Raw genomic sequence first — 72,089 nt, 5'->3', positions numbered from 1 at the left:
AGATTTTGAGTTAATGGAGATGGGAATGTTCAGGGACTGGGACTACCATAATGTATGTGACTGAGGGAGAAAATATTTTTAAGTATGTTTGACAATCAAAAGAATAATTGATAGAATGATTGTTTATATAAAAAGTTTATTTTTCTTGAATTGAACTGAACTGTGTTCAATCTTCAAGGGCATTGCTTAGGTCAATGATGAGTCATCATTGACAGGGTTACCTGCAAAATATATATATATATGACAGTGTCGGTAATTCCTTGTCTATTCTTTCATAAACACTAAGTTGAAATATTTTGTATTTTATAAATTGTTCCGTTGTATCAGTAACTTTAGATCAATGATTTGAAAACCTTATGACTTTTATGTCTGTGTTGGTGTTGGTATGGTGGTTCAAAATCTAAGTTATGATTAAAATACATGCAGAGAAGTACTTGGCCCATGTGCCATCCATGTTGGCAGCACAGTGCTAGAGTCATGTGCTTAGTACTCTATTTTATGAAGATGAAAATTTGAATTTGAATGTTGAAGATGTAAATTAATTAGATATAGTTTGTTGTGATGTGTTTGTAGGTGATTAATTGTGAAGAGAAGATGGTGATAGCATAGTATAGCATAGCATAGAGCAGAGTAGATCACAGATATGATATAACTGAGGATGCTGCTCAACTATAGACAAAGGAATTAAAAGACTAAATTAGTTTGTCAGCAGAGTTGTATTGTGAACTACTTTACCTTTCTTTGTAATGGCTATAAATGCTGCTCAACCATGAATAGTAGCAGTACATATTTTCTCTCAACTTCTCCTACCTGTAAGGCTTCTTTTAACTTTTAAATCTAATAAATTGGTAGGTTTAAATTTATTCAACTGAGTTATGTCATCTTTATTTTCTCCACTCTTCCTTTGTAATGGCTGTGTAATGGCTGTGAATGGTGCTCATCTTCGACCATAAAACACTTACAGTCATTATGTGTAGACAGAAGGAAAGAAAATAGAAAAGAAAAAGAGAAACTAGATAAAAGTTAACTTTCTCTTCAACGGGTTTTTTTACCTGAATGGTACAATTTTTTGAGGTATATTACGCAGATTTATAAGTTTTTACTGAAAATGTAGAAGTGGTATTCATTTTTCTAAAGCTGTTAGTCATCCACACGATTTGGGCTTTGAAAATTTCACTAAAGAAGTCGTGTTTATTGAGAATGACTCTATTTTTTATATTTCATTTGATTATGACAATTTTAGTGTATAAAAATTATACAAAATTTATGTATAAGTATAAAGATTTATGTGTATTTTTTTTATACAAAATCGTTATATTGTGTGATAACTTTAATATTTTTTTTTATAAAATTATATTTTATTTTGCTTAAAACAATAAATTTGTGTTAAAAAATTGTTTGTGGCGTAAATTACAAATATTTTATTGTTTAATATTTTATTGTTTTCATATGATATGAGTGTGTCAATAATAAAAAAAAAATTAAGTTTTATTGTAAAATGACATTAGATTTAGAGTTTAGATTCATTCTAAAATGACATTAGATTTAGGAGTTTAGTATTCGTGTAGGATGTAGCCTTCAGGATTTATGCACGGTACAATTTAGGATTTTGGGACGGTTTAGGATTTACTGTTTAGGGTTTAGGATTTAGGATTTAGGTTTAGATTTAGGATTTGGATTTATGATTTAGGGTTTTAGGATTTAAAATTTATGATTATGTATAAATTTTTAGATTATGTAATAATATCAATATTAATGAAATTATAGATTATATAATATATAAAAATAATAGTACATGTATTTATATTTAAAAATACATTAAATTCAAATAAATATCAATATTAAATATAGCTAATTAATATAAGATTATATAAATATTTGATGAAATAAACATTATAAAGCATGATAGTCTACTATTTGAATGAACAATTTTTCCTGTGACTTTCATTTTCATTGCGATAGTAAGAACCCCTAAGTCCTCCATAAAACTTTAACCTTAAATTCTAAACTCAAACCCTAAATTCAAATCCAAAACCTACGTGTCATTTTACAGTATTTTCATTCTAGAACCTATATTTTATATTTTAATTATTGACACACATATGACATATGTAAAACAATAAAATATTTATAATTAATGCCACCACTAATTTTTAACACAAATTTGTTGTTTTTAAACAATAAAAAATATAATTTTATGAAAATTGGAAATATATTTCAACTGAAGTCGTCGCAGGATATGATGATGACTTCTGTTTACACAAATTACAAAGAAGTCTTAATAGTCATGCAAACTTATATGTACTTTTTCAACACTGAAGTTATTATACCTATAACGACTTCAGTCGAAATATAAAAAAAATCATTTAGTGTTAGTTAAAGTTAATCAAAATTGTGTTTAATGAGCACAATTTTTCAGTGAAATTTTCAAAACAAAAGTCCTGTGGGGTGCTAACGACTTTAGTGTAATTTTTTTTAATTGAGGTGAAATTATCCCTGTGTATGTGACTTCAAAACAATGAAGTTGCGCTTTATAAGCACGACTTGTCCATTTTGGTAAAAAGTTATAAATCAACCAATTCTTATAATATACCCAAAAAATTGCACCATTGATGTAAAAGATCTCTCTTCACCTTGTTTCCACCTTTCCAAACTTGACAAGAAGTTTAGTAACTTTTATAAAGTAATTAATGGTAGGTCTAAATGTACTCACTTTAATTAAAATCTTTTATTAGAATGTGAATTTAAGTCTAACTCACCATCACAAAATCAGCTTGAAAGATGAGAATTCTCACTTATATATTATCAATTGGTTTTATCTCTAGATAATATAAGATCTCCAACATGTTTTTAAATAGTCTGATGGTCCAATAATTAAGGACACGATATGTTGAACAAACCTTATTCGGATCAACTATGATAGTAAAAAGTAAGTTTAAACTTCGTTATCATAAAATTGAATAATAAGATATATTAATTGGTTTTATATTTATTCTTTCACTTTGGAAGATAGGAAAGTAGAGGCTATAACGACTAGCTAAATGTCTTTATATCTATAATCGATTAAATTTTGTTTCCTCTTGTTCTTATCTAAAAAGGATTAGACAAAAATCATAGTAAAAAATCATAGTGCTCAAAGCTTTGAATATTGAAACCAATCTCCTTTAACCTCTGGTGTCTATCCAAAAAGTTTCTCGATCATTTAACTTATCACCACAATCAGGGTTGTCACTAAATACAAGCAAAACAACAAAATTGGTAGAACTTGATCATCTTTTTTACTTGGTAGAAATTGGAAATTTTCTTTTTTACCATGAGCAACATGTTTTTTTACCTTTTAGGAATCGGAATCAGTGTTGTAATTTTTTTCACATACATTCATGCAGTTAGCATATTTTAGCCATAGATGAAGTTTGGACAACTGAGATCTTGTGTTTTTGAAGTCTGCTTAATTGGGATAAAATACAAGTCATCAGTTTTTCATTTAAGGGTTTCAACCTGCATAAAGCATAAATGCATGGAAAAGACAATTGCAGGAAATCCAGATCCATGATTGGTCAATGTTTGATATATAACTACTTATGTTCAGGTTTAGTCTTCTTAAAAAGTATGAATGGAAAATTTTGATGATCTTTATATGAAATAGTTAGGGTTGAGAAACCACAGAAACTTTCCAAATGAGGGAATTGTGATTGGCTTGCCATTCAGCTTTATAAATAGATGGAAGAGGAACAATTAAAATAGGAAGTTAAACAATAATAGATGCAATCTGAGGTGAAGTAATGGAAATAGAAAGTGGTTAATAAAAGTTATATAATCAAATATTTGTAGGAGTGAGTTGATTACAACTTATCATTAATATTATCTTGCAGATCTAGTATGTTGTACATACTCCCTTTATACTCTTTTAATGCTCCAAACTGCATGGAATACATGCCTACCAAAATGGACTGAAATTCATGGAACTCTGGTGTGCATTCATCATTGAAATGAAATATGCAAACTACTGTAACAACTTGATGTACATATAATTAATGTTTTGGTCTGATTGAGATGTTTGAGCAAGTGTTGAGTCAGAAATTGACTATGTGTACCATATTGATAAACTTCAAGCTCTTCAAACTCATGTACGACATGTGAATTGTTTGACTAATCTTTGTCTCTTTGAGCTTATAAGTAATGAATTTAGCAGCTTTTCAGCGATATAGAAACTTACCCGAAACAATATAAAACCATATAATCACTTACAACATAAAATGCCAAGATTTTGAAAGAATGTTCAACTAACCCACACTTTCATGTCATGATCTTCTGTCTACAAATCTAAATTTGTTTCTTGCGAGTAAAAACTTATTTGATAATGACCTTTTTTACAATTTTGGGTTTTTGTGTATCTTGGGCCTTAAGCCCATTTTAATATTTTTGGTCACATGTGATTTTATGTTAGGTATTTATCTCCCTTTTTGCTTTGTTTTCTCTGTAATATAGATAATAAAATTTTATGTTATTCTATTTTTGTTCATCATCTTCTTCATCTTGTTATCTTGTTTTCATTTTTATTTATCCATGGGTGACAATATGGTATGAGAGTAGGTCAACTCGTTCTCTTCCCTAAGCTTCTTCCTTTTTTTTTTCAGTATGAATTACAGTGACATGGATCTCTTAAAAAATCCATCAAGTTCATTTTATCTTCATTTGGGAGAAAACTCAAGAATGATTCTTGTTAGCCCTCCTTTAAATGATACGAACTATCATTCTTGGAGTAGAAGAGCACTCTTATTTAAAAATAAACTAAAATTCATCAATGGAGAAATCACTGGACCAAAAAATACTGGAATGCTTACTGCAAAACCATCCTACACCCCTTATGAAGAAGTCAAAGCATATTTTTTTAATAAAACACTTCTACCCATGAACCAAATATGCATATAAGGTTTATTGGACGACTTCTCTACTTCACCAACACAAAAACATATGTTTTGTTGTTCATCTCTTAAGTCGATTCACACAATCTCCTTGAGTTCAACACCATAAAGATGCTCATCACATTCTGATGTATATAAAAATTGCACCATCATAAGGAATTTTATTTTCTTTTGGGTCCAATCTACAACTTCAAGATTTTAGTGATTCTGATTGGATTACATACGGATGGAAATCAAGTAGAGGAAGCCCAAGCCCATGAAACCCAAGCCCAAGAGGGGGCCTAAGCCCAAAGAATCACCAGGAGCATGGCTAGAGCATTGGGTCAAAAGCATCATTTGATGACTCTTCTTGTAATTACTCTTGTATAGTTTAGGAGGTGTGGATATTAAATAAAGAGTGTGAACATACAAAATAAAGTCACATTGTCCATGTGACTTAGGGGGATGGTGTAGGAGTATTATAGGAGGTGCTAAAATAAGGAAATTGGTCACACCTTACTCATGACTAGCTAGGCGTCAAATTTCATGTGCATTTGGAAGGGAATTCTGAATTTGATTAGCTTTTCATTTCAGCACCTCTAAGACTATACATAGAGGTGCTTGCTCATTGTAAACACAAGTTGAAAGTTGAATTTTAAGTAAAGAAACTCTACTCAATTTGAGAGATAGCTTTGTGAGATTTGATCTCCTTTCTAGTCTTATCTTGTGTGCTTTTGGAGGACTACAAGTGGCAGCAATCACACACTCATCTTGGAGCTTTCACCACCAAGTGGCGTGTTCCTCTCCAACTCCATCTCATCCGAGCTTCATCCAATTAAGTTCTTTCTCCTTTCATATCCATTTCCATGTTCTAGCAATTTCCAATCGGTAACTTAGTTTCCTTTACTTTGTTCTTCAATTTCCACCATTTATTCTTGTTCCTATGTGTTGTTCTTAGATTCTATTCGGTGCAGTTTGTTCCATTGTTGATTTCAATCGGTAGAATTCATTCCTTGTTAAATTTTGTTCAGTTTAAGCTAATTCTATGTTTTAATTGTGTTTCTATTTGTGTTCATGTGTTGTTCTTGCTTTCATTTCCAATTCCACCCTATATTTGTGTGTAAGGACATGGCACTCATGATTCTTATGAGTTTGACTCTTCATTTGAATGGTATTGTCCTCCATTGAATTGTCCTTAAGCCTCCTTAATGTGTTGTTTTTTGTCTAGTGTCAATCCAACTCATATCACATACCAAAACACTTGACATTTTATCATTGGCTTTTATATTTCAAAGATTCCTTGATATCATGGAAGTAAAACAGAAACATAGTATTGTGTCACACTCCTCTTCAAAAGTAGAGTTTTGTGTCCTTACAACCATTGTTTGTGAAATTTAATGGTTGTCTTATCTTCTATAATCTATAAATTCCTACTATCATCGTCGATCTTTATTGTAATAACCAAGTCATGATATACATTACATAAAATCCAAATTTTCATAGAACAAAGCATATTAATATAGATTGTCATGTTTTAAAAGAAATATTACAAAACAACATTTTTACTTTTTATACATATTCACTAAAGTTCTTAATGATGCCAGGTATGTCAATAAATTTGGACTGACAAATACATCCTCTCCAATTTGAAGGTGAATATTACACTTTTGAGGTTTTTTTTTAATCTTAGATCTTAAGTCCATTTCATTTTTCTTTTATTTAGAAAAGATAATAAATAAAATTTTATATTAGTGTTTCTCTTCATATGCATGGGTGGCAAAAACCTTGTGTCCAGATTTTAAAATTTCAGTAGGACCAACTTTTTTGGCCCATGTCTGTAACTTTAACTACTTCCTGTTTCTCAACCAACCATTCAGTTACAAGCTATGGCTTGAGTTCTAAATTAATCAGAGAAAGTTAGAAGAAGTTAGTGAAAACTGTGACTTTTTCAAAGTGCTCGAACTAAAACCATTCTTTTTCACCAAAAAAATAATAGTATCAACAATAAGAAGAAAAATGTTAATAATATTCTCTTTTAACATTGTTTAGAAAATATTTTCTTTAAATTTGAACTAAGAGAAACTATTTAAAAGATTATTATTACTGAAAATTTAGTTAACAGCTTTCGGAACTTAACATGGATTGTAGAATTGATGTTAAATAGGAAATAATTGAAAGTGTAAAATTTCGACATTGATTTAGTAATTGAAATTACTTTTTATATTACTTCTTCTTGTAATTGATGTTGAAAGTAGTATTTTTTTTCTCTTATTATGTTTGATGTTTGAAAACATTCTATATAGGTTAAAGCATAATCGATGTTGAGAGTCATTAATTTTAACATTTTCCACATCAATTAAAGCAATATCTGCTTCTTGTATTTAGAGGATGTTTATCTAAAACATAAAATTTCATTTAATTTTTGTATGCGCATAGTTATAGTTCCACACACATAAAAAAAAAACTTATTATATATCCTTGAATAAAAATGGTAGTTGTTACAATATTTGAAAAGAAATACGAAATGTTCTAAATATTTATAAGTTCTATAATTTTTCATTTTTATTAGTGATACATCACTTTTGTCCTTTTGATAGTAAGTGGCTGAGGATCTCTAAATATTTGTAACATTTGTATAAATAATATTATATATAAACCTAATTAGATTATTAGTGTGAACACAATATACCACTAAAAAAATTATTAAATAATAATTAATTTAAAGATAAAAAATAATTAATCATTATATTGACTAAGTTAGATAATATTTTATAAATTAAAAAATTATTGGTATCTAAAGTAGTTTCTATTATTAATAAAAAAATTACAAAGTAGCTTTTAAATTGATATTTAATATTAGTTACTAAAGTTTTAGCTACTAACTAGATTCTAAATTAATCTTTAATTGAATTAGTGACTAATTTATAATCTAAAGTAATTAGTAGTTAATGATATTCAAAATTAGTTATTTATTTTATTCATGTTCTCAATAAATTCCTAGTCTTATGGGTTCCCTATTTTCTAGGATTAGTTGCTTTTGAATTTCTTTGTAACTTGCCATGAAAAGTGGTTTTTTCTGTTTTGCTTCAGTACATGTAAAAGGCTATAAAATGCCTAATGTTCATTTCAATTGGTAGTGAATTCAATTCCCTTCCAATTTTACGTGTTATTTCATTTTAGTTCCTACATTTGGTATCAGAGTTCACTCCGAATCAGGCCCTTTGTAGAGCTCTGATACCAAATGTAGGAACTAAAATGAAATAACAAGTAAAATTGGAAGGGAATTGAATTCACTACCAATTGAAATGAACATTAGGCATTTTATAGTCTTTTACACGTACTGAAGCAAAACAGAAAAACCACTTTTCATGGCAAGTTACAAGGAAATTCACAAGCAACTAATCCTAGAAAATAGGGAACCCATAAGGAGCTAACGAATCTACCGAAAGGAGTCAAGCCAATTAGAGTTAAGTGGGTTTTCAAAACCAAACTCAACGAAAGTGGAGAGGTAGAAAAGCCCAAAGCAAGACTGGTGGCAAAAGGATATGCACAACGATATGGAATCGATTACATGGAAGTTTTTGCACTAGTGGCCAAACTTGATACAACACGTCTAATTCTTGCACTTGCAGCTCAATATGAATGTGAAATATTTCAAAGAGTGCATTCCTTCATGGAAAACTTGAAGAAGAGGTTTTTATTGAACAACCATAATGGTTTATCAAAAAGGGAAAAGAAGACAAGGTTTACCGATTGAAGAAGGCATTGTATGGCCTTAAACAGGCGCCAAGGGCTTGGTACAGCAAAATAGAAGCTTATTTTATACGTGAAGGGTTTGAAAAATGTTCCAGTGAACACACCTTATTTACCAAGAAAGAAGGAGGTAACATACTTATTGTTAGTCTTTATGTAGATGATCTCATCTTTACTGGAGGCAATAAGAGTATGTGTGATAAATTCAAAAGCTCAATGATGAGAGAATTTGATATGTCTGACTTGGGAATGATGAGATACTTTTTGGGAATTGAAGTTTTACAGAATGAAGCTGGAATATTTATTTGCCAAAGAAGATATGCTCGAGAAATCCTAGAAAGATTCGGCATGGGGAGCAGCAATTCCGTGAAGAATCCTATCATTCCCGGAACAAGACTATCAAAAGATGAGGCAGGAGATGGAATAGATACCACCGTGTTTAAACAAGCAGTTGGAAGTCTCATGTACCTCACAGCCACTCGACCAGATCTAATGTATGGAGTAAGCTTGATTAGTAGGTTCATGGCAAATCCAAAGTCAGGAAGAGCACATCAGGTTTTGCTTTCATTATGGGGTCCGGAGCAATTTCATGGGCTTCGAAAAAGCAACCAGTAGTGAGCCTATCAACTACAAAAGCTGAATACATTGTTGTTGCACTTTGTGCTTGTCAATGTATTTGGCTTAGGAGAATATTGGAGCAACTTGGAATTGAAGAAAAAGGAAGCACGAAAATTAATTGTGACAACAACTCTACAATTCAGCTGTCTTTCATGGACGAAGCAAGCACATTAGAGTAAGATTTCATTTTCTCCGAGACTTGGTAAATGACGGAGCTGTGAAGCTAAGTTTTTGTAGCTCTGAAGAACAGATTGCTGACATAATGACAAAGCCTCTCAAATTGGAGCAATTTGTGAAGCTCCGTGGAATGCTTGGAGTAATTGATGCAGCTGAAATTTAAGCTCAATGAAGATGCATTAGCTTAAGGAGGGAATGATAGTCAAAATTAGTTATTTATTTTATTCACGTTCTCAATAAATCCCTAGTCTTATGGGTTCCCTATTTTCTAGGATTAGTTGCTTTTGAATTTCCTTGTAACTTGTCATGAAAAGTGGTTTTTCTGTATAAAAGGCTATAAAATGCCTAATGTTCATTTCAATTGGTAGTGAATTCAATTCTCTTCCAATTTTACGTGTTATTTCATTTTAGTTCCTACAGTTCAATCTTGATAACTAATATTAGATAGAAACTATTTTATAAACTTTTGTTATTAATAAAAACTATTTTAAACATCAATAATTTTTTAATTTATAAATAATATTTTATTTATTCAGTATAATAACTAAATATTTTTTTACCGATAAATTATTTACTATTTAATGATTTTTTTATAGTATATTATATTTATTAATATAACTAAAGATGGAAACATTATGTGTTTAGACTATGAGTAACTTTTCATTATGTGTTGTAATAACTTTGATGCATTAACTGAAATTAAACTTTATTATAATTCAAAAGCAAGTATTTAAATCTCTCATTTCATTGTGTTTATCGTGAACCTAGTTAGTGTGTAAATTCTTTAGCTAACATAGGATTCTAGTCTTCCGTTACAATGGTCACTTGGGCATCTTCTTCTTTTAAGATGGGCCTAATAGTCATTTTGGTTACAATTTAAGGGGTGTTACGTTCTGCACCCCCATGATTTTAAATATGCACCACCATATAAATTAAAATTTTAATTTTACATGAAATTTATATTTTAAATGGTATACTCCACTTCTTAATATTTCAAATCATACTTAATACATGTAAATTTTACTATTTTTATTCGTAATTGTCAATTAAAATTTATTAACAATTATAAAATCTGAATAGGGACTTACAAAATGTTGTGTTTCTTAATAAAACTTTATAATTGTGAAATATATTGGTCCAAACATTGTATCATAATTTTACATATTAACTTAATAAAAAAAAACAAATCTACAAGTTTTCTAAGCAGTTGTTCCAAATTTGGATTATTGGATCATTTTACACTAAAAAAGAGAGTAGAAAATCTTTTAAGAACATTCATATTACTCCAATATATTAATTGAATGCTGTGAAAGCATTTCATAAAATTTTATTAATATTCTTTATAACATAGTTCAAATGATTGAATAATGGATATTATTTCAGACTTTCAATAGTTTCACAATACTAAAGAATCGAGATGAATAGAAGTTTATATATATATATATATATATATATATATATATATATTTTAACTAATCGTTTTAAAGACATAATAATAAACATATATAATTAATTACAAGCTAATAATGTACTTTGAAAATTAGTAATTATAATAAAAGTAATAAAATATAATTTAATTATTATATTGTTAGTTTTTTTATTAATTTTTTTTTGTAATTTGTGATGAAAATTTATTAAAATAATATTTTTATCTGGTTAAGAATATAGGAGGGAAGACTATGCTCCTGTCTAACTGGAAAATGCTACATGTGCAAAAAAAAATTATAGAAATACTTACATTTATTTATTTTAAAAAATATTGGGGAGAAGGGTATTTCAGATGCAAGACTTTGTCTTATTCTGTTGATATCTCCTTCAAATTTTATTGGAAATAAAAACAAAGTTTGTATTAATGAGATTTTAAAAAAAAAGTAGTACTCAATATTAAATTATAAATTAAAGCTTGCAATATTAACTATTAATTACTATTAATGATCACAGTTATATTAAAAAATAATAAATCTAATTAATTATTACTTTATAATATTAATTATAGTATTTAATAATTAAATTTGTAATATTAATTATTAATTACTATAAACTATTACAGTTACATTAAAAATTAATAAATCTGAATAACTATTCATTATTTATTACTTTATACACACACGTATATATGTTAAAATATTGATATTAGTTAATAGTAATCAATAATATTTTAATCGCAATTTAACTCTTTGCTAAGAAAATAAAATAAAATATACTAATATTTTAATAAAATTTAATTACTAATTTTTTAATGAATGTGATATATAGTGGTTTTCATCTTTTAGAATCATATTTTAAAAGAAAAGAAAAACAGAAAAGAGAAAGCAAAAGATAAGATCATTGCAATGCAATTTGGTTTGATTTTTCATTAAAAATAGATCTAAATCAATCATAAAAAATATATAATATTTGTTTTATTTGAAAGAAAAAAGAATCTCAACCAAATTAAACCAATTAACGTACTTTGATTTGGATTGATTTATAATTTATAATTTAAATTTTTTAATTAAAAATTATTTCTTTTTATCTTTTAAATTAAAATATAATAATAATAATAATATGTTATTCAAAATTTACTAAATATATAAATAATAAAATCATAAGATTAGATATTTAATATCAATAAAAGTTAAAATAATATATTCTTATAGTGTAACATTAATACAAAGTAAAAATTTAATATCAACTTAAACAACATCAAAATCAACAACAGGTAAATATGAGAAATTTGACCAAATTATAAAAAGAGAACACAAAAATAAATTATATCAATTATTAGATCAACTTTCAAATTTCTATATAGTTGCAACCCCTAAAAAATAAAACATCATCACTTAAATTTTAATTACAAAGTTTTCTTTATTTCTTTTTACAAAAGAAATGTATCTTGCCATGAAATTTTCTTATGGTATGAAACAAATTAATTTCAAGTTTAAAGTACAAAAAAAAAACAACTAATGAGACCTAAACCTTAAACTCAACATCAGAATTATGTTCCCTTAGCAGTGGAAATGAACTAAGTTCCAAAAATATATAAAAATCAATATAATTGAAAAAAATAGAAGAAAAAAATTAACAATACATTTTTTAAATAAATTATGAAACTACTTCAGTCAGACCCGTAAAGCCCCTTCCCCCACCTTATTTTTATTTTGTTATATTTAATTTTATATTTTAAAATTAAATTAATTATATTAACTGCAAAGACTATTAATAACAATATGATCTATTATATTTTTATTTTTAGATCTATATTATGAACTCAAGTCATAATAAAATTGGGTAAATATAAATAATATAACATATATAATTTAAATAGAATAAAATAAAATATTTACTAATAATATAAACAAAGTGTAATTTGTAACCTCCCTGATTTTTACCCATATATAATAAAATAAAAGTAAAACAAGTAATATTTAATTAACATATGAATATGTACAATTATCTAAAAAAATATCATTTTTATAGGGATTTTAATATATACACCAAAAGTTTTCAAAACAAAACAAAGTAAATGATAGTTATTTCATCCTCCAGTTGTTCACTAAGGAGTTCCATTACCTGCAACCTCATCTGCTCACGTGTAAAACACAATCATCACAGATAAAGAAACAAACACAAACAAAGAACATGGTAAAATAGCTATATAAATATTTCTATATAATTTCAATTTCAAATTAATAAACATAATTCATCAAGTCTCATACAATTTCTCAAACCATCAAGTGTCTATTAAAATTCATAAATTCATCTTTCACATGTCAGACGTCTATCGACTCACAACACATAGACACTTGACTTTACTTTTGAAAGACTCGTGCATTGACTTAGACTCAGAGATTTGCACTTGTCTTACTATCTAACTGTGAAATCCACACATCTATGTGCATAAATAATCTCAATATCATCTCTCCTAGTATGAAAGGGTTAAATCATATAACAGGTCAAGTTAGTTATTTTTCAAACAACTTACCCATTCATATGGACATCCTTTAACTCTCACCACCTGAATCACTTCATCTATATGATTCCATTATCTCAGGAGAGTCAAGATATCTCCTTCTACATAAATCCCTAGTCAATGGACATCCTAAACAATCTTAACATGGTATTTTCTTTCCTGAAAATACTATGTCTGGATTAAAATTCATATTTCATATCTCACAAGATCCAAAATCACACCAAAGCTTATAATTTCATTTAACTCATAATTTTATAAAAATACATATTACATTGATAGTTCATGTTTAGCATTATAAAGGCACTCTCATGGAGTCAATTAGCTATTATGTTAATCTATACACACATATATATGATTTCTATCTGATGCATAAGAGCTCCAAACTACCAAAAAGCTCAAGGGTAGCCTAACCTGCACCACAGATTCCTGATAAAAAATCTAACTATACCACCAGAATCCTGAGAGCTAACAAATACTACTTCTGAAGATAAAAGCATCACATGCAAACTTAAACTAAAGATAAACCTAACCAGATCAAAACTAACTCAAAGGAAAATGAGCCAAGAATAAACTTACTCTATCTGAGATTTTGATCAGACAATCTTGTAGAGTTCACTGCTAGGAGTCCAATGGCAAACTCCAATCGTCAAACTCATAAGCTAGAAGGTCAAAATCTTAGAGTGAAGGGAGAGGAAAGGAAAAAGAGGAAAAAGGAACAAAAATGAACTTACTCTATCAGATATTGTGATCGAGCAGTCTTGTAGTCTTCGTTGTTAGGAGTCTAATGGCGTATTATCGTCAAATTGATGAGCGAGGAGATTAGAATCCTAGAGAGAAAGCAAAGAAAAAGAAAATGGTGTTTTTAGAGAGATATAATTCTTTTAAAAAGAAACCTGAATAACTGAAATTCTATTTATATGCTCTTTTAAATTTAATAATAAAATATTCAGGTGTCATTTTAATTATACCAATCTACTCTAAAACTATTTTTTTTGGTCATTACATAATTTATTGTTTAATATTTATTCAAATTATTAATTAAAATAAAAATATAATAAAAAATGTAATAAACAAATGTAACTATTCACTATTAAAATTATTAAATTTGAAATTAATTATTAAATTTGAAATTAATTATTAAATTTGAAATTAATTATTAAATTTATATATCAATAATATTAATTTGGATTTTGATTTTAACTAATATTACGTTGAAATATCAATTTAATAATTAAAATAACGTTAAAAAAGAAAATTATGGAATAAAAAATGTTATTGTAACATAAAATCATTAAATTAAAAATTAGCTAATAAATTTCCTTTATACACACATATATATATATATATATATATATATATATATATACATTGAGAATATGGATTTTATTATTATAATACCTGCATATTAATATTTAGCAATTTTTTTATTATCATAACACTTACATATTAATATTATAACTTATATAATTAAGTTAATGACTCATTTTACTAAAAATTCAGTCACTAAATTAGAAAAAAAATTATCATTAATTTAATTATTAATAAATAACTAAACTTTTCAATCACTATTTATATATTTTAACAATAATAAAATTAAGTTATATATATTTTTATGATTAAAAATTTGACCACTAAATAAATTATTTGGACCGACAAAACAGGTTAATTTGACCTGTTTAGATCTTATCTTGTTAAACTGTTATAAGTTAATAATTTAACAGGTAATTATTAATTAAAAAGAAATATTACCTTTAATAAATTACATTTAATTTACATATGGTGGTCACTAATTACAGATTTTAGGAATATGAATTAAAAAACGTAAAAAGAAATTAGTTGGGCCAGGAAGATGTTTTTGAGCCACATGTGGTGGATAACAAATGACCTTTCTTTTTCACCTCCTTTAATGGATTTTCATCACAAAGGTCCCGTGGGACCTCCCTACCAAAGGGTACTCTACCTTAATATTTAATGATTTTGTTTCCATTTTCACCTTCTCCAACACATCAATTTTGGTCGGTGAGATCTAGAACCAACTTTTCAAAAACGTGAAAGACTTATTTATGATTTAATTAAATAATTGTCTCATTTAATTCAAGTTCAAATGCCCCACTAATTATAATATTTTTCATAAGTCGATTATAGACATAATTTAAATAAAAGAAAGTGTTATTTTTAAAAATTTATACATATTGAATTAACATGACCCCACCTAGGCCTAACTATTAAAATGTATATCATAGAATGATGTGATTATTCATAGATAAAGATATTTATACATGTAGGGACATTCGGCATGAGTATTAAACTAATCCAATACATGGATAGATAAACTCGTAATTAACAAATTCATTTATCTTCAAATATAAGGAAAATGTCATTTTTTTAAAACATAATTATTGTCTAGTTGATTGTATAAATCATATTCAAGGTCTTTATTGTATTTTAAAAAAATTATTAATTAAAATAAATACAAGTGAATTAAGCTTAAAGAAAACTCTTATTCTAGAAGAGTTCATCAACACAAACTACAAAATAAAAAGGAAGTTCTATTTAATTTAAATATCTCATTACAAGAAAATCATGATATAGAAATCAATTTTAGAGAAAAAAAATTAATTACTAAAATAATTAAATTAGATACCATTTTAAAGATTAAAAAATTATTGATTTTTAAATTAGCTTCTATTATTGATAAATAGTTTCTAAATTATATCTAATTAGCTACCACGATTTTAACTATCAATTTTTTAGATTCTAAATTATTTTTAGTCTTTCAAATTAATTTCTATTTAGTGATTTTTTTTATATTTAAAGTAAACGGAGATATATGAAGGAATACACATCTCACTTTAAGCCCTGCTAAGTGTTTTTAAATGTCACACAATACTTCTTTATATTCCTACAATCCAAAGAAGACATTAACATTAATATTGTACTAAGGAAGAAGTTAGGTTATGTTTTTTGTTGAATGTTTATGTTGGTAGAAAGTTTTGTAATTCAAAGTTTAATTAAATGTTGAATTATAGGATTTAGCTTATAATATCGGTTGTATAAGGGTTAAAACATTTATAAATTTTCAATTTATTTTATTTTATTATTTGTCAATTTATTTTAAACTTAAAAACATAATGAAATTTTAGTTATAGATTTAGAGAGAATTCATTTATCACTATTCATTCCATGCATCTTCCAATTAATAACTATAAGCAAGTTTTACTTTATCTTACAATAAAGTGTGTAAATAATAAAATAATAATTGTGTTTCAATCCTTCTGTTTCATTTTCTGCACATCAATTGTTTTCAAACACAGAAAGGACTTCAATGTCCAAAAAAATGAAAACAAAAGCTGTCTTTTTAGTGTTATATATATCCAAAACTCTCACTCGTTCATGCATGGTGAGTACTAATATTAGAAATAACAGGGAAAAAATAGATAGAAAGAAAAGGGATTTATCAGATTGATGGAGACAGTGATACATACAAAATTTTTAATAATTCCTTCCATGGTTAATATAAGGTGGGGTCTGCTAATTCCATAGTATGTGGCCTACCCCAAAATATAGAGGCAGAAGATAAATTGCAGAGAATCATAAATGGGGGTTGCATATCTACATTCAACTTGCTGATATCATATCATATCATATATATATATATATATATTATTTATATATAGTTAAGATTTTTGTATGTTTGGAAAAGTCCCCCAAACATTTTTAGAAGAATTAAATAAGAAGAAAAGAGAGAGAATCATCCACAAATTGATGTGATTAATCTATTAAACAAGACAAAACTTATATGTTTAGTATTATCATTATCAACATAACATACTAGTGAAACACAATCACAATATTATGTATTTACATTTTTTTTCTTTACTTAATTTTCTAGATGATAGAAATGTAATATACATATATATAGAAATAATTTTGGATGAGTTGAAATTGAAAAACAAAAAATTGACTGTAGAGAGTGATTACAAGTGGATGTTATTTTATTTTATATGTGAGACTTGGTGTAAAAATGTGTGAAAGTATGCTCACTTTGTTTTCATAAAATAAAAAACTAAGAAAGAGTGGAGAAGTCATATAAAAATTGTATATTAATATTAATTTAAAAAATTAAAAAATAATTTTATTTTTTAAATAATTAATATGAAATGACAAAATACTTTATTGTATTAAAAAATAAGATATATTAAATAAGGGTATAATCGGAAAAAAATTATGTAAAAAAAAATGGTTATAATAAAGGTTTAGACTTGAGTTGTATTTTAAACTGAACTTAATTTCTCGTAGATGAAAATAACCTCTGATTCTTTGTGATAAACTAGGTGCTGATTAGTCAGAATAGTTTCTAACTATCTTTGAATTTTGAGAAAAGTTCTTAACTTTCAACTAACTTAACTTAGAATATAATCAAGTTTTTAATTTTTGCTGGTTTATAAAGCCAATTTGTATTATGCAGGTTAGTTAGCAAAAGTTATAAATTCTAATATTAGATAACATGGCAAACATTTTTAATGGATTTTGATATTGATATTTAAGCAACTTTTAACTTGTATGATATGATGATAACTAAATACCAGAACATTGAGTTAGTGAAAAGGATTTTGCATTTTTGCCACTTCCAGAACACAAAGATAGTTTGAAGACCCACATATCCTTTTATTTTTGGCCTCTATTCTCCAACTGCGACAATAAATATCTACTTTTTTTTATTTTTTAACTTAGCTCTTATCTATTTGTTCAAAAAGAACTAGCCACACAGTAAAAGGGAAACTAAACATTCAGAAAGTGGTTATGATATATGTCTCTGTTACTAAAAAGAGCAACTCAAAAGCTTCTTCAACTTGCACAAAAAGGTTTAGGGCAATGAGTGTAACATGAACAAGCATTCACATAACTTTTGAGGTACTTAGTAGCATAACCACATTTCTCAATTGGTATGAGGTATAAATTGCTATGTACTTTTAAAAATATTAGTTAATTTATTTCCATAAGAAAAATTATCATTTTTAAATTTAAATTTCAATCATCAACAAAAAAAATCTTGTCAATGAATAGTTTATTAATTTATAAAATTAAATATTTTTAAAATTATTCCAATATAATTAGAAATAAGATCAAAATTAGTTTATATATTATTTTTTTAATTCATCGGTTTTTTCAGAACAAAACTGTAGTAGAGTTTCTTAATATATAATAAAAATTAGTAAATCCATTTCATTTAGTATTTATATAATATATCTCAACCCATATGGTTTAGTTGTGAATAAAGAATAACAAAGTTTAAATTATTAGGAAAAGACATGTGGAGTGTGTTTTACTAATGTAGCTGTTGTGTATGATTAAAGAAGTAATAAAAATAGATGGTATTCATCATGTTTAATATTTTTCTGCACCAATAATTCAATAGCACACAATACAAATACATCATTTTCTTTTAATTTATCATGTGTGATTATAGTGCTCAAATCATTGGCTATACTACAAAAAACAGTGTAAAATATGGCGGTTTTATTATGGCGGTTATTTATAACCGCCACAATTTTCAGTATAATATGGCATTTGACTAACCGCCACAATTATCTTTGTATAATACGTCATTTCAGTATAATATGTCATTTTTAACTGTCACAATTATTTTTAAAAAAAAATTCCAGTTTTTTTCCTCCATACACCATTTCTCATTATTCATTTTTTTTAAAACTTGCTTTCACTTGAAAATTTGATTTTTTTTTTTAAAACTTACTTTTAATTTTTTTTTTGAATTTTTTTTTTTTGAATTTGGAAACCAAGCCCTAACACCTCTTCCCTCTCTCTCTTCCACACCCTAACGTTTCTTCTCTCTCTGCACCAGACCCTTAAGCCTCTTCACACAAAACGAAACCTAACATTTCTTTCTCTGCTTCACACGAAATGAAACACTTCCATCTAGCTTCACACTTACATGAAACCCTAACACCTTTGTCCTTTCACGAAACCCTAACGTGATAGTAGGAATTTGTTGCCGAGAGAAGAAGTTTAGGGTCAGAGAAGAACTTGCATCAACTAGCTTCTAAGTGGATTAAGCAGCATTCGAAAACAAATCACTGATTCAGGTAGTCCCTTGACAATACAACTTTGTTAATTTTACTTCCCCGTGCTATGAAAACCTTAAATGTATGCTACCGGATCTTCTTTCATCTATGAGCCACAAAAGATATTGTTAAACAAAAGATTCTGTGGAATTTGTGCATGTACTCTGTTCGGATTCAATTGAAAGGCATGGAGTTGAGTCCAATGTGGGGTTTACGGGGCCTGGAGCCAAGAAACTCTTCATCGAAACCTCGTTTTTTGAACAAGTCATTGACATTTTTTTATTCAATTTACAGTTCTGGTTCTGGATGCCGACCTTTTCCATTACTTGCTCCAGCTCCAGCCCTTAAGTATTTTCTCTCAGCTGTTATTGTAGTTCATGCGTCGGTCAAGTGGTTAAACATAAATTAACTTCCCCTTGAATGGTACTGATGATAAGTTCCACGATTAGGTAACTTTGATAAACATCCATTATCATTGTAAAATGTTATATTACTAACCAACAAAAAGATATAAAGATTATTTCTTAATTATTGTAAGAAGTGATTTTTAAAACTGTTACTTTGGTTACTGTCATTTTGATTTGTGCTTACCACTTTATATGATAAAGAATGATTGGTCAAAAGAGAAGCGTTGTATTCATTATCCTCCTTCACAACCACTAGAAAGTTTTGACTAAATTGTATTTACATACAATCGTAGTCCTTGGATATAATTTTGGATTTAAGAAGTCGCGTGGCATGATAAGGTACGTAATGATTGAGGAGTGGTGCTACCACATGTCCTAGTGTTTCAGATGGTACATGATAATGCATGTACCATAGGGAGGATCTTTTTTCTGATTCTAGAGCAGCGTCCCTGTGGTAATCTATCAGTTGCGTAGCCAAGTGTAGGAAGCAATTCTGTTATGTGGTAACCAAGCTAAGTGGTTGAGGCTGATGATGTGCTCTTTTGAGCCATTTGGATGGAGCTGAGGTTTGGTTCTTGGGTGGCCAGCAGGTGACTAGGATCGGTTCTGTTACATGCGGTGTAACTTCATGCCTTATATCATTTTTAACTTTATGCTTTACATGCGGCTCTGTTACAGGTGGCTGCTGGATGGTGCTCCTAGTGAAGGTCCATCAAGTGTATTCTGGTGCTTAAGGAATGTCATGGTAATGACAGATTAATTGATTGGCCACAAGTGAGACAAATTCATATCCCTACTCTTTTAATATAAGCTATCAATATAGTGTGTAAGGCGGTTATTGTATGTTATGCACTAATCTGAATCATTTTGTGAATCAGAACTTCTTTGGAAAACCAGCATTTTGCAATGGTTAAAGGGTGAAGAAAAGAAGAAGGTGGAATTTGAGAGAGCGGTGGCATGGTAGAGTGAGTTTCAATTGGTGGCATGGCAGAGTGAGTTTCAGTTTCCTCACTTTTATGCTTATTATCACACACAGAATAATGTTCATGACAGAGAAAATAGAAAGGAAGAATGTGTTTTTTTTTTCTCTATCCTTCTTCCTTACAAAAATATAAAATATGAGTGATATATGAATAATATTACTGTCAGCTTAATTGAACATGCTAGCTATAGCTCCATATTTTTAATACATGTGTCAGCTTAATTGAAAAATGGCTACTAGCTTGATGGTACCTCTTTAGTGAATTTGTCTCTTGCAAATGTGAAGTTGGAATTTTTTTTCGTTTTCATGCGACTTTTTCATTTCCACTTTGAAATGTAAATCCAATGGGGTAATGATGTGTGAATCCAATGTAAATCTAATTCATTGATAAAAATGAAAATCTGGCAGAAAGATAGTGTTTGTAAATTGGCATCTTATGAATTTTATTATATTGATGATGTTGTGGAACCTGACAAGCCATGGAAGAAATGTAGGATTTAATTTTTGTGAAAATAGATAGAAAATGGGGTGATATCCTAGGATACTGTTGTTGGTGTTGGTGGGTTCAGAACCACACTGTCCCCCTCATCTCTCTGGAACTGTGTCCTTTTCTCATTTCACAGCTGGAATTTCTTCCCTGCTTCTCACCTTCTCAATATTTCAACAATGAAAAAAAAAAGACTTTTCTTCACAGTTTCTACAACAACAGTTACTACAAAAGGTTTGGGTTGAATTTATTTATTTTTTTTGTCCCAAGATAGTTGTAAAGGACCGAACTGTCTTTAATATTCGATATCCGATCATATGATACGAGTTTAAGTATATATTAGTTAAAATGTATTTTAATTATAATTAAATCTTATATAATTAGATAATATAAATGTTAATTATGATGTATTTTTTAATTAAAGTTCAACTGTAAAAAGATTCAGACACTGTAAGTAGACATTATAAGTAGGACACTCTGTTTGAATTGGTTACTACTTTTAAGAGTAGACCCATCACACGTGAAAAACATCATAGTTAATGATTTTGTTGAATTAAATTGGTTATGTTCTTGGGAGTTTGTTCCTACCACACAACACAAAGTGTCTCCATTATCTATCTTTTATCCTCTCCATGATAATTCCTGGAAAACAAATGGTAGGAAATGACATTGATGTTTACTTAGAACCACTCATAAGCGAATTGAAGGATTTATGGTTTGATGGAGTACAAACATTTGACTATTCAAAAAAAGAAATGTTTACTTTGCGAGCAGCTTTGTTGTGGACAATTAGTGACTTCCCTGGGCTAGGTAATTTGTCTGGATGGAACACGCACACTGGTCTTGCTTGCCCTACCTGCAACTTTGAAACCGACTCTTCTTGGTTGTACAGGGGCAAATTCTGCTTTATGGGACATCGTAGATTTTTAAGTAAAGAGCACAGATTCAGATTCAATCATCATCTTTTTGATGGAACAAATGAACTAAGAGATGCACCAAAACCTTTGTTAGGGTCAGACATATGGAATCAAATTGAGGGTGTGAATGTTACATTTGGAAAACCATTAGACCCTATAGATACAAGTAAGAGGGCTCGTGGAAAGAATGTTGTTCAAGTTGGAGCAGAGCAATGGAGAAAGAGAAGTATATTTTTTGAACTTCCTTATTGGCGGACCAACTTGTTACGCCATTGTCTAGATGTGATGCATATTGAGAAAAATGTTTGTGACAATGTTTTGTATACATTACTTAATGATCCTAAGAAGTCCAAAGATAATCTCAAAGCCCGAAAGGTTCTTAAAGAAATGGGTATAAGGAAAGAGCTTTGGCCAAATGATAAAGGAAGATTTCGGCCAAGTGTATTTTCATTGTCAAAAACAAAGAAAAAAACGTTTTTGCGGACGTTGAAAAAGGCTAAAATGCCAGATGGATACTCAAGTAATATTGCAAGGTGTGTAGATTTGAAAGGTGGAAAGATTTTTGGACTCAAGAGTCATGATTGTCATATTCTTATGGAACAATTACTACCTATTGCCATACGTAATGTTCTACCAAACAATGTGACTGCCGTGATAGTAGAAATGTGTTCATTTTTTCGACAATTATGTGGGAAAAGTTTAAGTCAATTTGATCTTAATAAACTTGAGTCTCGCATGATTCAAACTCTTTGCCACTTGGAAATGTTATTTCCTCCTACCTTCTTTACAATCATGGTTCATTTAACATGTCATCTAGCTGGTGAGGCAAAACTTGGAGGACCGGTACATTACCGTTGGATGTATCCCATAGAAAGGTAAATTTCCTGCGAACTTTTGTACTTTTTTTAAGTTCAAAGTTTGATTATTCTAATTGCGAAAGAATTTTATAGGTATTTGGGACACTTAAAATCGTATGTTCGAAACAAGGCACAACCTGAAGGTTCTATTGCTGAAGGATACCTAGCTGAAGAGGTTTTGACCTTTTTTTCTCAATATATGGAAGGGATGAAAACAAGAACTAATAGACCTTCACGTGTAGATGACTCTTTCAACATAAATATTTCAGAATTGAATACCCTATTTCCACCAATTGGTAGAGTTGTAAGTGCAGCTTCAACTTTTGAGATGTCAACTATTGAGAGAACGCAAGCACATCGATATGTGTTATTTAATTGCCCTCAAGTTCAACCTTACATTGAGTGAGTATTAACACTCAATATAAATCTAATTATGTTGAAAAGTTGTCCTTTATGGAATTATTAGTAATATATTGGTTTCAAATTTTTTTCTTAGGGAATTTAGACAACATTTACGAATAAGGTCTAGAGGGAGAAGAATTCCAAATACAGAGCTAGAAAAGATTGTCAATAAGGATTTCATGAATTGGTTTCCTCAAAGGGTAGGTACAATATGTTTTTACAAGTTAAAAATGTCAATTTCAAAGATATACTGACAACAAGCATTATTTTTGTAGATTAATAACACAGACATTTCAAGTACAGTTGCAAATGATCTTAAGTATCTAGCTCAAGGTCCAACAACACATGCTAGAAGAATTTCTGCCTTTAATGTAAATGGTTTCAAATTTAGAACTGAAAGTCGAGAACATGACTTAAAAACCCAAAATTGTGGAGTGTTCTTAACTTCTTCAACATCGTGTGTTGTAAGTGGTGTGGATCAAAATATTAGACAAGCAGATTTGGCATATTATGGAAAATTAGAAGATATAATTGAGCTTAATTACTATGGTCATTTTAAGGTTATCTTGTTCAAATGTAAATGGGCTGACACCACAAGGGACTGTGGGTTGAGGAAGGATCCTTGGGGTTTCACTTGTATTAATTTTTCAAGGTTAATTCACACGGGAGATCATGAGGAGCATGATCCATACATTGAAGCTTCACAAGCTGGAATGGTATATTATATAAATGATGAGGTGAATAAGGAATGGTCAATTGCTGTCCATTTGAAACCACGAGACTTGTATGATATGGGAGAAGGAGATGGTGAAGTTTGTGAAGTAGAACCGTGTCCACAACAAGACTTACATGAATTTTTCAGCAACTCTGACCAATTGGCATTATTTAGGGAGGATGAAGATGATGAATTACTAAATGAGGACAACAATGATGATGAACTTCATGAAAATGACTCAATGTCAGAGTAATAATAACCTTGGTTCAACTGCACTATTAGTATGTTCATTCATCTACTATGTGCATGTATGAAGCTTTTAATATATCTCCACTTTTAATATATCTTCAAATTTAAATTATGTTGTTGATTACTTCTTTTTTATGTGCAGATATGCCTAAACCTAAAAGGATCAAGAACTTGCTTAAGTCAGTTGCTGGTTCAGACAAATCTGTGGCCAACTATGTAAACATTAATGCTACGCCTTCTACTACACAGGACCAGACAAGAACTACTTCTGCAAGTCCATTTGGATCTCCACTACCACAAGCTTCTCAATCTATTCATCAACAAACCTCACAACCTACACAATCACAAACTTCACAAGTTCCACAATCACAAGCTTCACAAGTTCCACAACCACAGACTGAATCTGAAAATCTTGAATCATCTGAATCTGTACCTCCAGCAACTTCTGAATCTGCACCAGCACAACCAACTTCTGAGTCTGAACCTGAAAGAGTGCAACCAAGAAAATCAAGGCAATCAAACCACTATTGGTTTGTTGATGCTATAGGTAAAATCTTTTGTTTTTTTTTTCTTTACATGTAATAAGTTTCACTGCACATAAAATAATGTATTTGGATTTTTTATAGATGGCGAAGGAGTTAGTCAAAAACTAAAGGTGAAGGTTAGGGATGCTCATAACTTACCTACCGGACTACGTGTGGTGGTGAACTATGATGACAATTTTCAACCAATTGGAGAAGCATCTGGTTTACTTGCTGGAGTTTGTGGACAGCTAGCAGCAAATCATGTATTGTTCCCTATTAGTTTTGAAAAGTGGTCAACTTTGCCAGATACTTACAAGGATACAGTGTGGGAGAGTGCACTAAAGGTAATATAACTTACATTGAAATAACTTTAATTTTATTCAATACATTTGGACTAACTTCTTTTCTTTTTTTGAAGTCTCGATTTTGTTTCAAAGTAAATGAAGATTTGGCTAAAAGAGATGTTATGTTTAAAATTGGGAAACTGTGGAGGGAATACAGATGTAAGCTTTGGAATGAATTTTATGACCCTCTTATGAGCAGAAGTGACCTCATCAAGAATGTTCCAGCTGGATTAAACATGGAACAATGGGCTGTTTTTGTTGATTATCGTTTGAGGCCTTCTACAGTGGTATAGTAAACTCTGTTTTCTTTTTATTATTAATAAGCTTACTTTAAGTTTACACAAAACTGATTTCATTTTCACTTTGTAGAACATGTGTAATAGAAATAGAGATATAAGGAAGAGACAAGTTATTCCTCACACTGGTGGTGCTATGTCTTTGTCAAGAAGAAGAAATAATTTGGTATTTGTTTACTTATATTGTGCTCTTTATTTTAATATATTACAATTTCCACCACATTATACTTATATTATTATTGTTGAACATATAGAAAATTGAGACTGGTAAAAATATTGGACGAGCTGAAATGTGGAAGATCACACATAAGAGGAAAAATGGCATATATGTGAATGAAGAGGCGCTGGAAATTGGGGTAAGTGTTTGGACTACTTTGATGATGATGTATTGATCATAGAAATATATTGGACTGCTTTGATGATGATGTATTGATCATGGAAATATACTGGACTACTTTGATGATGATGTATTGATCATGGAAATATACTGGACTACTTTGATGATGATGTATTGATCATGATGATATATTGAACTGCTTTGATGATGATGTATTGATCATGAAAATATATTGGACTGCTTTGATGATGATGTATTGATATGGGAAGTGGTGGATAGGAAAAAGAAAAAGCAGGAAATCTAGAAATAGTAATAATAATAAGAATTATAATGATAAAAATGAATGGTAGTTTATGTGATGGTGACAGGCACAATATTTCCATGATAGCGTGGACTTAAGTGGAATCAGGGGTGGGTAATTGTTATTTATAGATGAATAGGTGCATCTATATTTAGGGGTATGATTTTACAGATTTTGTCTCTAAGGTTCCATTGGGGAATGACTTGGGCAGCCATGCAAGGGCATTGCTATTCTATGTTGTAGTTGAGAGTTCAACCATTTCATTATGTTTACTGCTGCTGCCATGATATATTTTCAATTTTATCCAGGAAAAAATTGATGAACTAATGTTGACAAATCCAAAAGGTGGTTCAAATATATCTCCAGAAGATCCAATTGGTGTCATATTTGGTAAGGAGCATCCGGGTCGAGTTAGAGGGCTATCATATGGAGCTTGTCCCAGCCTTGCTTTCAAAGGATCCACAACAAGGCTAAGTGGTATGAACCATGCTTCTTCTAGTTCAACTTCATCAAATGTGGAGGACAAGATAACTCAAATGGAAAATGAGCTTGCAACTGTGAAAAATCAAATGAACACTTTGCTTGCTTATATTGCTTCAAGAAAAGACGTTCCAGAACATTTTGCTGCAATAGCAGCTAATTTGGTTCGTGCATCCACCAATGAGGTATTAATATATTTAAATATTTATTGGTCTCTTTTATTTTATAATTATAAACATACAAATTTATTAACTTAAAATTATTTATTTCAGGCATCGGATTATGGAAGTGGTGCTCCATCACCTAATCAAGTAATAGGATCAAGTGCTGGAAGCAAAACTGATTAGAGATGTGTGTTTTAATTTTAAACTTGACTAGGAATGTATGAACTTTTGAACAACTATGTGTTGAAATTTTAAACTTGATTAGGGATGTATGAACTTTTTATGTGTTTTAAACTTTTGAACATTATTATGTGTGCTTTAACTTTCAATTACATATAAACATTTGAACATTATTATGTGTGCTTTAACTTTCAATTACATATAAACATTTGAACATTATTATGTGTGCTTTAATTTTTAATGAAATGAATGGATGATTATAACTTTATACATTATTTTATTTTATTATGAAAAAATGGTGGTTAAATTTTATAATTGTATAAAACAGATTATAAAAAAGATTATAGAAAAGTGGTGGTTAAATTTTATAATTGTATAAAACAGATTATAAAAAAGATTATAAAAAAGTGGTTAAATTTTACTTATTCAGTATTAAAATTACGTCAGTTAAAAACGCCACTACTTACGAATATTATGGTGCCAGAATCTTCTTCAATGATTGTAAATTGCGACAGTTATAACTGACACTACTTACATATAAAAACCGCCACTACTTACACTATGTTTAAAGTGGCGGGTGTTGCGGCGGGTAACATAAAACCGCCACATTAAACTTTGTGGCGGCCAGTTCTATGGCGGTTTGGGAAACCGCCACAAGCGTATATTGTGGCGGTTATAAACGCCACTTTATACGAAAAAAACCGCCACAATATACACTTTTTTTTGTAGTGCTATCGGATAAGTAAAGGCTTGAATTGTAACATCTGCATTATTGTGGAATGAAATGCATTATGCATTTCCATTTTAAATTCTTCCTATGTAGAACTGGAGTGGTAGGGATGACAAAAATTGTGCCACTGGAAAGGAGAAGAAGGTGGAAACAAGTTGGAACTTGTTTCATATAACTGATGTTGATAACCTGTGAATAATACAAGATTAGATATTAATTAAATAATATGTGTGAAACAAAATGATACGGTGAATTTACTGCCTCTATAAAGACTTATTTGGTATTTTGCTATAAAGTCTTGTATGAAACAATATTTTTCATATAGATTGAATTTTCTTTTGACAAAAAAAATTTAATTCAATCTACTTGAATTCTTCTCTATATAAGGGGAACTTCTGAGAAAGATGAAGATGAAACATTGAAAATGAAGAAATGAAGCAGTGAGAAGAGCAACATAGAGAGAAAAAGATAGAGTAGATATCTATCATAATGGTAAGATTAGAAATCTCAGTGAGATGCTAGAAAGACTTTGTAATCTCACTTTCATAGTGGAGACATTTTTCACCATAATGGTGAGATGCTAGAGAGACTTTGAATTCCATCATTGTTGGATGAGATTGAGTGTTATCCTCACAGAGTGAGAGAAACAAATATTGTAATCCCACTTTCATAATGGAGGCGTTTTCACCATAATGGTGATATTAGAAATCCTAGTGAGATGTTAGAGAGATGTTGTATTCCATCCTTGTTGGATGAGATTAAGTGTTATCCTCAAAGAGTGAGAAAAAAAAATATTGTAATCCTACTTTTATAGTAGAGGACTTTTCTTCACTAGTTTTACTTCTCAAGTTGAGGAAGGTTTTCCACTGTAAAAATTCTATGTGTCATTATTCTATTTGCTATATTTTCTATTATTTGCTTATTGCATCTGCAAGTGCCCATCTTGTATCTACACTAAAGAGGGAAAATTAATTCTGAATTTTCCCAACAATAACCCTATTATATATATATATATAATTGAAAAAAAAATAGTTATGTGTTTATGTGATTTTCTTGGTATTTGTAGATTGTTTAAAATTCTAAATTTTGATGTGATTGAATGATGGACTTGTGTGTGATTTGAAATATGATTTATGTGAAAGTGTGATCAAAACATAGTATTTTCAGCAACAAAAATATTGTGTTGAGATTGTTAGTACGATGTCTTGATTTGTGAGTACTCGGTGAAAGGGACGATCCTAACTCTATTGGTATCTTGGAATCATATAGATGAAGAGTATTAGGTGTGAGAGTCGAAGGAGGTTCATATGACTGTGTCTGAAGTTTAAAAGAGTTTATCATAGCAGATCATATGAATTTACCCGTGTTATATGAGGATGAATTTCCTGAAGGAGAGATTATGTTGTGATGAGAACATGGTAATATGATATGTGCATGTCTTTGGGTGCTAATTTCAATACACCGATCTTTTGGAAGTAGAGTCAAGTGTCTAATTATTGTTGTTAGTGGATTTCTAGCATGAGTGATGTGGAACTTGAGATAATTATAAACACTCGACTATGTAGTACGTTAAAAATAGAGGATGTATAATGTTGACTAAATGATTTTTTTTTAAATTAACGTTTCATTGAAAGTTAAAAAAAAAATATTAGCTTACCTTGTTATTTGTTTTTTCTTTGTTTTAAAATATGTGATGATCTTGTGTTACACGTGAGTAGATGATTTTGCAGGTGATAGAGCTCCACTCTAAGTTGATTAAGTGTTTTATTTTGTTTTAAGATGTGTAAATATTAAATTTCCCATGAGGAGGGATATAAATGTTCTATTGTGCAAGAACTTCCTCCCAACATCTCATCACCTAATATTTTAATTTACCTCTCTTCCTCCACCTCCTTCCCGCCTTGGAGGTTCCTCTTGCCTCGGTCGACGCTTCGGTCGACGATCGTCTTCATCTGTCCGTCAAGAGTGGTAATCCCTTCGCCCAGTTGTCTCTTCCTTCCTCGGAGGAGATCACTTTAAACTCCAACTTATGCCTTGCACGTATTCACAGAGATGTCCAGCTTGGATAAGCTCCTCAATCTTATCTTTCACCGCCTAACATTCCTCAGTGGTGTGCCTACTGTTCTGATGGTATCGACACTCGTGCAACTAGTCGACATTCTCAAGGCTCATTGCCCTTCTTGATGTCTAGATGAGGTTGACACTCAAGGCCTCTTCCAGAATCTTTCCCCTATCAACATTCAAAGGGGGTACCTTGTAAGTCGGGGTCCTCGGTTCTCTTTATGTCTATCTCCTCGACCAATAACAAGTCGGTTTGATCGTTCCTTCTCCTTATCTTTCCCCCTCTCCTCTGCTTAAGCTCGTCAAATTTTGCAGCTGGCTTCTTGCACAAACTACCATAAAATGACCCTGGTCGTTGGGTCGTGACCATGTGATGCATGGCCACATCTGAACTTAGATTCCGAATGTTCAGGGTCATCTTACTAAACCTTTCCATGAACAACCTAAGAGATTCTCCCTTCTCCTAGTGAATGTTGACCAGGGCGATAGAAGTTAGGTGGTGCAGTCGGCTAGTGGCAAATTGGGTCCCGAACTTGGACACCAAGGTCTCGAAGTAGTTAATGGAGTTTGGAGGAAGCCTGTAAACTAGCTCAAGGCCCCTCCCTCAGTGAGGTGGGGAACACCCGGCACAGGACTGCATTGTCCGAGGTGTATAAACTCATGTATGTGGTGTACACGTCCATGTGCTCACCGGGGTCAGTCGTCCCGTCATAACGATCTATGTTCAGCCCTTTCCACGTAGGTGGAAGCTGCGCTCCAATTGTTCTTGAACGGGGTTGGAACCAAGAGAACTATTTTCTTCCTTCTCGGTCGGTCGACCTGCTCTCCCTTCCTCTCGAATGAACTCCTGCTTCTCCCACTCTTTCACTCCTCGTCTCCGTGAAATCTGGGTTCGGATGATACCTGCAAAAGGTACTCCAATACTCAAGTCAGACTTCGACACTTGGTATTCAGTGTGTTTAGTACTAGATGATAACGTACGTGATCCTTTGGGATTTGTGCTTATTTATATAATTATTGTGGACCCTTTGTTATTGGGTCTCATTAAAGATTTAATATGAAATTAAGAGTATATTATTTAATGTTTAACCTTTAATTAATTGACAATCCTCTACTTGGGGTGTGATGATCTCGATCGGTCTTGATCTGTTGCTGGACTTCAAATAGGTCGTATGATCTCCATCGGTACAAAAAGAAAAACAGAGAAAATGATAAAAACCATTAGATCTTAAAGATAAAGATAAAAGATTACTAAAAATACTGATTAGAATAACTCACACTATAAAATAATTATTAAATAGCAACTAATTGTAGAGACAAAACATAATTAATTATTATATTGAGTAAGTTAGATACTATTTATAAATTAAAAAAACTATTAGTATCTAAAGTAATTTAAATTATTAATAAAATTTTATCAAGTAGTTTCTAAATTGGTATTTAACATTAATTACCAAGATTTTAAGTATTAACTATTTTACCACTATAAAAATTAATTTAGAATATAAATTAATTTAGAATATAAAGTAGTAAGTAATTAAAATCTTGATAACTAATGTTACATATAAATTTGTAGTTTTTAAATTTTTATTAATAATAAAAATTATTTGTTTATAAAATAATATTTAAATTAATCAATATAGTAAATAATTATTTTTAATCTCTAAAATTAATTATTATTTAATAAAAAATATTAGTGTAATTTCAACTATTAATTTGTGCTCAACTCCTTTTATGTTTTCTTTCACCAAATACACAAGCCATGAGAAGAATAATACTTTTTCAGCAATTAAATTTCCAATCTTATTGTTTAAGTGGGAACCTATCGTATCTTTTACCAAAGAGTAGTTTGATTGCTTAGTATTAAACTAATTAGGCTATGACAACATGCATGCCAACAATTAATAATATAAAAAAATAATTTAAAATAAAGATGTAAATAATATTAATACAAAAATATATATTAATTTACATATAATTATTTTTTATAATAAAAATATAACTGATTATTTTTGATAGAATTTCCTCTTTCAATCACATTTTTTTATTTAAAAAGACAGATGTTAATATCAGTAAAACAAGTAGTATATATTAGAAAAAGAAAACAATTTGTGTAATTTGAGAGAAATTGATGGGAATCATAACTGTATTATGTTTCTTAGTTATGAGTAACATCATAGTCTAATCCCTGATTTGGCTATAATATCATAAATCCTTTTCAACCATTATGTACTTGGAAACCTATAGAAGCCTCCAATAGAAGCTCAACCATAGTTTATAACTGAAAATAAAATAAAAAATGCACAGCAGTTGTAGGCTAGACAATGATACAAGTAGTGATAGTTAAGCAAGTGGCTGTATTTGGAGTTTCAATAACTAGTTAGTTAAACCATGCCATCTTGCAATGACCCACTGCTTAATTGTGGGGACATGCTAAATCACTTGCTTAATTCTTTTTTTTTTTTTTTCATTCATCAAAGAATCAAATTAGTGAAACTAGAACCTTCAATTCAAGCATTTACCACAAATAAATTTGCCAAAATATTCCATCATTGTTCTTCTGACGCATGGCACCTGAGTGAGTGTTGCTTATGTTTGCAATAAATGTTTGCTATTTAGGCACCAAGAAAAGTAAGAAACGATTTCAGCCTCAAAATGTTACCTATATGTGTGATTTGCATTAGTGACATAGTTTGTACCTAAATGTTACCTATTTGCAGTTAATTCTAAACATAGTTTGTACGAATAGTGCATGTAAAATGAATATGAAAAAAACCAAGTGTATGTTCCAATGAACTTCACTACATATCATGTATTACAAGAAAAAATTAACTTTAACAAAAGTTATATTTAACATTTTCCACAGTTTTAATTCATGATTTATTTATTTTTCTTAAAAGATGCACCATCATTAACCTTATATTTAAGTAAAAACAAATTATCTCCAAAATTTAAAGAAATGAACTAAATATAAAAATGTTAATTATTTAATTACTCCTATAAAGCATATTATATAAATAATATCTTTTTTGGAGAGTTTTTTTTTATAATATACAGAAATTTTTTGTTGTTTTAAAATTTATAAGAACATATTGCAATATATATCTTTCCTGAGAGGATGTCAACTTAATATATTTTTTAAACCATTAAAAAAACATTATTCAATAATTTATTTTTAAAATAATTTTAAAAGCTCCTTTATTTTTTAAGATATGGACACATGTTTTTTTTCTTTAGAATTATAATGAGGGTTAAAGATAAAAAAAATGTTATAGGTTCGAAACTAACAATTGAATTATCATGAAGGGTAGTCTAATATATATGACTATTGACTTAAATTAAACAAAATATTACCATATTTGTTTATGCATGTAAATTAGAGATGACAATACGAGATGGTCCGTCCCATATAGGTCCATCTGTGTTTGGCCCACAAAATACGGATTGGGTTGGTCTGCCTCGCACAAGGAATGCATACTCATTTTACTGCTTCGCCCCGCATAAGAGGTAACCTGCGGGTCAGTCTGCATAAGAAAAAAAAAATCAAAAATTAAAATTTCATTAATTGTAAGAAAACTTATTCCTACGGTTAAAAAGTTAAAATTTTATCCCTCATTCAATTCATTCAGTTAAGATAAAAAAAAAATGAATTCAAGTATGAGGGTTGTTAGAAGGCTTGATTAAAAAATAGTTAAAGTTTTGTTTTGCATCTATTTTTTCCTATATATGTATGTAAACATATAAGAGTATCTTATCAAAGTTTCGCTACAAAATATTTTAATGAAGATGACTAATTTTTTAACTATCTTAATGAAATCTTTTCTATATTATTTTTTATAACAAATTTTAATATAAGACTTTACTTAAAACTAAATCCATTGTCACTCTAAATATTAACTCTTTTAGATGATTAAAATAAAACATTCAATTTTTTAAAATAAAATAAAGGGCACACTGCAATAATGAGTGAGTGGGGTATGATTTTTTTTTTTGCAAAAAAAAAAAAAGTTATTTTTTTTATTTATGTGGGTCAACCTGCCCTATCCCAATGTTGACCCGCGCGAGTTGCGGATTATGCAAGGTGGGTCTAAGCAGGTCAGCGAGCTAGATTAGTGAGTATGCCCTATGTTTTTTGGTAACGGGCTACGGGTCGACCTGCATGGCCTACCTCGCATTGTCATCCCTAATGTAAATCACAATTGCACAACAAAAAAGCAAGCTAAGTTCTATATTATAAACAAACATGAGTGAAAACGCACTAAAAAGAGCATTAAACAATCTACCAATCAAGACTCAAAAACTCACTCGGGACTATCATATCACAAAATAGTCAACCCAAAAGTCTGATAACCAACTTATTTCTCAATTTTTAATGAAATCCAAACAACAAAGATCAAGAAACCATAATTCACAAACCATTAAACGATCCAAGAAAGCTTATTTTTTATTATTATTTTAAAAGAAGCAAAAAGAAACTTAAACAAATCAATAAAAGATAAATCCTAAACTATGTATTACCGGACAAAATCATTATTAGACTTAATTAGACTTAATTACAAGAATATAATCACTATTAATGAGTCTATAATTAGACTTAATTATAGGAATATAATCACTATTAATGGGTCTATAATTAGTCTTAATTACAGATGTTATGTTAGAAAAAGAATCTGTACGGTTCTAATGCTATGGTGATATATATGGTATCAGAGCACAAAACTCTGATACCCGACAAACACAAAGCAAAGGCAACGGTGCACAACCATGGCAGATGCACCAGAAAAGAATAATGCCAACAAAGCAGAGCACGAAGGAGGAGGTGCTAAGAAGACCTACTCGCCATATGATCTCAACGCGAGTGACAATCCCGGAAACATAATCACACAAGTCCAATTGCGCGGAGAAAATTACGACGAATGGGCAAGAGCAGTAAAGATCTCGCTTCGTGCCCGGAGAAAATGGGGCTCCATTGATGGAACACATATCCAACCAGAGGACGAGGCACCCGACCTTGAAGATTGGTGGACCGTGCAGTCCATGATTGTCTCTTGGATTCTAAACACCATTGAACCAAGCTTACGATCCACAGTAGCATATGCTGAGACTGCACATAACTTGTGGGAAGACATTAAAGAAAGATTCTCGGTCGTGAATGGACCTAGAATTCAACAACTAAGGTCGGACTTGTCAAGATGCAAGCAGGAGGGAATGGTGGTGGCAACTTACTTTGGAAAATTGAAGGTCCTTTGGGATGAGCTTGCTAACAGTGACAAAATTCCATCTTGTACGTGTGGTGGATGCAAGTGTGGGATTGGTGCTCAGTTGGAAAAACGAAGGGAGGAAGACAAGGTTCATCAACTCCTTATGGGGTTGGATGACGCAAGCTACGGGACAGTAAGATCAAACATTCTGGCCTCAGACTCATTGCCGTCTCTGAACCGCGTATATGCTATGTTGGTACAAGAAGAAAGAGTGAGAATGATGGCCAAATCAACGGAAGAAAGGGGTTGGTCGTGGGTCTCGCGATGCAGGCCAACTACAAAGAAAAAGGGCGTGGAGATATGGTAGAAAAATTAATGACATGCAGTCATTGCGGTAAAAATGGTCACGACATGAAGGGATGCTTCCAATTGATCGGATATCCCGAATGGTGGGGTGACAGACCAAAAAGTGAAGGCAAATGGAACGACAGGGGACGCCAAGGGATGCGAAACAAAGGTAACCCGACACGTGCAAATGTGGCACACGCTAGTGGAAGCAGCAGTCAAGCCAACAATGACGACAAGAAACTTGAGATGGCAGGTCTGACCAATGAACAATGGAAGGTACTGGTTGATTTGATCAGCAAACAAAAATCAAATGAATCAGAGAAAATGACTGGTAAGAGCATTTGGGATTTGTGGATTATTGACAGTGGGGCATCAAACCATATGACTGGGTCACTGGAAAATTTGAGTGAAAAGGAAACTATACAAGGGTGCCCCGTAGGGTTACCCGATGGTGAACGTGTTCTAGCTTGCGAACAGGGAACAGTGACTCTTGAAGAAGGACTTGAATTGAAAAATGTCCTTTATGTCCCCAAATTAAAATGCAATTTACTTTCAGTACCTCAATTGACGGATGAAGAAAATTGTGTTGTAACATTCACTGATAAATTGTGTATTATACCGGACCGCACTTCGAGGACGCTGATTGGAGCAGGTGAACGGAAAGATGGGCTTTATTGGTATCGTGGGGTACGGAAGACTCAAGCATGTCATGTCAAGATGGAAAATCAACTAGCACTTTGGCACCAAAGATTAGGACATCCGTCATTTAAGATTGTGCAAATGCTTCCTGATATAAGTGGGAAATGTACTCGTGATGAGTTGAATAAAGTTTGTGAAGTTTGTGAAAAATCGAAACAAACGAGAGATAAGTTTTTCTTAAGTGCGCATCAAGCTTTGAATATTTTTGATTTAATTCATTGTGACTTATGGGGTCCTTATAAAACTCCTTCATCCTGTGGTGCTTCATATTTTTTGACAATTGTGGACACGGGCAGTTTGGATCTATTTGTTAAAAGAAAAAACAGAGGTATTAGTGACTTTGAAAAAAAATTTCACACTCGTTGAGAGGCAATACAACAAATGTGTTAAAATGGTTCGCTCTGACAATGGAACCGAATTCATGTGTCTAAAACAATATTTCATTCAACAAGGTATCATTCACCAAACTTCCTGTGTCGGGACCCCGCAACAAAATGGACGCGTCGAACGCAAGCATCGGCATATTCTGAATGTTGCTCGGTCATTACGGTTTCAAGGCAATCTTCCCATTAAATTTTGGGGGGAATGCGTTTTGACTGCAGGCTACTTAATCAATCTCACACCATCCTCCATTCTAAAAGGAAAAACCCCTTATGAAGTGATCCATGGATGTGTACCCAGTTACGCGCACTTACGAGTATTTGATTCATTATGTTATGCTCATAATCAAAATAGACAGCGGGATAAATTTGATAGTCGTAGCCGAAAATGTGTGTTTGTCGGGTATCCATATGGCCAAAAAGGATGGAAATTATTTGATTTGGAAACAGAAACTTTCTTTGTCTCTCGTGATGTACATTTTTTCGAAAATAAATTTCCATATTTTGAAGCCAAAAAGATGGACACTGCACCACCATTGCAAAACCCAATTATTGCCAACTCTTTAGAAACTGGAACGGACTCACATTTTCTTCATGAAGTTGCCTCCTCAAACCTAGATGAATGCATCGTCAACCAACCCATTGCATCTCCCATCCCAGCCAAGGAGGATGCTACCCTCACAGATGACTTCGACCACACTATCAACGACTCTGATCCGTGTATAGAAGCCTCGACGCTACCCGCGGATCCACCGCCGCGTCCGACGGAGATGGCGCCGTCGGTTTCTTCACCACCGCTGACGGCCGCGGTTCCCCTTGGGCGAGGGCATCGCGCGAAGCTGCCTTCCGTACGATTACGCGATTTTGTCGCAGCCACCACGATACCGTCAAACCCCTCTGTTCCGTCACCTCCTTCAACAGAATCCTCAGGTGTTTCGTATCCTATACATGATTTTGTGAATTGTGATTCCTTTTCTAAACATCATCAAAGTTTTCTTGCCTCTTTACACACCGAGCAGGAACCCCTGTTCTTTTCTCAAGCGGTCCGAGAACCCCGGTGGCGTGATGTTATGGCACAGGAGATTCATGCTCTCGAACTCAATGACACCTGGAAACTCACCGCTCTCCCTCCTGGAAAGAAGGCACTTGGGTGTAAATGGATCTACAAAATCAAATACAACTCGGATGGAACAATTGAAAGATTCAAGGCTCGATTGGTAATTCTTGGCAATCATCAAGTGGAGGGTTTGGATTACAACGAGACGTTTTCTCCTGTCGTAAAGACGGTAACCATTCGCATAACTCTAGCAGTAGCAGCCGCAAAAGATTGAGAGCTTCATCAGATGGACGTTCACAATGCGTTTCTCCATGGTGATCTTGATGATGAGGTTTATATGAAACTCCCTCCTGGCTTCCAAGAATCTCAACCAGGGGTAGTGTGCAAGCTTCAAAAGTCTCTATATGGCCTCCGACAGGCCCCCAGGTGTTGGTTTGCTAAACTATCTTCTTCTCTCACTCGTTACGGCTTCCAACAATCCCCGAAGGATCATTCCCTGTTTACTCTCAATAATAATGACATACAGTTGGTTGTGCTAGTCTACGTTGATGATCTTGTGATTGCAGGGAATAATGGTACTGCCATCCAATGTTTTAAAGGCTACTTAAATCAATGCTTTCATATGAAAGATTTAGGCCGCCTCAAGTACTTCCTGGGGGTTGAAGTTGCTCGCTCCCCCAACGGAATCTTCCTTTGTCAGAGGAAATATGCCTTAGATATCATTACTGAAGTCGGATTGTTGGGTGCGAAGCCCGCCACTACACCATGTGAAGAAAATCACAAATTGAGCTCCGCTACTGGTTCTTTTCTTTCTGGCCCGGCTACTTATCGTAGACTTGTTGGGAGGTTAATTTATCTGTGTTTCACTCGACCTGACCTTGCCTACAGTGTCCAAGCTTTATCTCAATTTATGCAAAATCCACGCTCCGAGCATTGGCAAGCTGCTCTTCGTGTTGTTCGATATTTAAAGGGGCATCCTGGACAAGGAATACTCCTACCTCGAGAGAACAACTTACAACTCTTTGGGTGGTGTGATTCTGATTGGGCAAGTTGTCCACTGACACGGAAATCTCTCACCGGATGGTTTATTCAACTCGGCACTTCCCCAATCTCTTGGAAAACCCAGAAACAACAAACGGTTTCTGCCTCCTCTGCTGAGGCTGAATATCGATCAATGGCTAAGACCACCCGAGAATTAAAGTGGATTAAAGACATTCTCGTTTCTTTACATGTTCCTCATCCTGACCCAATTCGTCTTTATTGTGATAGTCAAGCAGCACTTCACATTGCTAAAAACCCGGTCTTCCACGAACGCACCAAACACATTGAAGTTGACTGCCACCTTGTTCGAGATGAAATCATTCACAAGCGCCTTCTTCCATCCTATGTGCCCACACATACACAACTAGCTGACCTTTTCACCAAAGCTCTCGGTGCTAAAAAGTTTGGAGCCATCTTGGTCAAGTTGGACATTCAAGACTTACATGCTCCAACTTGAGGGGATATTACCGGACAAAATCATTATTAGACTTAATTATTAATTAGACTTAATTATTAATTAGACTTAATTACAGAAATATAATCACTATTAATGAGTCTATAATTAGACTTAATTATAGGAATATAATCACTATTAATGGGTCTATAATTAGTCTTAATTACAAATGTTATGTTAGAAAAAGAATTTGTACGGTTCTGTACGGTTCTAATGCTATGGTTATATATATGGTATCAGAGCCATTTAAAGCCTATCCTAGCGACTGTTTGTTGGGCCTATCGTGCCACCCGCTATCGGACCGCTATCGGATCACCCATAATCTATAGTCCCACGCACGAGTTGGCAGTCTCGGCGTGAGGGGGTGTGTTAGGACATTTCATTGTATATAAGTGGGTGCAAACCTCAACCCTATGAGCCGGTTTTATGGGGTTGAGTTAGGCTTAAAGTCCACTTCGTAATACTATGATTCTCCCCCCACACTTAAGTCACACTCTTCAATGCAACAAAAATAACTGAAATGACAATATAAGTAATAAAAAGTGAGAAAGAAAGATTCCCTAATCAAACTTGAGGGTATTTGAAGTTGCAATTGATCAACCTTCCCTTCTACAATAAGGACCAATATATTTTGATGTCATCAAGAAAGTCTATCCAAGACATAAAGACCATTAATGGACTATGAAGAGCACCTATTATGCTCGAACTTTGAGCAGTACGATGGAGCTGGTGTGGTTTAGGGTGGCGTATGAGGAGCTGGTGTGGTTTAGGGTGGCGTATGAAGTGATAACGGGTGGATCAAGGTTTTTGACAATTAATATAGATCCATGTTTTTGACAAATTTAAAGTACATAGATTAAGAGAATTTTAATTGGTATATGTTTACACTAAAATATATTTATTTAATCATGCGGAAACAAATATGTCGTCCTCATTTGATGGTTAACAGGTGAACAAATTAAAACTGTGCCAAATATTAATTAAACAATTTTGTAAAAATTAAAACTACAACAAAGAACATATGATATTATAGGACTCAATGTCAAAGGATATACATTTTCTTTTCTCCAATATTAAATATCAAGAAAGAAACTATAATTGCACAAATATCAAAATATATCAAATAACAATTGGATAAATGTCAAATAATCATTGAAAAAGGTAAAAATGATTAAATGTGTATTCTCTAAATAAATCAAGAAACTAAAGATAAAAAAAAAGTTAATATAAGTTTTGCAAGTTATATGATAAACTAAAAGTGTTGGAGTATGAGGATTGAGACGAGTATTGGGACGTGTATAAGATCAAGACATATGCATACATATTCATTCTTGTTCTCATACCCAATTTAAAAAAATAAAATACATATTCATACTCATACTCAATCAATGTAATGTGGTCATTCTCTATTAAAATCAGAACAAGTTTAAACAATATTCATGAACTCAGATCATTTCTCATTCCTAGATATTACACTAAAAGGTTCAATAATTAATTTTATTATAAGAGATTATTAATGCAGACAAGACTATGATTAGAAAAAAATATTAATTTGGTTCTGAATTTATAAAATATCAATTATTTTGGACAAAACTAAAATTCCAAAACATTATTAGTTTTTAATTACTATTATAGAGCTCAAAGAAATACTAATGTATTCTTCTCGTTGATCTCAGAGAAACACTAACACGTAAATTAGGAGATTTGAAAAAAAATAATCATTAAAAAAATTAAAAATTATTTTTATATAAAAGGCCAAGATTGAATTCTTATAAAAAAAAACAAGAAGTAATATATATTACCCAATAAAAATAAATGTAGTTGATTTTAAATCAATATTATTTTATAAGTATTTTCTAATAATTTTAGCAAAAGTTCTAAAATTTACAAACACGAGCCCACCTCTCCCACCTTCAACTAAGAATATATAAGGTAGAAAAGTAGTGAAATATTTTAGTATTAGTTTAATAGTCCTTGAAATGAAGATTGAAGTTGCAGTGTTGGAAAAAAAAATAACCAAACAAAGCATATATGCTACAAAGTCTTACATTGTTTCCTCATTCATAATTACAATTATATAATGTTACTCTAAAGTGAACTTTTCATCCTACAAGATCTAAATTTTGCATGAAGTACATTTATAATACTAAGAGAAGTAATTTAAAGAGGCCTAGAAATCCTAAGCAAAAAAAAATATAAATCCTAAAAAGGGTAAAAGAGGAATATCATATGATTGTTTCTAATCAAATTCAAACCATGAGTAATTGTCTTTGAGCTTCAATCCTCAAATCTTCCTTCATCTTTCTGATGAAATCATCAAATTTTTTGTTCAACTCCTCAGTGCTTAACACCCAATTTGCTTCTTCTTCTACAACCTCTTCCTCTTGAACACTTTCTCCAATCAGAAACTCACCAATTTCTGATTCCTTGTCTTCATCTGCAGCTCCAGTTTCTGCATTTGGCTCCTCCTCTTCTTTCAAAACTGATTCACTGTTCCTTTTTCCTTTTTCTTCACCTTCCAAAACTATGTTTTTTTCAATGTTTTGTTCACCTTCTTCAACCGAAAACTTGATTTCTATAGCATGTTCTGCTTCTATTTTCTGTCCATCGGGCTCATGATGAGTTTTCTCCACCAACATTATTGGCTCATTAGCCTCAACATCTGAGTATGGAGACTGTGATCCACCTTCAACATACTTAGAAGATTCACTTTCAGGAACACTGCTAGACCCAGATAAAGATTTTGTTATGCCAACAAACACAAGGAGACCATTGCATAGCAGAAACATGCAGTTCTTGTCTATGGTGTGAGTAAATAGTTGCAAAGAAAATGTAGAGAAGTAGAGGTTGAAGTGGTAGAGGAAAGCAAGCAAGGAAGATGGAGAAATGAAGAAAGAAAACAAAGACAGTGAGACTAACAATTGCACAAGCCTGATTAGACAGTTATGAGGTTTTGTGCTTTGAATCAAAGATTTTATTTTGAGGGACTTACCCTGATCCATAACTTCCAATTTGAGGAAGAATGGAAGTGGAACTAGTGGGAGTTTCTGGTAGTTATGAGAAGGGAATGTTGGTTTTTAAGGCCATGAAGGGATCTCTTATATAATGCTTGGGACAAGGGAATAGGTACATCACTGTAGTGTTTTTCTTTTAATTTCCAAAAATACCCATGGTTGGCAAATTTTTATAAAGCAGATGGCATAAATTGGATGTTATCCCAACTCCCAAACTTACCTGCTATTCAGGGTTTTTTGAAATAAATGCTGATAAGGACATGGCCAATTTTGAAGTTACTATTTGTCACATAAATGGGCAAATGGTTGTTCATGGTCACTGGTTTTGAGCTTGACATGTCAAAATGGTTTTCATGTGGGGTTTGAGGACAAAATTGAAGTGGTAATGACTTGGAGAAGGAGAGAGAAAAAGAAACAAAGTGAAACTTGTATGATCCTAAATACAAGTTCACAGTTAACAAGTTTTAGTGTAGAAAAATTCACATTTACTTTGCCTAAAAAGCATAGAATTGAGATATTCAAATGACTACATATACTGATAAACCTATTATAAATGTTAACAAATATGTAAGATTGATACATGGGCAGAAAGGTCAAACTCTGTAACCACCAGATGAATTGTTTGAAGGATGAAGAGTTGCATGTTGCAGGTGAAGAATCTGTTAATGGATTTTGCTTAGGAATTAATCCAAGTGACATTGCTAATTTGGTTGGTTTTGTTATAACAAGAGAGCCTTTAGATGTAAGCTACTATAATAATAACAAAATCATATGTGCTACCCTTTTCTGCAAGTCTTATCATGATTATGTTGAATTTTGGCAGCAACGAAGCTACTTATTTCTTAACTCACTCTGCTGTCAGTTGTCACAGCAGCAGCAGCACACTTTACATCGTGGCAACTGCTGTGCCTCATCATCTTATTTTTCCACCATACCTAACCAAACTTCAGCAAGAAAACTAGAACAAACATGCAATTATGTGACTAGTTAAATTCAGCACTTATTTTGAAAAATTATGTCATAAAACCCCTAAAATTAAGACTAAGATTAGGAATGCATTGTTCCCACTAACATGATTTCTTGGGTCATTCTTGGTAGTGGATAGCCCCAACCTTTTCCAATACCCACACAAAGACAATCAAGAATCAATAAAACCCTCTTTTGTTGTGTTTCTCTTAAAAAAGCTCTTTTAAGAACTTATTCTAAATTTTTAAGAAACTTTCCAAAATAACTTAAACACCTTTCATAAATTCTCACACTCCATTTACGACTTATCTTAATCATAAATTTCAAAAAATATATTAAGAAACTAACTTATAAATTAATATTTATTGGATCTCACATCAATTAAAAATAAAAGAAAAACATTTTATTTTAATACAAAATGTTGTTTTGTTGTGACTCTATTAAAGTCAACACATTCTGCTATACATTAGCCTTGTAGTTAGATATTAGATTTTAATAATAAACTAAATTTGCATAATCTTCCTTGTCACGTCAAAATAAGTTGAGCAGGATAATCTATAATTTATATTTAATATAAAATTATTTTAAATAATTTCTATTTTTTGTTTTCTTATCTAAAATGTGACAAGAGACTCCTGTTATATAATGAAACACTCAATTGGTAAAAGTAGAACTTGTTTGTTTTAGCTTCTAACCATTTAAGACAAAACTTGGCTTTGAAGGAAAAACTTTCTCCTCTCATCGAACATGTTGCAGGTTTGTCAATCATCAAAACTTGACTCAAAAAAATCTAACTATATAATAGTATTAAATGAGTTCAAAAATGGGCAAACACATAAAGAATGATATTTTTTTTATAAAAGTATTACAATAAAAAAAATTATTTTTAAATTAAATTAAAAATATATTTAATGTAATAAATTGTCGTTATAGATATATATCTAATATTTTATATATTGAGATAGACTATTTATTTAACGGAAAATTCTATATTTGATTTCATTTTATAATGTAACTCGTCGGCGTAACTAACTGCCAACGAATTTGATTGAAATAAGAGAAATATGTGACACGATAATTTTAAAATATATATAGTTAAATTTTAATATTTTAAAAACTAATGATTGAAAAAAAATAAAAATTTCAACCCGTTTATATTTCTATAAAAAATAACTTTATTTTCTTTAATTATAGGCATAAAAATAAGATAAACAATATATCACAGTGATAACTTTATTTTCTTTAATATTTTTTTACCAATTATCAGCAAAAAGAACTGCTAAATATTTCACAATGATATAAAAAAAAAAACAGTTAACCGGATTGCTCCGGTCAACTGTAATAAACCGGATCGAACCGGTAAAGCCTAAACCGAAACAAACAAAACCACTGCTCCGAACACCCACTGATTTGGGGGTTGGGCTCTGCAAAACCCTTCCAGTTCGCATCAACATTCAATAACCATCAACGCCGTCGCCGCCGCTCTTGCGGGAGCCTCCCTCGCTGCCGGTTACACCACCTTAGGTTTTGTTTTCGTTACTTTGCCGCTCTTCTTAGTAACTTCTCAGTAGCCGTTTTGTGATCACTCGCCCTTCTTAGAATTTTGATATGTGAATGTTTAATAAGTTTCTGAAGTATGTAAGTTATGCTCTGAGTTGGAACATTGCTTTCTCCATAAGCATGCATTTGTATGAGAAAAAATAAAATATAAAGAGATGAAATAAATTGAGCTTCTCTTAAGAGCTAAAATAAACTTGAGAGCTTCTATAAATTTAAGTGCATAAGTTAGTTTACAGGAAAAATTCAGTTTATTTTTCCTTCTTAATTTCCTTATAAGTATTTATGAAGAAGTTTTATCTACTGAATACCTTTGTGCTGCTATAGAATCAAGTTGGTCTGTAAATATTAGAAGTAGAGAATTAGGTAGCATATATGTGGTCTTGTTCATAAGGATTTTTGAGAGAAACAAAATCTAATTTAGAGTGCTTAGCCATTGTATATTGTTTGGGTTTGCTAATTGCATTTCAAGCTTCCCCTTTGCAGCATTGAGTTAGAGAATTATCCTTATTTTGGATGATTGTGATGAGCTTTAATTAACTCCCTGTTGTTAGACTAGGATCTCTCATCTTCAGTATCTGTACATGTTTTTTAGTTTTCTGTTGTATTCTACCTCTTGTTGATATGATATGTTGCAATTGCTTCTTCAGCTTCTATGTTGGTAGGTCCCAACATTAGTCTAGGGTGACATGTTGGTCTATATTTTATGCAGAAATTTTAAGGTTTGCTATACGCAACAGCAATGACAAGTTGATTCCCTGAGCTATATTATGTACACCACTAGTCTTGTATTGGGTTCTGCTCCTTTAAATAGATGATTAGTCCTCTTGTCTTTCCGTAATCCTTTTCTCTTTCCTTGGAGTGTTGTTATATGAAAGGATGGATGAATTTGTCATTTGGATGGCTTCTATATTTATTATATGTGGTTCTGGTGGGAAATGGCCTGATCATGGATAAGTACGATGTTCTTTTTATTTTATTCTTCTACTGTAGTTCTATAAAGACACCATAACACAATGCTGGGGTTCCACCTATGAACTGGCAATAGGTAAGTATTGGCTACAACAAATACATTGTGATATAATTAGTTAATCAAAGCTTTCAGATAAGTCATTCAAATGTGGTTGGAAAACTACCAGGTGTTACAATTCTGTTTTGTGAGCCCTCATTTTTTCTAGCTATAGGAAAATTAACCAGTTCAAAATCGTGTCAGATATTTGTGATTTCCAATTTTTGTCCAAGAGGTAGGGAAGACAATATTAGGCTATATTGAAGAGAGTTAGAGCCTCCAGGCTCCCGTTAGAACTAAGATGAAGAGTAGATCAAATGAAAAATAATTTATTAAAAGAGGAAAATCCAAGAAAACATTTAGTAAAAAAGGAAAGTCTCTCTTAATGGTTTGCCATATGTTAGGATTTCAAGTGAGTTTGGTCTTACATTGAGTAAGAATGAGCTTGAAGAGTAGTGCTATTTACTGAATGGATACGTAGTATTCTCACTATAAATATTCGTATGTTCTTGCTTTTATATTAGGCTGTATACAGAATACAGGGAGTTATTAGAGGGATATCATGGATCGTGCCAATCATATCTATAAATAGGAGGATACTAGATATAGAGGGGAAGGTGTTCATTTTGTATTTGTAGATTGAGCATTAGCTCTTTGTGAAAGGACAAATTCTGTGTGAAGGGGAAACTCTTGGTCTTGGAGGAGAGAGTGCTGTCCTATTTCTTGTTCATTTTATTCTATTCAATAAAAATATTTCTTTTCTTTCTCTTTTCAATTCTTGATTCCTAACATTCTGTTAAATTCGGCAGTTTCTAGACGCTGTTTTAGATAGGTTGGATACAGGATGGAAACATTTCAGAATAGGTTTGTGTTGATGTTCCTGATATCTGTTTTATATGGTCCATTGTATTGTGTGGGCTTCATGAAAGTTAGTATTATATAGTCGGTTATGTTTTGTTTTGTTTGAGTGAAAAGGAAAAAAAGTGATAGAATACATTAAAGTGAAAAAAACTGTTATTTGAATTGAAGAAGCTGGTGAAAAAGTGAGAGAAAATAAGTGAAAAATTTGTTGTAATTTTAATTTGTGTGATAGAATAATTTTAATTGTATATTAATATATGAAGAAAATAATTTACAATTTTTAAAAAATAATTTAATGCAAAAATTAATTTCTGAAAATGTAAATTAAAATAAAATAAATTTTAAATAAAAATAAAAATAAAAATATATTAAGAAAATTATCAAAATTTAAATTCTTTTATTTTATTTATTATTTTAGTTATTTATTTTTATAATACAAAACAGATATTCAGAAAATATTAAATTTATTTATTTTATTAATTATTTAATGTTTTCATTTTATTATAATACTAGTGGAAATACGTATGCATCTACCGTTGCATATGTATCCACTTTTTTTCTTATGATAATAAAATAAATTATTATTAGATTTTAAAAGAACTATGTTCATAAAAAATAATTATAAAAATTTAAAGAGTAAAATAATAAAATAAAATATATTAATAAGAGTAAAATTGATAATGAATTATATGTAGATGGTTACAAGGAAAACAAATATGACATTATTTTAGTTGGAGATTGCATATATGATATTAATAATGTTAAAATATTTTTACATAATGTTTTCTAGATAAAAAATTCTTGGTAATTTTAAGTATTTCTTAGATCTTGAGATTGTTGGTTCAGATAGAGGTATTTATGTGTCAAAAAGAATTTTCTTAGACATTCTTGCAGACGTAGGTATGGTTGAGTAAAGCCTATTCCTAATCCAATGAGAAGATGTGAAGCATATGTTTGAATATTCCTTGATTTGAGGGAGGATATTAAGTTTTTTATTTGTACCCCTGTTGGGCCTTGTTTGAAACAGTAATAAATTTTGGGCCTTGTTTGAAACAGTAATAAATTTTTATTTTTTGTCTTTACAAACTGGTCTTTGGGCCTTGTTTGAAACAGTAATAAATTTTGGCAATTGCTTCCTGCACTATATAACTGCATCCAATCATAGGAGAAAAACCGAAAATACCCTTCAAAAAATGGGGTACATATAAAATTACATTCTGGATTCTTTTTTCCGGAACACAATAATCTCTTCCGGATAATTTTTTCTGGAATGTATTATTTTCAGTTCCGAATTTTTTTATCCGGAATGAGATTTTGATTTTTTTTTCTGGATTTTTATATCCAGAATACAAAAATTTCTTTCAGATTTATTTTTCTGGAATGCATTATTTTCAATTCCGGATTTTTATTTCCAGAATAAAGGGTAGTTTTAGAATTTTTGAAATTATGTTGGGTGCAGGTTCAAAAGTGTTGGGTGCAGGGAGCATTTGCCATAAATTTTTGGGTGTTTCTTCCTGCACGTTTACATTTTTCTTCCTGCACCCCTACATTCTTCACAATATTAAAATTACCTTTCACAGTTTTGGATGATTCTTGAATAAAGATTTCGTAAGCAAAGGGAGTTTCTGGAATAGGAAATCCAAAAAACAAAAAATCGTTCTAGAATATTCTTTCCATATCATATTTTTTATTTCCAGATTGATAAATCAAGAGTTTATAAAATATCTTCCAGAAATATTTCAGAAAGAGCAATTCAGAAACCATTTTTATAAGGGGTAAAACAGTCTTTTCTGAAAATGATGGAGTGCAGGAAGACATTTGTAGAGGTACAGGAAGAAACACCCTGAATTTTTCTGGTTTTGTTTCGTTTTATGGAGTTGTCTCCAATTTGTTTTCTTCTCAGCATATTCATGTTTTTCTTTCCCTTCGTTCAATAATTTTCTTATTGTTGTCATAATAAAAATCAATTATTGTTTGACCTATCTTAATTATTGAAATTATTATTAAAGAATATCTTATTTTAAAGTATATTTTGAAATCATATCTTATAATTCAGTTTAACGGTTTAACTCCGACACTTGTATTTAGCTTTTAAAAAGTGTGACTTTTATTTTTTAAAAGACACGTAATTTGGATTTTTCCCAGATTTTACATGGAGACCTGTCTTGTCTAATAATAAAGTTCATAAGTAAAAGTTACTTTTACTTTTCCAATTTAATTTTTTTAATCTTGCAAGCTTCCTCGTTTAGACTAAGGATGTGACAGATTCTGTTTGTTGAAACAGTTTATTTGTGGTAGAAAGCTCCTGTTAACACAATCTTTCCAAATGATTCAGGTTAATGTAAGAACAAAAGCAGGATCTCAGAAGCATCACTGAGCTAGATAAAAAATTCCACTGCCTCAAGAGGAAATGAAAATAATTAGTTTCATTGCAAGCTGAGGAGTCTCATTAAATGTTGTAAGTTCTCTTTTCTTAAATAATTAAAAATCAAATGTTATAATTGACTAAAATATCAACAATTAAAGATTATGTTAAAATCTAATTCACATATAATTTCTTTTAAATGAAGTATAATTTTGAAAACTAATTACTGAGCTATTTATTGGTAGGAGTGTTCATCAAGTGATCCATTGCCTTCCGCATTTGAAATTGCACCTCTATATTAATTTAATTTTTAGTTTTACCTTTTGAAATTTATATTTTACATTCTACAATCTAAAATACATTATACAAAAATGTATTTTGAAATGTATAATACAAAATAAAAATATATATTTTGAATTGTACAAATTATAAATTTTTTAATTTTTATTTTATATTTTTGTAAGTTGTTTAATATATAATTTTTTTTATACAAAAAATATATGTTTCAATATTAAACTTTTTAATACAAAAGTATTTTTTAGTGATAACGATATTTACATAAACTAAACACATTTGACATAAACCATGAAAATATATTATATATTAACGATTAAAAATTGTTGTATAATATATTTTTGTTATAATTACCTTTTTGTCCTTATATTTAAAGTCAATATTAAAGATTTTTAAAAAAAATCAATTTGGTCCAAATGTTTTTTAAGAATGTTCAATTTGGTCTTTTCTATTAAGTTTCCACCATCTATTGGATTCTAGTCTTCATGTATTGGATTCTGGTTTTTCTTATAACTCACACCAGAGTGCTGCAACCCTTTTGGGTGTGCTTAGCCTTCTGTGACAGAGGGCAGTGCTATGCCATGACACGCATAGTGTGGTGGAAGGAAACGGTGGAAAAGTAAGAGAAGAGAATGAAGAAGAAAAAGAAAATGTATTATTCTATTATATCTGGAAAAAAAATACAATATATATAAGACTCTGTTAAACAGAAACAGAGTAACAAAAATAAATAACAAAATAACAACTTAATATCCTCCTCAAGCTTAGTGGTAGATGTTTATCAACCCAAACTTGGAAATTGCAGAAATAAAACCACCATGTTCAAGTGGTTTAGTGAGAACATCAGTAGTTTGATGATTTGAGGAGATTGGCAACAACTGGAAGAGTTTGGATTGTACTTTTCACGTACAACATGAAAATCTATTTCTATACGCTTTGTTCTTTCATGGAAGCTTGGATTGTGAGCTATATATCTTGTTGATTGACTATCATAGTAGACAACAATTGGGGTCTGAATTTTTATTTTGAATTCATCGATGAGATATTTTAGTCATTGAATCTTACAAGTTAGAGTAGCGAGTGCACGGTATTCAACTTCGGATGATAATTGTTGCCGTCAAGCTAAAGATTGATTAAAACCGTTCCTGGATTTTCTCCAAGATGTAGATAATAAGGGCTGCTTGGGTTTTGTGTGGGATCTTGGTTACTGCTTGAATTCAGAGTGGAATCTTTGCTACTACCAGAATTAGTTTCCATCACGAATCACACAAAAAGAAATTAAAGAAAAAACCCAGAAATCAGAACAAAAGAAAGAGCGGAAGCAGAGCGGGACTTTAACCCGCTCTGATACCATATTGATTGGTCGATCTTCATTCGTATCAAGAAATATGTATGGGTGTGATAACATGTATCTAACTACACATGTTGATGGATGTGAAGTCAGTGTCACATTGATAATAAGATGATCGATAATACCAAAATTGGCTAAAAAATCGTCTGATGTGAAATCTAACGTAACATACGAACAAAAATATCCCACTATTGGGAGATGCAACAATACAAACATATCATTTATCATAATGATCATCTCACCCATAGGGAAATTTGAAAGTGTTGGTGTCGTGGTGTCACCTTTCCATAAAAGTTGAAATAAGACTCTTATCAGCGGCTTCATAGCTAATGTTGCACAATAGCAACAACCCAATGTCTCAATTTGTGGACAAGGGATCCAAACTTACTTAATTTACAACCATGAGAGACCAACTTCAATTTGCCTCAATCATCACCCTTCTAGAGTTTTAAGACAAACTTAGTTTCGACTTGAAATTTCTCTTCTCTATTCCAAATTACATCTCTGCCAAATGCCAAATTCTTCCGCTAGTACTAAACTTTTTAAAAAAAAAAAATACATTCCAAAGTGCATAATTTAAAATGTACAAAAACCACCAAATATGTTCTGGATTGTACAATCCGGAACCATTTTGAAAACATGTTTAGAAATTGAAGCAGGATATTTTTTCCATTTCACAAATCCCATGGGATGCAGATTTAAATGATAGAGGTGCAAAATGAAGAGGTCTTCAAATAAACCAAAAATCAAAACAGTGAATACCATGTTCTTAAGGACAATACATTCCACACTCACACAATTTAAAGGTGCACCCCATGGGGTAGTGAAAAGATAAAAGTGCCCTATTTTAGATTTACAAAATGCATTCTGAATTTAGAAATACAATGAATTTCTACATTTCACATCCAGAATGTATTTTTAAATTTAGAGATATATTTTAAAATTGTATATTTTCAAATATTTTTTTTTATTTTATATTTCAAAATGTAAATTTTGAAATACAATTTTTATTTTCTAGTTCAAAATCTAAATTTTGAAATACAATTTTTATTTTCTATTTCAGATCACATAATATAAAATACAAATTTATATTTTATAATATATAATATAAAATAAATTTTATTTTATTTTTTAAGTTGTATATTCTGGAATATAAAAATATTGATGTTTTACTTTCTAAATTAATCCAGAAAGTCCATTACACACTTCAAAACTGAAAATCAACATTCTAAACTAGATAATAAATTTAAAAATTTTAAAAGTTATAAAAGAGTATGTTGAAATTATGAGGGTGTTAACCCCTTCTTTAAAAGGTATTGGATCTGAGTTCACATTTTCTTTCTTTCTAATGCTAATACTGGACTGAGATTTATTAAGAATTGTTAATTTTAGTGAATTTCACAATAATATGAGAGTCATAAGACGAGAAAAGTAAAATTCATAAAAATGACTATTTTTAATAAATTTCAGTCTATCATAGAAAAAGTGTTAGTAGACAAATCTCGTTATAATTTTTAATTTATATATATTTAAGTGTAGGTTTGAACTATACCATGACTTTTATGAGATTTAATAATTTTAAGTTTTGGTTTAATTTGTATGTATGTTTTATTCTTAATAGATTTTATTTTCCAAAATCTGAAACCAAACTTAGTCCAATCTAGAACAAAAGAAAACGGATTAGATCATATTGACTATCATATAAAATAATAAAAAATAAAACTCATAAGATTGAATAACTTTTCAACAAAATTGATTCAATCCCATCAAATTTAGGATCAACCTAAGCAATGATTGAAATGAATGAATCCGACAAAACAACGTTCCCAAACACTTATCTGTTTATCTTATGCGTTTTTCTGTTCCATGATTATGCTTTCCCACACTGTTTTCTTGTCACTGTAGTTAATAGTCTACCGTAACCGTTCAAATCTAAAATTTAAAACACAAATAATACTTTCACCACTTTATAAAATAAATAACCACTTCAGAATTGTATTATAAAAATATAATAAATAAATTAAAAATTAAACTTAGGTTAATAAGAAGAATTTATTTGTCACACAATTTTATTTTAATAAAGAGTTATTATAATAAAGTTTTTGTTTCGTGCTAGGAATATCAGACCTAGAGAACTATTGAAATCTTCGTCTTCGTCTTCGTTTTCCTTTGGATAGGTTGCTAGGGCTTCACTCATATCCTTCTTGCCTTCATGTTATTCCTTTGACTCTCAGTCTCAGGTGAATGCTAAATGGGGGAGGTAGTTGCAGAAGGCACTCCGACGCTCAAGTCAGTAAAGAGGGTGTTCGACACTTGGGTAAGTGTACAATAATAATGACGTACCTTGTTTCTTGGAATGTGTGTTATTTATATTATTTTAATGAGTTTACCTCATTGGGTCTGATTAATGGAATGAATCACACTTATGGTTGTATTACCCAATTCTTAATGGTAGTTTAACTTCACTGACCTTGATTTGAACGTTAATGTTTGAAGGTGTCAGTCGGCTTGACCATTTGTGGTGTTTTGGTCAGTTCCAAGACACGTCAGCATGTCGGTCGACCATACTGGAACAGTTTTTATAAATTCAAAAAATCTAAAATTAAACTAAATATAATTTTTTTATAGAATTAAAAACATATTTAATCCTTAATAATTTAAATTATAATATGTGTTTAAATTTGATGAATTTAAAAGTATTAAAAATGGCGTATCTGGAACCACGTGGCGTCGTCTCCAATGATGAGAGATAAATACAAAATTTGAAACCTAAAAGTCGAGACCCACTTGCACACAAATCTAAAGCACGGCAACTTCCCAAATTTGATGGAAAGCAACAACACCTGTTTGAAGGTGGAAAACAACAGTGCTTAAAATTAAATATCAGATAATAAACAATACATGGCCCATATTAACACTCGGAATAAGTTTAATACATTCTGCTAAATTCATTCAATAATAACATAAAGGGTATGTATGACCAAATAAAAATGGTTATATAAAGAATCCAAGGAATAACTAGTATAAAAGAGAGTTTTTATATATTATAAGTATAACATAAAAGTACATGCTAGATTTGCAACTACTCATGCATTAACTTGGATAAGTCCAACAAATTTTTAATATTTTTAAAAAAAATTGACTTTAGCTCATTTATGGATAGTCTAACTATAAAAGGATAGTATAGAAGGTTGATTGAACTCAAGCGTGAAAATTGGAAAAACTAGTTCTCAAACTATATTCAACTTGGATTAATAATTAAGTTAAATAAAGTTTAAAATAGGGGTTTATGTTTGTTTAACAGGAGAATATAAAAGAGATTAAAAACATTAAAGAATGTAAGTTGACTCAAAGTTTCTCCACCAATGAATTCTTCCAACAATGTGAACTAACTAACAAATCAAAGTTTAAGATAAGGAAGACTTTCAATCACGCATTCAAGTACAACCTCTCACAAAAACCAGTTTTTTAAGAGATTAAAAGATTAAAACAATTGTTATAAAAAAAAATTGAAAAACAAAATTTTTATTGATTAGAACCTCATAACTCAATGTGGAATTACAAAGGAATCAACCAAAAAGATAAAAATGTAGAAGAATAAAAAAGGAAGCAGCTTTGCACTCAGATATATTTGTGTCTTCTGTGTGTTTCCTTAACTCTCCTTAAATAGGACACAAATCGACAATCATATTCACATTCCAAGGTGGAGAAGATCCAATTCCACTCAGGTGGAGAAAATCTTTCCTACTTAGGTGAAAAAATATCTCATGCTTTGCATTAAACCCTTTTAAATATTTGCTTCTATTTTGATTCAAAGAAACAACTTTGACTTTTGCATATTTTCTTGGACTAGAAATTGCTAGAAATAAAATAGAAATTCATCTTTGTCAAAGAAAATATATATTATATATATCTTAAAGATACTAGTATGTATGACAAATTGTGTCCCTACTATTACTCATATGAATCAAAAAAATTACTTCTAACATGGATTTTACATCCTTCATCTTATAGAAGACTCATTGGAAGATTGATTTACCTAACCAATACTCATTCATATATTACTCATGATGTTCATCATTTAAATCAATTCCAACATCATTTAAATCAATTCATGTATGCTCCCACTGATATTCATCAATATGATGTTATGCGTATCTTATGCTACTTAAAGGGCACTTAGGAAAATGCTTATTTTTTTGTTGTTGACAATTTACCTCTATTAAAAAGGGTACAATGATTATGATTGGCTTGGAAGTCTTAACACCAAAAAGTATGTGACTCGATTCATTATTTATTTTGGAAACTCTCCTATTTCTCGGCGCTCAAAGAAGAAACCCATTGTTTTTAGGAGTTTTTTGAAAGCCGAATACACAAATCTAGCTACTACTACTAGTGAAATTTTGTGATTAAAGTATCTTCTGGGTGACAGGTATTATACATAAAATTCTCGTGCTCCTCTAGTGCGATAATCAGTTTATTGTTCAAATAACTTCTAATCAAATCATGTACGAAAGAGCAAAACACATTGAGATTGACCGTCATATTATGAGAGAGAAAATTAACAATGGTTTGGTAAAGCTTTCCCCAACTTGTTGATATTTTGACGAAATTTTTGCCTCAATTGAATTCAACAATAATTGTTCCAAGCTGGGAATGTTTGACTTGTACTCTTAGCTTGTGGGGGCTCTTAACTTGTCTCCTTTCTTTCGTGAGACGATCTGTGTTTTGCATTATTTGATAATAGTGTTAGACCATCAGACTTTTCAGAAGCAGAAGATCCCTATATAGCATAGTGTTAAACAATATTTGTGGGGTAAACGATTGTTGTGTAGCATAGTGTTTAAACTATCTACACATGGGTAGAAGATGATGTGTTTGCTCTGTATTAAACCGAGTAGACAATTCTCTTCTTATTTATAGATTCCCTTTCCTTATGTAACAAACACACTCATAATAATATAATTTCTTTTCATTCTTCTTTCTTCTTCATTTATGGTTTATCGCATTCCTCTTTTCGGTGTTCTTGTTTGAGGATCTTTGTTTGTGAGTATTTTGTATCATTCAATTTCTTTCTTACCATAAATGAGGAGGGAAACACCCAACTTCCGTAGTTAATCGTCTGAAAAGAACACTAGGGACAACTTGCACAGTGATTAATATCAAGTTTGAATGACATGATTGTAGTGGCACTGGTCCTTCATTTTGGGAGACGAAGGCACATGTAGATCCATAAAATATCAACACGCATGCAATTTAGGTCCTTTTAGCCCCTCAAATACTTCTTTTCATCATTCCAAAATCATTAATGTTGCTTTATAATTCACTCTTTTGGTCACTGTACTACAACTTCCTACATTAAATACTTATATTTTATTGGGCCATTGTCAATCAACATATTTCAATATATAAATTAATAGTGTGCTTTAATTAAATCAGTGTGAACTAGTTAGGGTTGATTAAAAGTAGTAGGCACCCTAGTTTCATAAACAATGTGACCTTGTAAATAAAACCACCACTCAAATCACTTGTGAACATATTAATAAATTATTTACTTTTGCTCTTTAATCTGATATTGGTAACAATTAATATCCATAAGGATCTTAAGCACACCAACCCTCATAATATGATTTATTTTATCACATCCAATAATCAAAATCCAGAAGATATCACTCACTTAAGAAAAGTAAAATGTTATGTTTTATAACACAACATAATGTTCTGGAGTTAATAATCTAATTTAAGGATTACTTAATTTTAAATAGATTAAAACTAATATTATTTAAATCTATCTAATTTTTGTTTCTTAAAAAAAATTATACTGTAATTATCTTTTGTAAACACGGTGTTTAATATTTTTAAAGTAATAGTATTAAATAGATTTAAATTAGCACAACTTTGTTTATATTTCATTTCTTGAAATATAAATATTTATTGTGTATATGGATGGATATGTTTGAATGCAAGTGAGAAGTATTTTGGAACAAGAAAAAAAAGTTTTAACGGGACTTATTTTGACATTATTTAAGATTAAAACCTTTATTTAGTCATTTATACGGTTTTTTCTGCTGAATCATTCCTGGAGAAGGTGTTCTCTGAGATTTTTTTAAACCTCGGAAAAAGTCTTTCAAAATCTCTGGTTTAAGAACCTCTGTAAAATACCTTGGGTTTCAAAATCTCTGTAAAATATCATGGGTTTAAAAACCTTCATTAAATACCATGGGTTTAAAAACCTTCTTAAAATACTATGAGTTTAAAAATTCTCGTTAAATACCATAGGTTTAAAAACTTTCGTGAAATACTATGGATTTAAAAACTTCTGTAAAATACTATAGGTTTCAAAACCTCATTACATACCACGAGTTTCAAAAATTTTGTAAAATGACTTGTCGTCTAACATAACCTTCAATCCCATTTTGCATCATCTTTAACGATCCTCCTGACTTCTCTCTTTCACCATAGACACATTACTCTCCGACACAGACTCAATGGTTGTTGTTGACAATCCTAACAAGGAATCACAATTCAGCCACACTTATGTCTATTATATATAAGGGGAAGAAACACTAAATAAGGCATTATCATTGCTTTTCCCATCACCTTACTCGAGTCACAAGCCACCGTTACCTAGCTCGACAACAACTGGTGTTTAGCACTCCTTTATGTATCATAAATACTTGCATTATCTGTCAGATGTGGGTTTCATAGTCATGTGTGTTTTTAGCTTTGAGGGCTTCAAAGATTGCAAGAACATATTACGAGGAGAAATTAACTTTATCACTTCTCACTTTCACAGTGAATTAATTATTGGATGCATTTTAAAATAAAGGTCTTAATTTAAAATATTTCAAAAATATGAGAATTGAATATTAACAATTATAACTAAAACTAAAGTTGCACATAAAATATACGTAAATTAAAAGTTAAAACAAAAATAAGTCAGAATTTTTAAAGAATGAACTTGTAATAAAAAACTAAGAATTATATAAACCAACTATCAGCAAATACTATTGAAATACTTATTATCTAAGATTAGTTGTTGAAATTCTTATTATCCAATGTTATTTTGGTGAGTTTTTAAAATAAATTTTTGAAACTTTAGAAAACTTATTTGTAATGTAAAGTTACACTTTCAAAATTTTAGAGAATTTAATTATAAAATATATTAAAAATATATAGTTTTTAATTATTTATTTATAAATAGATTTTATTTTATTTATTTATTGAAGTTTGAAAAATCTGGAGTGTTTTATTGAAGTTCTACCATAAATCTTTGGAATTTAACTAATGTTAAAAAAATCTTCGTTATTTTACTAAGATGGTAGAATAAATCTTTGAAATTTAGTGAATGTTTAAAAAATTTGCTCAGATTTTAAAATAAACCATTAAAATTTAAGAAAAGGTTAAACAAACTTCCGTTTTTTTTGGAAGTTTTCTCTAAAAATATAAATTTAGGAAACTAAACACTAAAAAAAGTCTAGACTTTATATTAAAGTAGGCTTTATATATAGACTCTATATTTATAAAGATAAATAATTGATTTATTATAATAAGTATTGATATTTACATGTATTTATTAAAAAAATAATGTTAATAAGTAATTAATTTTCAAGAAAACCATTAAGATTTTTAAATTTATAAAAGTGAAAAAGCAAAGGATAAAAGACTCTCATTAACGTTAATTACATATTAATTTTAATATTATTTTTTCTTTAATAAATATATGTAACAAGTAGTAAAAAACTAAACATGTGTTTAATTACCTAACTATTGACAAAATTCAACAAAATTAATGAAATTAATTTTTTTATATTAAAACTATATTTTTTTATTATACTAGAAATAAAAAATGGCAATATTGTTATTTAGATATCGTAACTATGAAATCCATGGAATAAGATTTGGAAAATGAATTGAATGAAATTATTGGATGGTTGACTGATAAAGCGTAACTTCTTAAAATCACTCATTTTCAAATTTTGGCTTGTTTGATTAAATTTCTTTGCATGAAAATAAGCTGATGGTACTGTTAGTTTTCGTCTTTATTTCATTTTCTTCAGTTTGATCGTATCCATACAATAAAAAGTTGGAGCTTACGTTATTTAATTGATCACTATAAATTATAATATATAAATATGTACAATTTTTTTTTTATAAAATTGAATTAGATTTTAATTTATTTTTTAAAATAATAATATATTCTATTTTAACTAGATTTATTAAAAATAAAAAAATAAAAACAAAAAAAAACCTAGATTTATTTGAATCTCAGCTGGATTAGATATAATTGAATTCTAACATATAAATAAATGCAAATTTTATTTTACAATTTAATTTTATAGAATTGAGTTTTAACTCATCTTTTAATATTGTCATTATATTTTATATAGTTTGAGTTTTGTGAATTAACAAAAGGGTGTGGATGTACCATTCTCCATTAAATTAATTATTGAAAATGCGTATTAAGTTGATAATTTAATTTCTTGTAAGTAATTAAAAGCATTAAAGTACACAAACATAATTAAAATAACGGTGTGTTTGTGTTTACCTCTTTTAATTAACTTGTTGGAGTGATTTACAACTCTATATTTGTTCTTTAAAAAGTTACTATTCTGATTTGTTTAAGTGGCATTTGAGTCATATTATTAAGTTATATTATTTTATATTATTAAAGTATTACGGTAAGATCTAGAAAATAATTTTAGAGTAGTATAGAAAATTCAATTATTTAGGTTTCATTTTAAAAGAATCACCATCTTGACGATCAGAGTATGCCATTAGATTTCTGGCAACGAAGACTATAAGAATGTCCGATCAGAATATTTGTTAGAGAAAGTTTATTTTTGTTCCTTTCTTCTTTTGTTCTCTAAGGTTCTAACGAACTTCTTCGCTTATCAGTTTGACGATCATAGTCAATATTACCTGGTCAAAATCTCAGATAGAGTAAGTTCATTTTTGGCTTATTTTCCTTTGAGTTAATTTTGATCTTATTGGGTTTGTCTCTGATTATGCCTTACATATGATTCTTTTAGCTTCATGGTTAATCTCTGTTAACTCAAGGTCCTAGTTATATAGTTAGATTTTTTTTATCAAAACTATGTGGTGCAGGTTAATTTCCTTTAAGCTTTTGGTAGATTTGGAGCTCTTAATGAGCATCTGCTAAAGTTCAAGTAAGGGAACCACTTTTGCATTTATAACACCATTTACATGTAAATCTTGTGTCCAAGAAAGCCTCATAAGAATTTTGCTTAAAGTTATAAAATTTCTTTACATGTAAATTTGAGGAAAAATATTGTTTTATTTGGTGGGTAGTGGACCTTGTGGGTGGATTTATGGTCATTTGATCACATTGTAGCACTTTAAATTTTTGTTCGTATATTTTATTTCATAATATAGGGAATAATTTGAATTGTATTATTGGATTGAGTTAATATATATTGAAAAACTTAACTTATTTAAGCACCGACCAAGCTTGAATCTTTCCATCTTATTCAAAAGCCATTTTTTGGTTGTAAATGTAATTTAAGAAGACTAGTGATTTTGTAAATTGTTCACCTGTTTTTCAGTGCATTGTAGATTGTTATTTGACCGCCTTTTCTTAGGAACCATGACTTGTGTGTGCAGTTTATGGTTATTTCTTTTTTTGGTTTGTTACATGACATGGATGACAAGTATATTAAGTATGCATCATTTTTGTAATTAAAAATTATGGTATAGTTGTTAAATTACTTAAAATGTGATGTTTGATGAGAATTGGTATTGTTTGATATTAAATGAGATATGGAATGGTGTGTAAGTGTAATAAAGACATAATATTTTCAGGAAAGGAAATACTGTGTTGAGATTGTTGTTAGGGTGTATTGATTTGTTAGGCCCGTAATGAGACAATCCTAACTCTATTGATATAATGGGATCACTAGATGAAGTTATTAAGCTAGTGAGAGTCGAAGGAGGTTCATATGACTTTGTATGTGGTTTGAAATATAATCCGGTCTTTCAGGTCATATGAATTTACCCTGTCATATGAGATGATGAGATGATTAAATATTGAGATGTTTATACGCATGACTGTGTGGATTCACAGCTAGTAGTATGGAAAGTGCAAGTCTCAGGATTCTAATTTCAATACACGAGTCTTCCGGAAGTAGAGTCAAGTATCTGAGTATAAGAGTAAATAGAAATCTGATAGGAATAATGTGGATGATAAATGTGATAGACACTTGATGACTTTGTGTAAATTATGAGAATTTGGTGAATTATGCTTGTTCTTAAAAGTCAAATTTATATTAGAATTCTTAAAGTTAACTAGCTTACCCTATGCTTTGTTTTGTGTTTGTTTTCTTTAATCTGTGATGATCGTGTTAATTTACACGAGAGCATATGAAGTTGGAGGTGATAGAGCTCCTCAGTGAGCAGGCAAAGGAACAAATGTTTTTATGTTGAATGTTTTGTTTGTAAACTTTTCTGTAAATATTAAAATCCCTATGAAAAAGGATATTTTCTTGAGATACAATTATGAGATAGTTGTACACATACATATGTTAATTAGATATTGCTTGTTTTACCCATATATTTTATTATATATGGGTAAAATTAGGGATGTTACATTTTATTAAGAATTTAAAATAATTTAGTGTAATTTTTTAATTATATAATAAAAAAATTCTAAAAAATCAACTATTTTTTAGTTATATAATAAAAAATATTTTATAAAAAAACAATTTTCTTTAATTATATATAATAAAAGCTATAAATAATAAGTTAAACTTATCTAATTTCCTGTTATTTTTATTTTTTCTTTTAATTTTAAATATTAAAGAAATATATATTAAAATATTATAAACGTGTATTTTATATACGATTAGTTAAAATATGTATGGAATATACGAATTCTAGGTTTTAATATTTTTTTTATTTTTTATTTTATTATATATTATAATATTTCAAAACATATATACGAAATACGATTTTAATTGAAATATATATTATTTTATTTTATTTTAAAATCGCCAACACAATTAGCGATTTTTATATGGAAAAACCGTATCTGTGTTAGTGATTTAACCATTTCCAAAAGAAAAAAAGTTTATTTATTTTAAAATAAAAAAATTTCACCAATTTAAGAAAAAAAAAATCCCTTTTTTCATCTAAAAGATGATAGTATTATATTACTTATAAATTAAAAAATAATTTAAAATACATCTTTCTCCAAAATACATTATACTTTTATTTTAACTTTTAAATGTTTAACTATTAAATAAAATACATTTACTTTTCATATTTTCAATTTTAAATTCAGAAGAAAAAATAAAAATATATCACGTAGATACAGTTCAAATACTGCACGTTAGTTATAGATGCTGACATCCAGAGTTTGCTTTCAAAAAAAATCTTTGATTTTCTCTACAGTTTCTCTAGATTGCAGATTATTAGTTTACTAGTATCCATCTAATAATAATGAATTTAAATATAAATATGGGATCTTATTAGATATTAATTAATTCTGTCGTATATAAGATTGACCAATCAAAATCACGTCTAATAAATATATTATCACGTCCAATAAATATATTATATATATTCTGGTATACTAATATAACCTCGCATGGTTTAAAGTCGATAGTCGAAGTTAAAAATAGTTTATAAATTTTTTTTTATCTCTGATACGTTTTTTTAAAACAAAATTGTGAGAGAATACTTACTTTCAAAACTAAAAAAATTATCTCAAATTTAAGGTCGAAATATTATATATAACCATATATATATATAACCATGTCTATGAAAAAGTTAACTTTCCCTTAATATATGCTAAAAAATTTGTACCATTTTTTTTAGAATTATGTAATGTATTTATTATCTGACAGGTATTGTTACCCACTTCTGGTTATTGCCATCAATACACTAAGCACACTGCAGAAAATGTTCCCCACATAATTCATAATTGGTCAAATATATTTTTCTCACTCATTTTTTTTATATATATAAATTATTTATATACCTCTGATTTGTCTTTACCATCTCCATTGATGAACTCACTACAACAACCACAAATAATCTCTTCCCCATCACACCAACCTGCCTGAAACAAAATGCAGATGAAAAGCTACAGATATACTGATCAAAAGAGAACAAAAAGAAAAGAAGGAAAGACAAATAAAGAAAAATAAGATATTTTTCTTCTGATAACTTTATATTGAGTCCAAATACATACCTAAACAATTATCTTAGTCAATTATATATTACAATATAATTGATTGTTTTAATATATAAACACATAATTAATTATATATTTTATTTTTTACTTTTTAAGTTTCTATTTAATATAATATAATAAAATAATTAATTAATTAATATAATATTATCAAAATAAAAATAATTTTTTTAATCACATCAATTACATTAATTATAAACTTTTTATTCAAATTTACTCACTTTCCATATATTTAAATAATCTTATTTCTCATTCTCTTTTTTTATCTACCTTTTCATTTCATATTCGTTCAAACAAAAGAATCTATAAAATAATAATTAAGTGGTTTGATACTATTATACTTTTTAATCATCTTACACATGATAGTTGAGTAATATTAAATTTTCTTGAAAATTCAAAAAACTTGAAAAAATGATTAATCCATATTATAAACACATGAAATACTTAATATTTTCTCTTAAAAATCATAGTAACACATCACCACTTTCCTATGTTGACCAATAAACATGTGGAACACATTTTTGTTGTTTTTTATTAAACTATTAAAATAAAAAATTATATTAAAAAAATATTTTAAGTCAAATTCAATCTTATAATCGTGTGTGAGACTATATATTTATATATCTTATAATTATGTATGAGAATATATATGTATCTAGTTTGATAATACTAAATAATTTTTGTTATAATATATTTTTCTAATACCATATTAAAAAGTAAACTTAAACCTAATTTAATTTTATAAAATCGATTAAATTTTGTATTCATGAAGTATGAAATTTCTTAATTTTCAATTAATATACTATTTCTAACATTAAAAGAAATGGTAAAGGAGACTTTTCATGTTCTTATATCACACTAGCAAAAGTCAAGTTTAAAGTGGTGAGTGTGTGTAGGTTCTCATAGTAATTAAGACAAAAGTTAGGAAGGATAAGTCTCCACAATTTCTCTTTCTATTGATGTATTTATACATGTATAATGTATGATTCAATTGCATTTTCTAACCGCCTTCCTCCTAACTCTATCTCCATCTCCAATTCCCTCCTCTCAAGGCTTATTTTAAGCTTCCACATGGGAGATACTCAAGAAGTGCAACACCCCCATCAAACTAGTTTCACCATCCACATGGAAGAATCTCAAGAACTGCAACTTAGCAAAATTGGTAAGTCAGCTTTTAATCTTTCCATACTAAAAACAAAAAGGTTCAATTATGTTAAAAGAGGCCAAATTAGGAGCAGAATGTTTGCTTAAAGCTCCTTTCCTAGAGCTGCCTCACACTTTGTTACATATTCACAGAAACTGTGATGGCAATATCTTTCCATTTCAGTTATGCAGAACATAAACTGTGTAATTTTTATGCATATAATGGAAAATTTTGGTCCTAATATCGATGGTTCCTAGGATGTAAATTGCTGAACTAGACATAACAATGGTGCCAGCAGAGTTCAGACAAGACTGAACTACCAAGAAACTATGTCACCATCCACAGTGTAGTTGGTAACTTGGTACTGGTAAAAGAGGTGAAACCACCTAGGCTGAGGTGGTATGAAGCCACCTAGTTTCAGAGCTGTATCAATATATAATACTCCCCCCAAAAAAGCAAAATTAAAGAACAATATCATCCAATGATTGGTGAGGCTTTTAGTTTTGATTATACTAAAAATTATTAGGAGCTGAGAGATTTTTAAATTTTATGCTTATAGTAATTACCCAAGTTCTTTTATCCTTACTTTTCTTCTTTTCAAATATTTATACAAGAAATTAAACCGACTTTTTTCCAAATTTAAAGAAACAGGAAGAAAAAATGATAATTTTATAATTATTCATGAAGACAGAAAATAAAAACAAAGAACATTTTCTAATGATGCAAAAGTCCTTCGGGATAGAGATGCAACTTGCAAGAGATCCAATTATATCAAAGGTACAATTCTTGTGAGATGTTAACCCGTTAAGCATCCAACAACAATAATAATAATAATAATAGAAAAAGAAAAGCTTGTTCACATACAAGCAACTTAGCTTCTGAGAAAGTGAGTTCTTTAGAAGCAAAACAGAAGTATACGCAAAACTGCTTTGTTCAATATGATTTATTATCTAACTTTACATTGTTATGCTTTTGTAGAAGGTAATAATGGAGTGCAAGAAACAAATTCCTTGGAGGGCAATAGTTTTGGTGGTCCAATGAATGAGAGTAGGAGAAAAATGTATTACCGTTGGTTCAGAATAGCCATCTATTCTGCACTTGTGTTGGTGTGTGGATCAGCTGCAGTACTCCTTGGAAGATTGTACTATGAAAAGGGTGGAAAGAGTAAGTGGATGGGAACACTTACTCAACTTGGTGGTTTCCCTATTTTGCTTCCATATTACTTCATCTCAGCACCCAAAAATTTGGCAACAAACAATAGTATTCATCCAAATCAGCCATCAGTTTCAATGCTAGCATTTGTCTATGTCTCAATTGGCCTACTTGTGGCATTAGATTGCTATTTATATTCAGTTGGGCTATTGTACCTTCCTGTCTCTACCTATTCACTCGTTTGCTCATCCCAGTTGGCTTTTAATGCTTTCTTCTCATACTTCCTCAATTCACTCAAGTTCACACCTTACATAGTAAACTCTCTAGTCCTTCTTACCATTTCCTCTACCCTTCTTGTATTTCAAAACGAGTCATCCGATGATTCAGAGTCCTCACAAATATCCAAGAAAAAGTATGTGATTGGATTCATATGCACAGTTGCTGCATCAGCAGGTTATGGACTGTGGCTTTCCCTCACACAACTGGTGTTCAAGAAGGTTATAAAAAAGGAAACATTCAAAGTGGTCATGGATATGATAGTATACACGTCTTTTGTAGCTACCTGTGTGACTGTAGTGGGACTTTTTGCTAGTGGAGAGTGGAAAAGTTTGAAGAATGAAATGAATGAGTATGAGATGGGGAAGGTTACATATGTGTTGAACCTCACTTTCACAACCATACTTTGGCAACTCTTCACAATTGGTTGTTTGGGACTCATTAGTGAGGTTTCTTCCCTCTTTTCAAATGCCATAAGCGTTTTGGGAGTGCCTATTGTTCCAATGTTGGCAGTGATAATCTTTCATGACAAAATGCATGGTATTAAGGCTATCTCTATGGTGCTAGCTATTTGGGGCATCATGTCATATGTGTATCAACAGTACATTGATGATACAAAGTCCGAAAACAGAATCACTAGTCATGTTTCAAAAGATTCTGTACCTCTAGAAGAGGTTCATAGATGAGTTTGGTAGCTTTTTTATTAGAAACACTATCCCTGTTTGTATTACAAATTTACAACACTTACAAATATGCATATCAAATCTTCTATTATAATCTTGTCGTTCACTATTTGCCTTGAGTTTTGGTCACGTGAGGTAGAACTTTACAAATGACTCACCAGTTTGTGCAAGTGTAACAACAAAATTGTTTGCAAAGAGATTGTGTTTTTACTTTTGTAAATTATATACTGCTACCAAAATTGAATAAACGATTGCATAGGTACATTTTATATAATAATGGATATCATGGTTCCAATTTCATTGCACAACATAGAATTAAATTATTTTAGAACTCAATAAGTAAGAGACATAATATGTCTCAGACCATGAAAAGTGTATTTAACTTATCATCAATCATCGTTAATAATCTATAGAAATTATTTCAATATTTGGGCCAAGTTATTTACAATTGTAAGCAATTGCAATTCAACAATTATATCCATTTATTTCTCTAGTTCAATAAATATGATCTCTCAAAAGGGCAACTCTTCCTACTTCTCTGCACATATTTTCTATGCATCTCCATATATTGAGCATCTCTCTTTCACTTATCTATCAGGATGTACACCTCTAGTTGTAACTCTCTATCATTATAAGAAAATCATTAAATAAAAATTAATTCTAGAAATAAAAAATAATTTCTTGTTATATTCACTAAATTAAATACTATTTTATAGACTAAAAAATTATTGGTATCTAAATTAGTTTCTATTATTGATAAATAATTTTTAAATTGATATCTAATTAGCTACCTAGTTTTAATACCAACTTTAGAATCTAAATAATTGATAGTTAAAACTTAGGTAGCTAATTAGATACCAATTTAGAAATTATTTATCAACAATAAAAACTAATTTAGATACCAATAGTTGTTTTAGTGTCTAAATTAGTATCTAATTTAGTTAACGACAACTACTTATTTTTTGTCTTTAAAATTAATTTTTTAGTTTTTTTATCGACAATAAAAAATAAATAAATGTGAACCACTTTATGGTGGTTCAACCCTTATATACAACATAAACCCTAAGCCTCCCCACCCAAACCAAACCACTTTGTAGACACCTATAAACAACTCACGTGATTGGACCCAAAGAACCCACCTAAAAAAAAACACCAGGAAAAAAACATCAATAAACCATCCTCGTACAAACCAGAGTCAAAAAAGGAGAAAAGGACAGAGTGAGACCTGACGGTGACCCACGACCAAGCCTTTCTAGTAGTGTCTTCACCTCTAGCGGCACCACCACAGCACCTCCTACGTTCAATGTCATTGCCACAACATCCCCACTGTCTAAGTAGAGAGAATTGTATTCTGGATTGTACAATTCAGAATACAAAAACTTGTAGTATTTTGGATTGTGAAATTCAAAATAAAAAACAATTAGTATTCTATTCCAAAATATAAATGAATGAATTTAATGTATCATGAACTTTACATTAAAAATACAAAATTTATTTTCTGAATTCTAAAATTCAAAATATAAAATTTTAAAATTTAGAATACAAAATTTATATTCTACCATCCATAATACAAACCAAAATTTATATTTTGGATCATAGAATTTGAAATCTATATTTATATTTTGGATCATAGAATTTGAAATATATATTTGTATACTGATTGTAAAATACAAATTTTTTATTTTAAATTCTAGCATTCAAGATGTAAAATTTTATATTTTAAATTTACATTTCAAATTATAAAATTAAGAACCAACAATTTCTATATTTTTAAAAATATGAATGTGCCATTAGGTGGAAGAAGAATTTGACCCGGTCCGGCCAGTGAGATGCATGGTAGAGTAAAAACTTACGCTGAGAAACACATTACCACGTTTTGTTGAATAATTAACAAACTATCACGTTCCATGAAACTCGTCGTGTTCAACACAACATGTGTCAACACTTTACTCAAGTATCGAATTTAAAAAATATTATTTTAGATGAATCTAACTTCAAAATGTATCTTTTTCAATAATAAAGATTGATAAAGTAGTGAAAAATATCTTAAATAAGTACATCTTCTATTCAATTTAAAATTTTATAGAAATGAATTAGACCATATTTTTTATATTAGAAAACATCGTATTTAAATTATTATGTTTGATTAACTTTTTAAAATAATTTTGAATATAGTTTTAAATAATTTTATAATAATATTCAACATATATAACCGTGTCATCGTATCTCATGAAAATTATAAGTTTCCAATATACCTTTGTATTTATACTTCATATATCACATCACATACACTTTAATTTATATCACAAAAGATAGATGTAACATGATCTATGAATAACCGTCGTCTATATCTTTTAAGTGTATATTATGATTTTATTTTACATAAAAAATAAACATAAATTATTAAAATAATTAATACCAATATGACATCAATAGATTACTATGTATAGTCATCATTTATAAATCAGAATTATAAACAACATATTCATATAAATTACGATGGTAAAATGCGTATCTAAAGGTTTTATAAAAATTATTGTTTAAGAACATTTTTATACTAGTAATACACATCAATCACATAAAAGTCTAGGAAATTTATATTGTAATGTGTAGGCTACAAACATAGAGGTACTAATAGTAATTAAGGCAAAGTTGAGGAGGTTAAGTTGGTACAATTTCTCTCTCTATTGATGACATTTAGAAATGTATATGTATAAATTGCATTTTGGATCACTCTCCACTTAACTCTATCTTCATTTCCAATTCCCTCTTCTCAAAACTTATTTCACCTTCCACATGGAAGAAGCTCAAGAAGTGCAACACTCCCCTGAAACTTGTTTCACCATCCACATGGGAGACCCTCAAGAAGTGCATCTTAGCAAAATTGGTAAGTCAACTTTTTGTCTTAAAAAACAACAAAGTTCTATTGGGTTAGAGTCACAAAATTAAGATCATAAAGATACATGTTAGTGATTTCATATCGACTAAAGATTAAAGTATTTCATTGTATATAAGTGGGTGCAAACCTTATCCCCCATGAGCCGGTTTTGGGGTTGAGTTAGGCTTAAAGTCCACTTTGTAATTTGGTATCAGAGCTATTTAAAACTTATTCTAGCGAATGTTTGTTGACCTTATCAGGTCATTGTATATAAGTGGGTGCAAACCTTACCCCCATGAGCCGATTTTGGGGTTGAGTTAGGCTTAAAATCCACTTTGTAATTTGGTATGAGAGTCATTTAAAACTTATTCTAGTGAATGTTTGTTGACCTTATCAGGTCATTGTATATAAGTGGGTGCAAACCTTACCCCCATGAGCCGGTTTTGGGGTTGAGTTAGGCTTAAAGTCCACTTTGTAATTTGATATCAGAGTCATTCAAAACTTATTCTAGCGAATGTTTGTTGATCATATCAGGACATTGTATATAAGTGGGTGCAAACCTTACCCCCCATGAGCCGGTTTTATGGGATTGAGTTAAACTTATAGTCCACTTTATAATTATACCTTATTATGACTTTTCATGCTGGTGCATCATATTCACTCTACCTATTTATGTTTAACTTTGATTATAGGCTAAGAAATCTTCCATTTCAGTGTATGCCCAACTTACATATGTTCAAGTGTTTCGTAATTTCCATGCCTGTAACGAGAAACTTTGGTCCTAATTTGGGTGGTTCCTCTAGAATGTAAATCGCCGAATTAGACATAACAAAGATTCCATACCAAACAACTTAAAATTAACAAAATCATTGAACGTGATAATCTATGTTAGGACCTGTTAGGTTTGAATTTTTTTTTATTTTCTATGTTTATAACGAAGTTACTTTATCCCTATTTTTCTTGTTTTCACCTCATTATACAACAACATAGTAAACCAACCTTTTTCCAAATCTTTAGAAACAGGAAGAAAACATTTTATAATTATTCATGGAGACAGAAGACAAAAACAATAAAAAACATTTTCTAATGATAGACACTGTTAGCTACACTTCCAATTATATCTCAATCAAGACGCAATTCTTGTGACATGTCAACTGCTTAAGCATCAAACACAAGCACCCTGATGCTTTTCTGTAATCAACCAACAAGAACAATAATAGAAATAATAATAATAGTAGTAGAAGAAGAAAAGGAGTTTACATATCAAAGGAACTCTGCTTCTGAGGAAGTGAGTTCTTTTGAAACAAATCAGAAGCATACATAACAGCTCTGTCCAATCTAATATGATATATTATCTAAGTTTATATATTCATAATTTGGTATGTTTTTCTTTAAGCTAATGGAGTCAAAGAAACACATTTCTTGGAGGACAATAGTTTTCATGGTCCAATGAATGAGTCAACAATGAGTAGGAAAAGAATGTATTACCGTTGGTTCAGAATAGCCATCCATTCTGCACTTGTGTTGGTGTGTGGATCAGCTGCATTACTCCTTGGAAGATTGTACTATGAAAAGGGTGGAAAGAGTAAGTGGATGGGAACACTTGTTCAACTTGGTGGTTTCCCTATTCTGCTTCCTTATTACTTCATCTCAGCACCCAAAAATTTGGCAACAAACAATAGCATTCATCCAAATCAGCCATCTGCTTCAATGCTAGCATTTGTCTATGTCTCAATTGGCCTACTTCTGGCATTAGGTTGTTATTTATATTCAGTTGGGCTATGGTACCTTCCTGTCTCAACCTACTCACTCATTTGCTCATCCCAGTTGGCTTTTAATGCTTTCTTCTCATACTTCCTCAATTCACTCAAGTTCACACCTTACATAGTAAACTCTTTAGTCCTTCTTACCATTTCCTCCACCCTTCTTGTATTTCAAAACGAGTCATCAGATGATTCACAGTCCTCACAAATATCCAAGAAAAAGTATGTGATTGGATTCATATGCACAGTTGCTGCATCAGCAGGGTATGGACTATGGCTTTCCCTCACACAGCTTGTGTTCAAGAAGGTTATAAAAAAGGAAACATTCAAAGTGGTCATGGATATGATGATATACACGTTCCTTGTAGGTACTTGTGCTATTATAGTGGGACTTTTTGCCAGTGGAGAGTGGAAAGGTTTGAAGAATGAAATGAATGAGTATGAGACGGGGAAGGCTTCATATGTGTTGAACCTCACTTTCACAGCCATACTTTGGCAACTCTTTACAATTGGTTGTTTGGGGCTTATTAGGGAGGTTTCTTCCCTCTTCTGTAATGCCATAACCGTTTTGAGAGTGCCTCTTGTTCCAATGTTGGCAGTGATAATCTTTCATGACAAAATGCATGGTATTAAGGTTATCTCTATGATGCTAGCCATTTGGGGCATTATATCATATCTGTATCAACAGTACATTGATGATACCAAGTCCAAAACCATAAACACCAGTCATGATCCAAAAGCTTCTGCATCAGTGGATGGAGTTCATAAATGAGTTAGGTAGCCTTTTAAGTCATCAATTCTGAGACTTAGAAACACTATCCATGTTTGTATTACAACTTTTAAACAATTTTACTCATGCTATCATGGTATTTGAATACTGATAGAAAGAATAATAAGATAGCAAACTTGAACTGTTCAAACTAACTTCTGGCTAATTATTGCCAACTATAATACAGAATATCTGATCCATGTTTAATGAAACTCTGCTTGCTAAAGAGATTCTGGCACAATCTACGAGAACGTGCACAGTCATTTCTTTGTTCTAGCCTTTGTATGTAACTTAATTATCATCAATCAATCATTATTAATAATAAATTTACACTCGGGTTAGATCCATTTTGCAGAAATTTGTAATAGAATTGAACATGTATTCAAAACAATATCATGATCTAATCAAAATCGAACCTTTTTTCTTATGTAAAAATAAGATTTTAATTAAATATTTTCTTTTTGATAGGATAAGAAAAGAACTTAACTTTTTTTCTTAAATCATGCAATTGTTATATTATGATATTTTATTTAATTTTAAGTGAATTTCATTGTGTTACATAAATTAAATGTTTTTTTTTCTCCGATCAAAGCATCTCCCACCGGTTTTGGGTTGTTTGAAGCCACTCTTCTATTAGAGCGATTTCAAACAATCAACATTAAAGATATAAAACGTTATATTGGTCATTGGAAAAAT

The 72,089-nt window shown here is 30.3% G+C and overlaps 7 protein-coding genes and 1 long non-coding RNA gene across 11 annotated transcripts in view; 7 read left to right on the top strand and 1 right to left on the bottom strand.

The window, feature by feature from the left end:
- The window catches only part of LOC150027300 (uncharacterized), a 2,173-nt gene extending 1,305 nt beyond the window's left edge, over window positions 1–868 (top strand). For 2 of the 4 annotated variants that reach the window (XM_090304012.1, XM_090304015.1), the window contains exon 2: window positions 574–868. The gene's annotated coding sequence lies outside the window, so the exon portion shown is untranslated. Of the gene's footprint in view, window positions 1–426 lie in introns of all 4 variants that reach the window. The other 2 variants (XM_090304013.1, XM_090304014.1) reach the window with 2 other exon arrangements.
- Window positions 869–21,987: 21,119 nt separating this feature from the next.
- On the top strand, window positions 21,988–24,517 carry LOC137831350 (uncharacterized). The gene is made up of 4 exons (XM_068638988.2): window positions 21,988–23,155; window positions 23,231–23,539; window positions 23,634–23,739; window positions 23,815–24,517. Exons 1-4 carry the CDS (start codon window positions 21,996–21,998, stop codon window positions 24,505–24,507), a joined length of 2,268 nt encoding a protein of 755 aa, XP_068495089.2. The 5' UTR covers window positions 21,988–21,995; the 3' UTR covers window positions 24,508–24,517.
- Window positions 24,518–24,542: 25 nt separating this feature from the next.
- Window positions 24,543–28,054, top strand: LOC137833464 (uncharacterized). The gene is made up of 8 exons (XM_068641811.2): window positions 24,543–24,562; window positions 24,646–25,050; window positions 25,130–25,371; window positions 25,446–25,658; window positions 25,741–25,833; window positions 25,922–26,023; window positions 26,614–26,970; window positions 27,953–28,054. Exons 2-8 carry the CDS (start codon window positions 24,648–24,650, stop codon window positions 28,052–28,054), a joined length of 1,512 nt encoding a protein of 503 aa, XP_068497912.2. The 5' UTR covers window positions 24,543–24,562; window positions 24,646–24,647.
- Window positions 28,055–34,653: 6,599 nt separating this feature from the next.
- Window positions 34,654–39,937, top strand: LOC137833463 (uncharacterized). The gene is made up of 2 exons (XM_068641810.2): window positions 34,654–35,377; window positions 39,788–39,937. Exons 1-2 carry the CDS (start codon window positions 34,685–34,687, stop codon window positions 39,935–39,937), a joined length of 843 nt encoding a protein of 280 aa, XP_068497911.2. The 5' UTR covers window positions 34,654–34,684.
- Window positions 39,938–41,126: 1,189 nt separating this feature from the next.
- On the bottom strand, window positions 41,127–42,191 carry LOC137831349 (uncharacterized). The gene has a single exon (XM_068638987.2). It carries the CDS (start codon window positions 42,100–42,102, stop codon window positions 41,350–41,352), a length of 753 nt encoding a protein of 250 aa, XP_068495088.1. The 5' UTR covers window positions 42,103–42,191; the 3' UTR covers window positions 41,127–41,349.
- Window positions 42,192–44,377: 2,186 nt separating this feature from the next.
- On the top strand, window positions 44,378–45,756 carry LOC137831348 (uncharacterized). Its single transcript, XR_011084420.2, has 2 exons — window positions 44,378–44,604; window positions 45,350–45,756. It is a non-coding gene; the product is annotated as an uncharacterized LOC137831348 (long non-coding RNA).
- A 17,858-nt stretch (window positions 45,757–63,614) lies between these two features.
- LOC137831345 (purine permease 21) lies at window positions 63,615–66,077 on the top strand. The gene is made up of 2 exons (XM_068638985.1): window positions 63,615–63,890; window positions 64,851–66,077. The coding sequence occupies exons 1-2, from the start codon at window positions 63,707–63,709 to the stop codon at window positions 65,984–65,986; spliced, it is 1,320 nt and encodes a 439-aa protein (XP_068495086.1). The 5' UTR covers window positions 63,615–63,706; the 3' UTR covers window positions 65,987–66,077.
- A 2,702-nt stretch (window positions 66,078–68,779) lies between these two features.
- On the top strand, window positions 68,780–71,502 carry LOC137831347 (purine permease 21). Its single transcript, XM_068638986.2, has 3 exons — window positions 68,780–68,870; window positions 69,665–69,667; window positions 70,258–71,502. Exons 1-3 carry the CDS (start codon window positions 68,780–68,782, stop codon window positions 71,394–71,396), a joined length of 1,233 nt encoding a protein of 410 aa, XP_068495087.1. The 3' UTR covers window positions 71,397–71,502.
- The last annotated feature ends 587 nt before the right edge of the window (window positions 71,503–72,089 follow it).

Source organism: Phaseolus vulgaris, chromosome 6 (genome assembly GCF_051622355.1).
Source record: "Phaseolus vulgaris cultivar YP4 chromosome 6, ASM5162235v1, whole genome shotgun sequence".
Taxonomy (NCBI): domain Eukaryota; kingdom Viridiplantae; phylum Streptophyta; class Magnoliopsida; order Fabales; family Fabaceae; genus Phaseolus; species Phaseolus vulgaris.
Note: the sequence above shows the minus strand (reverse complement) of the source record. Positions and strands in the feature narration are given on the sequence as shown.

Bases quoted from the DNA above. Each gene is read 5' to 3' on its own strand.
- LOC137833463 (XM_068641810.2), top strand. From the start codon at position 34,685: ATGGCAGATGCACCAGAAAAGAATAATGCCAACAAAGCAGAGCACGAA. The intron at 35,378-39,787 runs GTACAAGAAGAA...TGGACTATGAAG, and splicing joins ACCGCGTATATGCTATGTTG to AGCACCTATTATGCTCGAAC.
- LOC137831349 (XM_068638987.2), bottom strand. From the start codon at position 42,102: ATGGATCAGGGTAAGTCCCTCAAAATAAAATCTTTGATTCAAAGCACA.
- LOC137831347 (XM_068638986.2), top strand. From the start codon at position 68,780: ATGGAAGAAGCTCAAGAAGTGCAACACTCCCCTGAAACTTGTTTCACC.
- LOC137831345 (XM_068638985.1), top strand. From the start codon at position 63,707: ATGTATGATTCAATTGCATTTTCTAACCGCCTTCCTCCTAACTCTATC. The intron at 63,891-64,850 runs GTAAGTCAGCTT...ATGCTTTTGTAG, and splicing joins ACTGCAACTTAGCAAAATTG to AAGGTAATAATGGAGTGCAA.
- LOC137833464 (XM_068641811.2), top strand. From the start codon at position 24,648: ATGCCTAAACCTAAAAGGATCAAGAACTTGCTTAAGTCAGTTGCTGGT. The intron at 25,051-25,129 runs GTAAAATCTTTT...GATTTTTTATAG, and splicing joins TTGGTTTGTTGATGCTATAG to ATGGCGAAGGAGTTAGTCAA. The intron at 26,024-26,613 runs GTAAGTGTTTGG...AATTTTATCCAG, and splicing joins AAGAGGCGCTGGAAATTGGG to GAAAAAATTGATGAACTAAT.
- LOC137831350 (XM_068638988.2), top strand. From the start codon at position 21,996: ATGATAATTCCTGGAAAACAAATGGTAGGAAATGACATTGATGTTTAC. The intron at 23,156-23,230 runs GTAAATTTCCTG...AGAATTTTATAG, and splicing joins TGGATGTATCCCATAGAAAG to GTATTTGGGACACTTAAAAT. The intron at 23,540-23,633 runs GTGAGTATTAAC...TTTTTTTCTTAG, and splicing joins CAAGTTCAACCTTACATTGA to GGAATTTAGACAACATTTAC.